At 50.6% G+C, this 69,761-nt stretch overlaps 3 protein-coding genes and 1 pseudogene across 3 annotated transcripts; 3 read left to right on the forward strand and 1 right to left on the reverse strand.

The window, feature by feature from the left end:
• Positions 1-13,327: 13,327 nt before the first annotated feature.
• LOC119846047 lies at positions 13,328-29,814 on the reverse strand (annotated as a pseudogene).
• Positions 29,815-30,550: 736 nt separating this feature from the next.
• LOC122458328 (maestro heat-like repeat-containing protein family member 2B) lies at positions 30,551-37,600 on the forward strand. The gene is made up of 5 exons (XM_043506393.1): positions 30,551-30,658; positions 34,737-34,859; positions 35,808-35,961; positions 36,416-36,514; positions 37,494-37,600. Exons 1-5 carry the CDS (start codon positions 30,551-30,553, stop codon positions 37,598-37,600), a joined length of 591 nt encoding a protein of 196 aa, XP_043362328.1.
• Positions 37,601-37,934: 334 nt separating this feature from the next.
• On the forward strand, positions 37,935-41,567 carry LOC122458363 (maestro heat-like repeat-containing protein family member 2A). The gene is made up of 4 exons (XM_043506793.1): positions 37,935-38,077; positions 40,605-40,697; positions 41,173-41,242; positions 41,360-41,567. Exons 1-4 carry the CDS (start codon positions 37,967-37,969, stop codon positions 41,479-41,481), a joined length of 396 nt encoding a protein of 131 aa, XP_043362728.1. The 5' UTR covers positions 37,935-37,966; the 3' UTR covers positions 41,482-41,567.
• Positions 41,568-49,824: 8,257 nt separating this feature from the next.
• On the forward strand, positions 49,825-55,119 carry LOC122458329 (maestro heat-like repeat-containing protein family member 2B). The gene is made up of 6 exons (XM_043506395.1): positions 49,825-49,872; positions 50,601-50,717; positions 50,970-51,092; positions 53,187-53,339; positions 54,493-54,615; positions 55,036-55,119. The coding sequence occupies exons 1-6, from the start codon at positions 49,825-49,827 to the stop codon at positions 55,117-55,119; spliced, it is 648 nt and encodes a 215-aa protein (XP_043362330.1).
• Positions 55,120-69,761: the final 14,642 nt, after the last annotated feature.

Consider the following 69,761-nt stretch of genomic DNA (forward strand, 5'->3'; position numbering starts at 1 on the left):
GGATATGGATAGAGCCCTTTTTAATGTTTTTAATAAAGTAAATACTAATGGAAACTACGTGATCATGGGAGACTTTAACTTCCCAGATATAGACTGGAGGACCAGTGCTAGTAATAATAATAGGGCTCAGATTTTCCTAGATGCGATAGCTGATGGATTCCTTCATCAAGTAGTTGCTGAACGTCGGTTGGGGAGGAGATGCCATTTTAGATTTAATTTTGGTGAGTAGCGAGGACCTCATAGAAGAAATGGTTGTAGGGGATAATCTTGGCTCAAGTGATCATGAGCTAATTCAGTTCAAACTGAACAGAAGGATTAACAAAAATAAATCTGCAACTAGAGTTTTTGATTTCAAAAGGGCTGACTTTCAAAAATTCAGGAAATTAGTTAGGGAAGTGGATTGGACTGAAGAACTTATGGATCTAAAGGTAGAGGAGGCCTGGGATTACTTTAAATCAAAGCTGCAGAAGCTATCGGAAGCCTGTATCCCAAGAAAGGGAAAAAAATTCATAGGCAGGAGTTGTAGACCAAGCTAGATGAGCAAGCATCTTAGAGAGGTGATTAAGAAGAAGCAGAAAGCATACAGGGAGTGGAAGATGGGAGGGATCAGCAAGGAAAGCTACCTTATTGAGGTCAGAACATGTAGGGATAAAGTGAGACAGGCTAAAAGTCAAGTAGAGTTGGACCTTGCAAAGGAAATTAAAACCAATAGTAAAAGGTTCTATAGCCATATAAATAAGAAGAAAACTAAGAAAGAAGAAGTGGGGCCGCTAAACACTGAGGATGGAGTGGAGGTTAAGGATAATCTAGGCATGGCCCAATATCTAAACAAATACTTTGCCTCAGTCTTTAATAAGGCTAAAGAGGATCTTAGGGATAATAGTAACATGACAAATGGGAATGAGGATATGGAGGTAGATATTACCATATCTGAGGTAGAAGCGAAACTGAAACAGCTTAATGGGACTAAATCGGGGGGCCCAGATAATCTTCATCCAAGAATATTAAAGGAATTGGCACCTGAAATTGCAAGCCCATTAGCAAGAATTTTTAATGAATCTGTAAACTCCGGAATAGTACCGAATGATTGGAGAATTGCTAATATAATTCCTATTTTTAAGAAAGGAAAAAAAAGTGATCCAGGTAACTACAGGCCTGTTAGTCTGACATCTGTAGTATGCAAGGTCCCGGAAAAAATTTTGAAGGAGAAATTAGTTAAGGACATTGAAGTCAATGGTAAATGGGACAAAATACAACATGGTTTTACAAAAGGTAGATCGTGCCAAACCAACCTAATCTCCTTTTTTGAAAAAGTAACAGATTTTTTAGATAAAGGAAATGCAGTGGATCTAATTTACCTAGATTTCAGTAAGGCATTTGATACCGTGCCACATGGGGAATTATTAGTTAAATTGGAGAAGATGGGAATCAATATGAACATCAAAAGGTGGATAAAGAATTGGTTAAAGGGGAGACTGCAAAGGGTCCTACTGAAAGGCGAACTGTCAGGCTGGAGGGAGGTTACCAGTGGAGTTCCTCAGGGATCGGTTTTGGGACCAATCTTATTTAATCTTTTTATTACTGATCTTGGCACAAAAAGTGGGAGTGTGCTAATAAAGTTTGCAGATGATACAAAGCTAGGAGGTATTGCCAATTGAGAGAAGGATCGGGATATTATACAGGAGGATCTGGATGACCTTGTAAACTGGAGTAATAGTAATAGGATGAAATTTAATAGTGAGAAGTGTAAAGTTATGCATTTAGGGATTAATAACAAGAATTTTAGTTATAAGCTGGGGACACATCAATTAGAAGTAATGGAAGAGGAGAAGGACCTTTGAGTATTGGTTGATCATAGGATGACTATGAGCTGCCAATGCGATATGGCTGTGAAAAAAGCTACTGCGGTTTTGGGATGCATCAGGAGAGGCATTTCCAGAAGGGATAAGGAGGTTTTAGTACCATTATACAAGGCACTGGTGAGACCTCACCTAGAATACTGTGTGCAGTTCTGGTCTCTCCATGACTCAGTCAGTGCCCGACCCCCAGCGAGCCTTCCCCATTCACCGAGCCCTTCGTGCCAGCCATGTCGCTCTGAGTCGCACTATGTGCCACTTGATAGGTCACCTACAGTCACACGGTTTGTTTTTGGTGCCTCAACTGGGCAGCCAGTAACGAGCGGTGGATAATGGATTCTCCAGGCCAGGACTACGGACCTGCTCCCCCACTGTGCCAGGGATGCCCTGCTGGTCCCATCTCTGCCCCTAAGAGCCTCCCCGCGCAGTCCCTGGCAGGGAAGGGATTGCCCCACTGCCAGCGCCCTGCAGGCCTATGTGTGACAGGAGTGTGGGGGTCTCATACCCATCCCTAGGAGGATGGGTCCGTGCTGTGACTGGCATTAGCTGGCAGCCAAGGACTGACCAAGAATGCCCCCTGTGACGAAGCGGGACTGTTCTTAATGTTTCCTCTGAATATTGTGGGGGTGCCTCAGTTTCCATTATGCAAAAAGAAAAGGAGTACTTGTGGCACCTTAGAGACTAACAAATTTATTAGAGCATAAGCTTTCGTGAGCTACAGCTCACTTCATCGGATGCATTTGGTGGAAAAAACAGAGGAGAGATTTATATACACACACACAGAGAACGTGAAACAATGGGTTTATCATACACACTGTAAGGAGAGTGATCACTTAAGATAAGCCATCACCAGCAGCAGGGGGCGGAAAGGAGGAAAACCTTTCATGGTGACAAGCAAGGTAGGCTAATTCCAGCAGTTAACAAGAATATCAGAGGAACAGTGGGGGGTGGGGTGGGAGGGAGAAATACCATGGGGAAATAGTTTTACTTTGTGTAATGACTCATCCATTCCCAGTCTCTGAATGCAGAGTCATTACACGAAGTAAAACTATTTCCCCATGGTATTTCTCCCTCCCACCCCACCCCCCACTGTTCCTCTGATATTCTTGTTAACTGCTGGAATTAGCCTACCTTGCTTGTCACCATGAAAGGTTTTCCTCCTTTCCGCCCCCTGCTGCTGGTGATGGCTTATCTTAAGTGATCACTCTCCTTACAGTGTGTATGATAAACCCATTGTTTCATGTTCTCTGTGTGTGTGTATATAAATCTCTCCTCTGTTTTTTCCACCAAATGCATCCGATGAAGTGAGCTGTAGCTCACGAAAGCTTATGCTCTAATAAATTTGTTAGTCTCTAAGGTGCCACCAGTACTCCTTTTCTTTTTGCGAATACAGACTAACACGGCTGCTACTCTGAAAAGTTTCCATTATGCAGTTCTTAAGTATCTAGGTGGTGGGATAAGGGTATATGATCGTTCAGAGCCCTAGAGGGCAGGTGTGTGCAGGGGTCTGGACACAGAGAATGGTCAACACCCTGTTTCGTGGCAGCTGATGGCCTGGCCCTTCCCCCCTACGAGGTGAGAGCTAAAGGGTTGGAGAACAAAGGAAGCCCGTGACCTCCTGGCCTGGGAAAGGGACAAAGCCCAGAGGAGGGGGGGCTGGAGAGAGTTTTCAGTTTGGGGCTGGCTGGGGACAAGGAGTGAAGTGCAGATGGGGTTGTCTGGCTCACTGCCCCCCAGAATGGACCCAGCTGAGGGGTCCTGTTCTCTGCACCTACAAGCTCTGTGTTAGACCATGTTCCTGTCGTCTAATAAACCTTCTGTTTTACTGGCTGGCTGAGAGTCACATCTGACTGCGAAGTAGGGGTGCAGGACCCTCTGGCTTCCCCAGGACCCCGCTTGAGTGGACTTGCTGTGGGAAGCACGTGGAGGGGCAGAGGATGCTGAATGCTCCAAGGTCAGACCCAGGAAGGTGGAAGTTGTGTGAGCTGTGTGTCCTGCAGACAGTCTGCTCACAGGAAGGAGACTTCCCCAGAGTCCTGACTGGCTTCGTAGGGAGCAGTTCCAGAGCATCACCCAGGGACTCCATGACACCCCAACCCCACCTTCTCGGGCAGGGCAAGGGTTGGGGTGCAGAGTGCTGGAATACAAGTGACTCTAGTCCTGGGAGTGGGGTCTGCTGTGGGGCCCAGGCCCTCAGTCTCTGAGGCTGGCAGCACAGCCCCGGTGATGAACCTCCCCCAGGGGCAGGGAGCAGCTGCAGGGTCTGTAGCACCCCAGCAAACACTGGTCATTCGGCACCAGCCAGGGGAAGGTCTCACACCCTAGCCATTCTGGATCAGAACCATTTGTGGGGAGACGGAAGCTGAACACAGACCCCTCCCCAAGCTCCCAGCAGCCCTCAGGGCCTCGTCCATGCGATCCCTCCAATGCTGTAGGCAGAGGGACCTTCAGCCAGCACCCCCAGAGGGCCCAACAGTGGGGAACCCAGCCTCTTACCTGGCTGGTACCTCCCATGGCCTTGATGCTGGCCCCAGTTCCAACCAGTTCCCCTACTCTGCAGGCCACTGGAGAAGCCTCCATTGGCAGCTTTGTCTCTGGCACTCTATGGCTGCTCCTGCCGAGGCCCCAGGGCCCACGCAGGGCAATGCTGCCCTCCCAAGGGGCTCTTTAGCCAGAGCCATGCAGAAGCCTGAGGCCCAAAAGCCAACCATGGCTCCCCAGCCAGGAGTGGGTTTCCTTGACACCTGGGTACCCCAGGGGGCTAGATCCTAAAGAGCAGGAGGGAAAGATGATGAAAGAGGAGAGCTGTGCATGGGGCCATGGAGCGGGGGGATGGGACAGAGAGACATTTAAATCAGAGGGGCGGAGGGCGCGCCCAATCTTCCTCAGAGCCCTGGGCTGGCCTGTGCCCTCTGGCACCAGGGTTGGGGGCTCAAAAGTGACTTGCCTTGCCCCAGAGTGCCAAGGCCACTGGCTGTACCGGAGAGGCAGTGCGGGTGCAGGAAACCCCCCCGAGCCAGGCTCTGTGGGGCCGGGATTCAGGCTTGGGGAGCTTTGGGCTGTGTGGAGGGGACTCCAGAACTGGGAAAGGGCCAGCTCAACTGCCCCAGAGCCCACGGCTTGCGTCACACCCCAACCCCCCCACCAATGGCCCTGCCCTGAAGGGACCCATCTAGGGACAGAGCGGAGCTCAGGCTCTGTAGCCCCAGAGTGCCAGGTAATGCGGGTGCTGTCCCAACAGGAACTGGACTGAGCCCCTCTCCACAGCCACCACCCACTGAGAGACACTGCTCCCCTGAGACAGATTCAAACCTGTGCCCCAAAGAGGAGAGATGCCCCCTACCCCTGCCTGCCCAGAATATTATTATTCATCTAACATTGCACTGTCCAGCAAAACACTTCCCAAAGGAGATCAGTGTCATCATCCCCACAAAAAAGAAAAAGAATACTTGTGGCACCTTAGAGACTAACAAATTTATTTGAGAAGTGAGCTGTAGCTCACGAAAGCTTATGCTTAAATAAATTTGTTAATCTCTAAGGTGCCACAAGTACTCCTTTTCTTTTTTGCGAATACAGACTAACACGGCTGCTACTCTGAAACTTGTTATCATCTCCACTGTACACATGGGGAAACTGGGGCAGAGGGCGGGGAAGGGATTTGCCCAAGGTCACCCAGTGGCAGAGCCAGACATTGACCTCCAGTGTGCTGCATCCCAGTTCAGTGCTTTACCACTAGTCCACACTGCCTCCCTTGACTCTGTGGCCATAGCTTGGGAGCGGCTTTCCCTCCACACACCGCCAGGGGGAGCCATGAGATGTTTAGTATAGTCTGTTCCAAGTGTGGGGAGGCACGAGCCACCCCAGGTCCCACACAGGTGCCTCTGTCCAGATGGCACGAAGGCCAAGCGGGCCCATCAGCTTTGGTGCCCCTCTTGCCCCCCAACATTCAGAAGTCACTAGTCAGGCCTCAAAATCATGAGATTTGCTTTAAAAATCACAAGATTTTAATATTCATTTGCATTCTGGTGTGGCTGTTCGGGAGGCGCGAGGCCTGGGGCTTCTCCATGCCGAGGTGGGCACTTTATCTAACGAAAGCGAAGATTCTTCGTTACTAACCGAATGGTTATGTCATCATTAGCCACTAGGAGGGGGTTCTTGCACCTTCCTCTGAACTTGCTGGGGTGGCTGGCCCCATTGATCTGATTTGGGGAAGGAGGCAGCAGGGAGAGGGCAGGGTACTGGGCTAGATGGGGCCTGTGACGCTAGCAGACCAGGGGCCAGCTCATGCCCAGGCCCTTGGGCCTCACTGAACACTGACAAACGCAGAGCTTGACCCAGCCTGTGTGTTAGCCGCGTTAAAACAGCTGCTGATCAGCGTGTGTGGAGTGTTTTGACTTGTGGAATTGCTTGCAGGATTGATCTCTCCCATGACCTCTGTAGCCCGTGGTATAACGTTAGAATGAATGTTTGCATCATAAACTTCTGTAACTGCTCTACACCACTGAGTTTGCAAGGCAGCTTACGTCCACTTAACACTGCGTCTACACTAAAATTTGGCTTCCACTGATGTAACTCACCTGCTTTGCCGACTTAATCATGCCACTTCCCCCAGTCAGCGTAGTTAGGTCAATGCAGTGTCAGTGTACATACTGCATTGCTTACATCGCCTGTCCCGCAATGCCCCACACTGACAGTACAATCGATACCACACACCACAGACACAAGGAGCCAGGGGTACACACACACAAGCGCTGTAACTACTGTGGCAGCTGCATGCAGGGTGTTTGATTTTGTAGTGTAGCCATGGCCTGTGTAACTCCTCCAATAGGGGAGAAGCATGAATTAGTGTAAAGTGCTGGGCCTGCCCATTGAAACCAAACGAGCCATTGCAAAACATCGAAGACCTTACTGATTGCCTCTGTTGTTAGATATTTCACTGCATGTGTGTGTTCTCCCTGTGTGCTGCCCCAGCTCTGCGTAGACAGCCAGCACAGCAGACCTTGAGTGAACCGCCCAATGACCACAAGATCCGTTAAGGGACAAAGGCACCCGGCCAGGTTTATTGATGACAAGGAATGGTAATAGCACCTGATAGACTCTACGAGGATACTAAGACATGTATGCCTGTGACAATGGACGCAGCTCAGTGAATGGCGGGACTTTCCATTTCCTCCTTGGCTGGACCAACACATTCTCTCAGAGATACCCTGATACAAACAAGCTGCTCCGCTGACTTAGATACTGCCCGCTGACCAGGCTTGTTATTGTCCACTTTTTTGTACATGTTGGTTTGATTAAAATATTTTTATTTATTACATTGCTATTTGACCTTATCTTTTAGGAGGACTCAGTGTGTTCCTGTTATCCTTGGGGAATGTTTTTGTGCCATTCTTGATATTGTGGTTTTCGTACCACGCTTCTGGAATGGGTTTGTGTGAATACTTTGTGCCTAGCACTTTCTAGGTTTCAGATTCTGGGAACGTGCAAGCAGGTAGAGCCTGACGTTTGCTCACAGCCTGACTTTTGCTTTATATTAGCAAAGTTTGCCACTACTTTAGCTTAGGCCTTGTACCAGGCCTTTAATACAAGGGCTTCTATTTTAGGCTCTCTTCCTACTACAGCCCCCATGCCCTTGAAGGGGAGCCAGGTACCGACACTCGTTCCATCAGTTTCAGCTCTGGGAAAAAGGAATAAAATGCCTGGCCAGAAGGAGCTGTAACAGTGCCGAGCTTGGCACTTGGGGAGGGCAAGATTTCTAAGCATAAGCAAGGAATCCCCAAGCAACTCAGCTGGGATTAGCCCGGAAAGAGAAACAGAGCTTGGATGTTACAGCAGCTTCTATTGCCTTTTGGAATCTAAACCTGGGCCTGTCTATCACTAAGGCCGGCTTGCTAGGCCGGGGTGCTTCAGGGGACTGTCTGTGGCTGTTGCAGGGCTGGAGGAATTCACAGCCAGTACCTGGTTGCTGTAAGCTCTTTTGAGAACACCCAGTCAGTTTTGGGGCTGCCCTGAGGTTGGCACCCACATTGTAAGATGCTCCACACCACATGACACTTAGGGTGACCCGATTTTATAGGGACAGTCCCGATATTTGGATCTTTTTCTTATATAGGCTCCTATTACCCCCGACCCTGTTCCAATTTTTCACATTTGCTGTCCAGTCACCCTAATGACACTGGTCAGAGCCAGCGTAGCAGGGAGAGGGGATACTGGGCTGGATGGGTCCTGTAGGAACCAGCCAGGCTGAGTTTCCTGCAGGGTAGAGGGAGGTGAGTGGGCCTCGTTAGATGCAGCCTGGGGGGGCTGGCTGTGGTGAGGGGGGTCTCGGGCTTTGGGGGGGTTCTCTCCAAGAGGCTGTCTCTGTAACTGATGCTGATCACACTAAGCTGCCCCCTTCTTAAAGCCCAGCCCAGTCCAGCCCAGCAGCTGGAGCCCACCCAGTAATTAGGAAATGAGATTTAATTTCAGGCAATGAAATGCCACTAAAGTGGCGGGTGAGCCAGCTTTGGGCTGCAAGGTAAGATGATAAGCAGCATCACATGGGCTGGTTGCATAATTGTGAACTTGGCTCAGGCCGGTCGTCTTCCCCGCCTCCCACCCAGCCCCGGAGGTTGGGGGCCAATTCTGGGGAGGGCTGGGGACAAGATGCTGGGTCTTGCCCGGGAGAAGGGGTGTGTGCTGGGCATTATTCTGGGATTGCTCAGCCCCCAGCATGGCCAGGTCCAGGGCAGGGGGCACTGGGCTGCAGTCCACACCCACAAGGGATGGGCAGGTTGGGGACAGGGCTGGCTCAGCCTGGGTTTGGTTAACTCCGATCTTTAGATAATAGTTGCTCTAGGGCCCATTGGATGCATCAGTGCTGCCTACAGGGGGCACTGCCACTGCATGGGGGTGTCACCCACCCCCACCTCCTGCCTCCCACTGCCCCACCCCAAATCACCCCTGACCCCCCCCACCCATGCAGTATATACAGCTTGTAGTTACTGTAAACCCCTCCCCCTCCCTGATACCCCCACTGCCTCCCCCACAGCCCTGCTGTAAGCCCCCGAAGTCACCCCGCTCTGACCCAAACAATCTCCCTCCAGCAGGGTCTGCATGCAGGTCTCTGCAGGATGAGCTCTTCTGCAAGCCTGGTGCAGCCTCACCTGGCCCTAGGTCCCAGCTCCGCCCTAGTCATGATCCCCCCAATCCAGGTCCAAAGGTCTTGGGGGCCCTGGCACAGCTGGCACTGGGAGACAGGGGCATCTTGGCACCCCATTCCCACCAGCCCCAGGGCTGGGACCAGCACAGTGATCAGCTCCCCCAGGCCCACTACATGGGCTGATGCGTGCAACCCTCTCCTGCTGCCCTCACCAGGGCCTGGGTCAGAGTGTGGCAGAGCCAGGGCAGCATCCTGCACTCTACCCTGAGAGGGACTGGAGGCTGGGCCTGTCTGTCGGACCCACCCTCCCGCCTAGCACCGACCAGGACCATGGCTGGCTGTCTCAGGCTTGCACCCCCCTCATGCTTCTGGGTACAGGCTGAGGGATACAGCGTGTGTGGCTGGGGACCCCCTTGCTCAAGGTGCAGGCCTGGGGTGCACATGGAGCCCCAGTGCCAGCCCAGCTGTAAGGGCAGCCATGGTGGGAGCTGGTAAGCCCACAGTTGGGCAGGTGTCTCTGCTGGAGCATTTTAATTCCGCGCCCCCAATCCGCCGCCCACCTGCCTGGCAGCTGCGCAGCAATTATCCAAATGGCTGTTAATTGCAGCTGATAATTCCTCATGGGGATCAGGGTCGGAAAACTCCGCAGCTGAGCAGATTGGGGCTGGTCCTGAACAGCAGATCCGAGGTGCCAGGGTCTCTCACCCCGTCCACAGCAGGCATGCAGCGCTGGCAGTGCTTGTTTGCCCAGCACGGAGACAGGAGCTGGCCCAGGGGGCAGGGGAAACAGGGCCTGCTGGGCTCTAAGGGACTGACCTGTTCCGGGGCACATTCCCCAGCAGTGTGCAATTGCGTGTGCAATTAAATTAAATAAAATTGCGTGTGCAATTATTAGCAGGAGTATGAGGGGAGAGAAGGATGGGCAGAGCAGGGGGGATTGGGAGGCAGGACTCCTGGGTTGTGCTGAGCTCTGGGAGGGGAGTAGGGTCTAGGGGTTAGATCAGGGGCTGGGAGGCAGGACTCCTGGGTTCCATGCCCAGCTCTGCCCCCAAATCCATGTGAGTCACCCCCGCTCTGGGTGCCTGTTATTGAGGTTTTGTGTCACACGGGTGCTGCTGGGCATTTTCCAAGCCCCCTGGGGGACTGGGATCATCTTTTGCCAAGCCTGGGGCACTCTGAGGCTGGCAGGTGCTGGGGAGCCATGGCAGGGTGAGATGGGTAGGGGCACAGGAGGGGTGCAATGCAGAGTCTGGGCTGCAGGGGGCGCACAGGCTGAGAGTGCCTGACCTGGCTGGTCCCCTAGTGCTGCGGAGAGGAACTGCATATTCTCCCTCTGCCTGTCTCCCACCCAGGGCAGCCCCCAGCTGGGCTGGGAAGCAGCCGCCTGCCCCCCCCTCGCCTTCCCTCCCTCCCGGGAACCAGCGAGGGGCACTGGGCTTGAAGGGGGGGCTAGCCTAACGTGGCCTAGGCCAGACCCAGATGATCACAAACAGGGTGCGCCCAGCCAGGCCGTCCCTGCGCCAAACCTGGCTCAGCCCAGGCCCCAACCCATGGCTGCATGGCCAAGTCAGTGCCCTCCAGCCCCGCGCCCTCCCCAACTGCCTGCAATAGCAGTGCTGCTCTCCCCCCCCCCCCCCCCCCACTGGCCTGGCTGGGACACTGCAGGTTGGGGGGGAGGGGTCACAGGCAACCAGAGCAGTGACTCTGCATCACGAAAATCTCCCAGGACCTGGGTAAGGTGGGTTTGGTCCTTGGCACAGCACAGCTCACAGGCCTGAAGCCTCCCTCCCACCACATGAGGTGCGTGACCATGTGTGGCTGGCTGAGTGCCCCCTGGGCACCAAGGGAGCAGGGGATGGTCTGGGAGAGGGCAGGAGGGGCCACAGCCTGCGAGCAGGTTGAGAGGAGAAGTTAGACAACCCCCAACCCTCATGAGTGATGGGTCTGATCCCCCACCACGGTCACCCCTGGTCTGGGCCCTGATCCCCCATACCCCTCCGGGACCTGGGGCAGGTCCTTGACCTGGCACTGGTCTCTGTCTCCAGCTGGTGGGGGATGGGGTTGCTGATGGTGCTAACCCCCATGCCCAGTGACTACAGAGGCAGGACGAGTCTCCGAGCTGAGCCGGGGGAGCAGGGTGCAGGAAGGTTAGGAGAATGGGGCTCTCTCACAGCCCCTCCTTGTCTCCTTTCACCCTCCAACAAAGGGGGGAGGTTGGGGACACTGCCACTGCACCCCTAGCTGTTGGCACAGGCTAGAGGGTGCCAGAGGGGAGGCCTGGCCTGGCTGGTGGGACGAGCCTACACAGCTGCTCACATAATGCAGGTGCCAGCGCAGGAACAGGGCCCCAAGGACTGAGGGCCAGCAGCAGCCGGGGTGGCGGGACCCTGGGGCAGCTCTAGGCACAGGAGGATGGAGGAGGTGGGGGTTGGGGCAAAGGCCAGGTCGTAGAGGGGGAGCAAGGAGGCCTGTGTTCTCTCCCAGATCTGAGCGGGAAGCGGGGGGCTAGTGGTTAGAGCAGAGGCTGGGATGCAGCGGGTTGGGTTCCAGCGCTGATTCTGGGAGGGGAAGGGGCTGGGTGGATATGGTTCCTGTGGGGGCCAGCCTGGGGCTGGGCCCTGGTGCTCGCTCAGTGCCTGCCCCAACCCCACACTTGATGTGGACACTATAGCTGGCTTGGGGGGACTCCTGGGGCTCCCTCCTGGTCCCTCTGGCACACGGACCGGAGGCAGAACAAGGTAGTAGGGGCAGCGGGACACGGGGAACAGTGTAGGTTCTGGGGCACGGCTGGCTGAACCAGCACTGCACCAGCAGGGGGTGCCCACAGGCCAGAGCAGGGCTGCCCCCAGGCCCTGGTCCAACAGTGAAAGGAGCAGCCACTGCCCCCCCCCACTCCCGGGTGCGGGGAGGCAGTGCTGGCCGGGTGACTCGGAGCCAGGACGCCTGGGACCTGCAGCAGGGCCGGAGGGGGAGCTGGGGAGATCCCGCTCCCCGGGCCCTCAGCCACCCTCCCCGTCCTGCCCCCTCCCTTCCCCGCCTGTGACAGCAGCAGAGACCTCGGCCAGCCTTTGGCAAAGCACTTCATTGGCCCAGACACATGCCCAGCCGGGCAGTCGCCAGGGGCAGGGCCAGCAGTGACTGTGTGACAATGGGCGGGGCGGGGGGGGCTCAGAGCTGTGAACACACAAGCTGTCTGCCCCCCGAGGTCACTCCCGGTAAAGGAGATCACTGCCTTTACCTAGGTCACTCCTGCCAGCGCTTGCCCCAGCACAGCCCTGCTGGCGGGCAAGAGGGAGGGGACCTCTAGGGCCTGTGGGATGCAGGGGGTGAGGCTTGGCTCAGGGCTTGATGAGACCCAAGGGGACAGAGCTGGCTGCCTCAGATGGAGCTGGGGCTCCAGGTGCCCAGGGCGTGGCTCTGATACCCAGGGAAAGGCACTGGGGAGGTGTCTGCCACTGGGCAGGGGCATTTGATCCAGGCCCATTGGGGTGGCGAGCCCGTCCTGCGGGGACCTAGATGCAGCCCGGCTCTGCCCTGCTGCTAGGGTGACCAGACAGCAAGTGTGAAAAATCAGGACAAGGGGGGTAATAGGAGCCTATATAAGAAAAAGCTGCAAATATCAGGACTGTCCCTATAAAATTGGGACAATTGGTCACCCTACCTGCTGCTGACCAACCCTGGATGTGCCTCCTACACAGTCCTGGCTCCACCTCCACTTTGGCACTCTGACTGCAACTTCTGCTAGGACCCCTCCCCCCTTTGGGAGCCGAGGTCCCCACTGGGGGACAGGGCCAAGAGGCCAGGGTGCCAGGCTGTGATGGGAGGGGTGCAGGGAGCCAGGGTTGGGCCAGCACCCCAAGGCGGTGAATGGGGATGATATGGGGCAGAAGGGGGGTTCTCTAACTCTTTGCAGAGTGGACAGACACAGCCTGGGGCTCAGTGGCTGGATCACCTCCCCCCCAAAGCCAGATGCTGATACCAACCTCTGCGTGCCCCGCATCACTGGCAGAGGGGTGATAGGAGAGGGAGGGGGAGGTGCTGTGCTTTGGGTCCCAGGCAGGGGAGGTAGGAATGGCTGAAGCTGGTAGATAATGGAGCCTGACTCTCCCCCTATCTCATCGAAGGCAGGGTGGCCATACAGCACAAAGGGTGACAGCCCTAGAGGCTGTGCCAGAGGGAGGGAGCCTGGCCTGCCCCCTGCCCTAACAGACAAGCAGCCCGGGATTCATTCTGTCCCCCACCCCCCCAATAACTGACACCACAGCCAGGAGTAGGGGAGAAGGTGCCTTGTTGAGAAGAGGAGGTGGAGCCAGGGACAGCGAGCTGTGGGGGCAGAGTCTCTAGGGGGAGGGGGCTGCTTCTAGGCCTCCTCAGGGGTCAGCTGGTTGAGGGTTTGGATGTCATCCAGGAAGTGCTTGGGGGTCAGGATGTGACTGGAACCTGGGGGAGAGAGAGGTGGTTGGCAGCGGTGGGCACAGTGAGGCAGGTATGAGGCTGGCATCACCATCACCCCCATCCTTGCAGCTGGACCCTGCTCTAGTGCGGGGGGGAGGGGCTGTCTCCTACCCCCCATGGCCTGGCACCACACCCTTCGTGCCACTGTACCCTGCACAGCCAGGTAAGAATCCACATGCTGACAGTGTTCCTCACCCTTGGGTCTTAGAGGGGTGTGTGCAGGGAGTGAGCAATATCCCTATGGGTGTTACTGGGGGTGTCTGACTGGGCCCCCACACATGGTCCTTGGGCAATGAGCGGCCTGGGGAGCCAGGGACCAGGAGATCAGGTGGCTAGATACAGGCCTGGGGAGCCAGGGACCAGGAGATCAGGTGGCCTTGTGGGGCAAGCACATCTCTGTTCCCAGACCCCCGGGTGCGGGAGGACAGAGGGTAGCATGGGTGCCCTGTAGGTGCTGGACAGGCAGTTCTAGGGTCTCCCCCTCCAAGGAGGTCCCAACTGTCCCTGACCTGGGCATTCCAGCTGCCCTTCCCCCCATGACTCGCCCTACTCACCGATCACCACCTCCCACTTGCCCTTGGTGGCCGGGGTCACTTCGTAGGCGCAGCGCATCTCAGACCTGGACATCCCACCCAGCATGTAGATGATGAGGCATGGGCTCCTCCGGTACTCGGTCGCTGGCTTGTTCTTGTGCCAAAGCCTGAAGCAGGCGCTGGGGGGAGAGAGGGGCAGTGTGGATACCTGGGGCTCGCTGAGGGAATTCCAGATGGAAGGGCAGGGCCTGGAGGAGGATGGGGGGCAGGCCCTGCCCAAGGGAGTGGGACAGGAGTCCCAAAGCAGGCAGAAGGGAGTAGGGGAGGGTGGCACCTGCCCTGGGCTGGGGATGCTGTCTAAAGCTCATCCAGTACCTTTCTTCTATCCTGGGCCCTGGTGTGTTGAGGGACTGCTGGGGTGCAGGGGACATGGTAAGAGGGGTCCAGGGCTCCAGGCTCTTGGGCATCCCCCCCCCTGTAGAGGGCAGGGCCCTGGCCACGCACTCCCAGGCACAGAGGCTCCTACACCCTGGGGTGTGTGTGTCAGGGCTCTGCCCCCCACAGCCCAGCCAGGCTCAGCCTTACCTGACAGCAGCCTGGGAGCTGGTGGTAGAGACCGGGTCCGACACAAAGGGCCACAGATTCTTGTCCAGTTTGTCCTCAAGGATGTCCTGGCGGGGGGAGCAGGGAGGACAGATCAGCAGGGGCCAAGCAGCAGGAACCTCGGACTGTGGGGCGGAGGGACTGGGACGGCTCCTCACTGAATGATTGACAGTCCCTGGGGGGAGCAGCCTGGGGCCCTCTTTCCAGGGTGGGGCATGGGGAGCCAGCAAAGAGCACACTGACTCCTCCAGTGATGCCCCCCATCTCCCCACATCCCCCTCAGCTGCTCAGTGCCCTGCTGTGACCACACCACCCATCCGCCGTTATGGGGAGGGCAGAGACCTCCTGCAGCCAGATCCAGGGCCCCTGCTGCGGGCAGATCCAGGCCCTGCCTCTTGCTCCATGAGGTGTGTCCCGCCCACTTCAATCCCAAATCCTGCTGCTCAGGAGCTGGTGGCGATACTGGTGCTGCTCAAGCTGCTGGACAGGAAGCAGCGCGGCGGGGTGAGTGGGTGCCGGACAGCCCCGACTCCGACATGCTGCCCAGCCACTGGCTGCGGGCCGGTGTCCCCCGGGCTGCCTGAGCTGGATGCCGAGGGCCAGGCGCTGCTGGGGAGTAGAGCCCTGCACGGTTGTATCTGCAGCCAATCCACTATCCGCAGAAATGGGGCACGGATATGCAGTGCTCTACACATGGCTGACCCCAAACCACCCCCTGGGGACCAGCCTGCCAGTTGTGACCCCCACCCCCAAAGCCAGGAAGCAGATGGACCGGTACCTCCATGATGTCCTTGAGCATGGGGGTCCAGAGGAGAGCTGGAAGGTGGACTCCAGCCGTGCCTTCCTCTCCGGTCGAAGCTGCCCGCTCTGGGGGAGGAAGGGAGAGGGGGTGAGAGGCAGCAGGGAGGAGGTGTGGGGTGGGAACGGGGGCAAACAGGGAGAGGCAGAGAAAAGAACAGAATGGATCACTGAGAGAGAGAGGAGGGGAGAGAGACTGATGGGAGAACAGAGCTGCTTCCCCCCATTCACCACATGGCCACCCCATGCAGTGGTCACCAGCTCCAGCTCCCTGGCGATCTGAGGTCCTGACCCCCAGGGTCCTCTGCAGTGGCAGAAGAGGTCACCCCAGAGAGAGAGTAACTCAGGGGTCACCCTCATATGGGGAGGGCATCGCCCCACTGTACAGGGGCAGAGGCCACCTCTGTGCTGGGAGTAGGTCACTGCCATAGGGGGGCACCTCCAGGATGGCCTGGGCTCCCCTTTGTAGCACAGATCTGCTCCCTGGCATGGGTACAGCTACTGGCCCCTGGCCCCAGTCCCTTACCCCAGGTGTGAGAGATGCCCAGGAAATGCATGTTGTCTATGATGTCGCTCTGCTGCTGGATGTTGGCATGTTGGATCAGCTTGGTGAGGTTCTTGTCCACACCTGCACGGGGAGAGACAGGTCAGCACTAGCACCCCTGGGACGCACCCACAGCCCAGGCACATCAGTCCATGGCCCCAGGAGTCCTAGTTCCCCGATCAAATCCTGAGATCCTGCTCTTCCCACCCCTCCCAGAGCTGGGGGTAAACCCAGGAGTCCTGGCTCCCAGCCCCCCTCTAACCCACTAGACCCAACTGCCCTCCCAGAGCTGGGGGTAGAACCCAGGAGTCCTGGCTCCCAGCACCATCCGCTCTAACCCACTGGACCCCACACAGTTAATGATCGAATTTAGGTTCTTGCTGCTCCTCCCTCAACAAGTTCTCTTGGGTGCTGGGGTCAGGGGTCTCTCTAGCTCCCCCTGGCAGTGAAATGGGAGCCCCCGTCCCCCTGATCTGGGCTCCCCCTTCTGCGACCAGTCAGGTGCAGTGTCAGAGCCGAGGCCTGGCTCTTAAAGGCTGTGAGGCCTTGAGCTGGAAGGAGGGCAACGTCCCCCCCCGCCCGCCTCTCCCAAACTATTTACTGCTGCTTAGTGCAGAGGGGGAGGCCTGGCAACTCCACAGCACCCCCTGGCCAGGAAACTGGGCAGCCAGGCAGCCAGATGAGGGCACCCTGGCCTGGGCAATGGGCGCAGGGGCAGTGCCTGAGCAGGGTTACAGGAAGGGCCCCGGAGCAGGGCCCTGCCCCACCGAGCCAGCATGGGGCAGGAACCGATGGGGGAAGAGGGACTGTGCCAAGTGTCGGGGTCAGGGAGGTTCCCCAGGCCCTGGTGAGTTTGGGGAAGGGGCTGAATGCAGCAAGAAGCAGGGAGCTGGTACAGGGATGACACAAGGGGTGGGCAGGGGACTGGTCGCAGGAGGCTCAGAGACAGAACATGGTATCTGAACAGCCTGCAGGAAAAAAGAAAAGGAGTACTTGTGGCACCTTAGAGACTAACAAATTTATTAGAGCATAAGCTTTCGTGAGCTACAGCTCACTTCATCGGATGCATTTGGTGGAAAAAACAGAGGAGAGATTTATATACACACACACAGAGAACATGAAGGAAGGGATCTCCCCCCTCCCTGCAGAGAATGGCCAGGGGGCTGCTCCAGGTGTGTGTCTCTCCATCCCCCCTCCCTGCAGAGAATGGGCTGGGGAGCCGCTCTGGGTGTGTGTCTCCATCCCCCCTCCCTGCAGAGAACGGGCTGGGGGGCTGCTCTGGGTGCGTCTCTCCATCCCCCCTCCCTGCAGAGAATGGGCTGGGGGGAGCGTGGAGGGCGGACACTGCTCGGAAGGCAGCAGCAGGGAGCAAAGGCCGCCAGGTCCGACCCCAGGGGGCAGTGCGGAGCGTGGGCGCGGCGCACTGGCAGGCTCGCAGGCACCGAGAGGTGGGCAGAGGGGAGACAGGGCTGTAGAGCCAGGCTGGACACAGGCCCCGGGAAGCGGCTGGCCGGGAGGCGCCCTGCATGGCAGGCGGGCTTGCCAGTCTGAGCAGTGCCATGCCCCACCAGCCCCACAGGCCTGGGCCCCGCCTCCAGGAGCGCCCCCTGCAGCAGCAGCCCCCCAGTGCTCCCCCTGCAGGCTTGTGGCGTTACCATTCTTCAGGAAGATGTAGAGCAGGATGATGCGGATCTTGTCATAGGCCTGCACGCTGGGGTCCAGCAGGACGGGCACGATGATCTTCATGGGGTCTGTGATCTTCTCCCCGTCCCCATCTGTCCCCATGGCCAGGTCCGGGGGGGGGAGAGGGCTCACACACAAGGCCAAGGTCAGGCCACTCTGCTTCCTCCCGCCACCGCAGCAGGATGGGAGATGTGAGGGCCCCATGACCCACAGCTCGCCTACCCCGTGCCAGGGCCCCCTCTTCCTTGGGGTCAGCTCCCCCTGCGGTGAGCAACGGGCCCCCAGGGAGTAACCCGAACCCCACGTCCCCCTTTTGCACTCCTGGTGCTGCATGGGGGGGCTGGTCCTGGCTCCAGCAAGCCTGCAGGTCTGAGACCCCTCTCTCTGGGCTGAGTCCATGTGCCAGACTCTGTCCCCCAGCTAGGCTCTGCCCACAGACCCACCTGCTCCACGCTGCACAGCTTCTCCAATGTCCCTCTGAAGTGCCGCATGCACTGCTCAGCCAGGTTCAGGTGCGTGGAGTACTGCGGGGAGAGACCGGGGCACGGGGGGAGTTTACCGTATCACTAGCTGGTCCAGAGCACCTGCACCCACCAACCCACAAGGAGGGCCCCTTGGCCAGAGGGGCAGCCCCAATTGGCTGTAGAAGCTGAGCGTATAGGGATTGTTTTGCCCAGTATTGATGTGCAGCCACCGCTGGGGTGGAGTGGGGCAGCTGGAGGGGAGGATCAGGAGGAGGAAGCAGCTTCCAAAACAGCCCACGGCTTCTCTGTTAGTTACCACTAGGTTGGGGGCTTGGAGATCAGCAGGTGTCGGGGTACCTGTGCCAGTGGCCAGGAGCTTTCTGTTGGCACATGGCCCAGTGGCACCAGGAGTGGCTCCAACGGGCTGGTTTGGAAGCTCACCAAGGCCCTCTCCCGAGAGCTGCAGCAGCAAGGCACGGGCTTTACCCAAGGGCTGCCCTTGGTGGGGCTAACGTGGCAGCTCTGGGCACTGACAGGCAGGCTGCTGCCCATGGTGCCACACAGCACCTGGGGGGAAAATGGCTCTGCCCAATGGGACAGGTCAGCAGCTCTCATCAGGCAGTAAAACGGAGTGCCCCAGAGTGCCCTGCCCCCCAGGAGAGTCCCTACTGTCCCTCATCAGCCCCACAGAGCACCCTGCCCCTCCCATCAGCCCTACTGAATGCCCTGCGCCCCGCCCACTAACAGGCCCAGCCCCGTTACCTTGTTCAGCTCTTTGTGGTACTGCGGCATCTTCTCCAGGATCTGGGACAGGTCGTTGATGTTGGCCTGGAGGGAGGCGGTGGTGAGATCCCGGCCGCTCCCAGCGCTTGGAGCCCCCTGCAGGGCAGAGGCCTCGCCTGGGGACAGCTGCAGCAGCCCAGCCACGCGGCTTGGGTTAGACCTGCCCTTCCCAGGCCAGCGGGAACGAGACGGGAGCCCCGCAACCTGAGCGCCCCTCAAGGTGTGAAGCGGCAGCGCGCTGAGGAGATGCCAGCGTTGGCTCCCTGCAGCTCTCCCTGCGCGGTCCCAATCCTGCTGTCTGACCCTGCCCCATGGGCCTCTGCCCTCCCCCACTGTGGGGAGCTCCAGAGCTGTGGCTGGGGGGGGGGGCAGGGGACTCCACATACCTCTTAGCCCTTTACAGGCAAACCCTGGGAGCAATGGGACAGCCCCCCCCCCGCCAACCCCTCCTGGGGCAGCAGGGAAGCCTCCCCTCCCCATCAGTGGCAGTGGGATGGGTCCCCCTGTCCCTCCGGCCTGAACTCCCCAATCGCTACTCCCAGCCCCCGCCGCACCTTGTCCGTGGTCAGCCTCTTGCTCTCATAGAAGGTGCGCAGCAGCTCTGTCACCTTCCTGCAGCAGGGAGAGGGGTCAGAACGGAGCCAGGCACTGCCTTGGTGGTAGGGGGTGCCCTGTCCTATGCTACAGGGGATGGAGCCCCCACCCCACGGGCACCAGGGTTCTCTGCCTCGAGAGCCTCAGACAGGCTGGGGGGCCCCCTCTTCCTAAGTTACCCCAAGGCAGAGTTCAGTGCACCTCTGGGGGCTCCTGGCGCCCTGCTGGGGGGGTCTGGGGGCAGCGGCAGGCCCAGCAGGAGGCAGTGAGGGAGCACTAAAGGGAGCCTGTAAGGTGCATGGGGAGACAATGGGATTCAGGGGAAGACAGTGTCCAAGGGGACCCGAGAAGAGATTGTGGGACAGTGTCTCTGGAAGGGAGCGCTCAGGGGGTCCTTTGGGGAGAGTGAGCGCGAGCGGGGTTGTGTCCAGGGGGTCTAAGCACTAGAGAGGAGTATGTCTGATGTGACAAGCCCCAGCACTGGGTTGGAGGGGGAGTCCTGGCACTGAGCAGGAGGGGGTGTGTTGCGGGGGGCAGGGGGTGTCCCTGCACTGGGGGAGAGGAGTGTATCCCAGGGGTAGTGGAGTTCCAGCACTGGGTGGGAAGGAAAGGGGAGGGGTGTGTCTGAGGAGCCCCAGGGTGGGGAGGGGTGTGTCTGAAGGGGAGGATGGGGGAAGTCCCAGCACTGGAAAGGAGGGGGAGGGGTTTGTCAACAGGGTGGGCTGTCCTGGCACTGGGTGGGAGAGGTGTGTCTGAGGGGGGAGTCCTGGCAGTGGGCGGGGAGGGCTGTGCCAAAGTGGGGGTAGGGGGTCCCAGCACCTGGCAGGGAGGGGAGAGGTGTGCCGAAGGTGGGGGGGTAGCGAGTCTCGGCCCTAGGCAGGGCAGAGGGGTGTGTCCAGGGGTGTCCTGGCATTGGGTGGGGCACGGAGTGATGTGTCCGGGGGGGATGGGTCCCGGCCCTGGGTGGGGCACGGAGGGGCATGTCCGGTGGATGGGCAGGGCATGGAGGGGTGCATCAGGGGGCAGGGCTGAGCGCGCTCACTTGGAGACCTCAGTGAAATGCACGTGGCATAGCTGCACCAGAGTTCGTTGTCTTCGTCCAGCAGCGCCTCTTTCTCCCGCGAGTCGCTGATGCCCGTCGTCTCGTACCTGCAGGGGGGAGGTGGGGTCAGGCTGCGGCACCCCTCACCCGAGTGTGGGGGCTGCGAAGCAGTGCAGGTGCCTGGGTCACATCCCCCCCGTCCGCCTGAGGAGGAGTGTGGGGCACCTCCTGCTGGCAGCCAGGCCCTACTTGTAGGTGTCTTTCTCAATGCTGAGCAGGTGGTAGGCCATGGCCTGGTAGGTGAGCTCGTGCAGCAGTGGGGACACCAGGTCGAAGCTCCGGTCCAGGATCAGCAGCTGAGAACGGGCTTTGTCGGGGCCCTGGGGCAAAGGAGAGAGAAACCCGCCACCTGCTGCTCTGGTGGAGGGTTCCTGGCCTGGCTTACATGGCACAATCCAATGGGCTGTGGTGGCCTGAAACTTCACCACCCACCCTCTCTGGCCCAGCCCCCAACCCCAGGGGGAAGCCAAGAGACACCCCCAAGCTAGCTGGGATGTGCCCTGGGGCCCGCCCTGACCGGCAGGGAGAGCTCCCCACCCAGCTGTGCTGCAACGCCCCCTGCAGGGACAGGCTACCTGCCCCTCGTGCAAATAGCAATGCCCCCCTCCCCCAAGCACGTTCTCTGCTCGTGCCTCTCCACCAACAGGAGCATGCCCCTTACAAGGCATCCCTCCGACTGCCCCCGCCCCATATGCTGCGTGGGGTGGGGGGAACTACACAAGGAGGGCCTGGCTAGTTTATCATTAACAAACACCAGAACCAGAGACTCTTTGATACAAGGTCCAAGAGGGGGATGATGGGATGTTATCCCTATGCCCCACCTTGCATCTGAGCTGGGACCCCATATGAAGCTGTAGCTCCCCAGTCCCAACCTGGGAGGCTCCCCAGCATCCAGTTGGACACAGACCACTCAAATGGTCAGCATCTCAGACCCACATCATGGGGGGGCTGGCCCAGCCCCCGCTCCCTGCCTGATCAGCATGCACTGCCCTCTTTGCACAGCAGGTGGCGATAGGAGACCAGCCCTGCGCTCTCATGGCAGACGGCTCTGAAACCGGCTCTGGCAGCCCCAGTGGAACCCAAGCCCACCTAGGAGCACCTCGGTAAGGGGCTTCATCTGCTCTTCGCTGGGTAGCACAGACAGTCGGAGGTGGGTGGGGTAGGGACGTACAGCCCCCTGATGCTTCCCCAGCTGTCCCACCTCAGTATGTGGCCCGATTTTCAGCCACGCTTGGTAGCAGAACGTCGGACCAGCCACCACCCACCCGCCTGGCAGGTCTCCACAGCCTCTGGGTAAATGGGTTGAGGCTGACGGGGAAGCGCCTCTCTTGGAAGGGTATCTGGCCCCCATCACTGTAGCACTATCATTGCTGCATCCTGCCCCTCCATGCATGTGGTGCTCGGCATGGCTGTCACCCCATTGCAGAGGGGGATGGAGGCCCAGAGAGGCTGGGTGACTCACCCAAGGTCACACAGGGAGTCTGTGGCAGAGCAGGGACATGAACCCAGAGCTGGCGCCATTATTCCTCTCCAGCCCTACCCAGCCTGGGTGGGTTGCTATGCTCAGCCCCGCCCCACCCCCCTGGGACTCTGCTCACACCTTTGCCAGTTCAGCTCTGCTGGAGGGATCCCCGCTTGCAGATGGGGGCCGGCATAACCACCGGATCACCCCACCCTGCCCAGAGCAGAGGGGTGGTTAGTGCACTGGTGGATGCCACAGCACTGCCTGTGCCAGCTACCCCTCAGGGCTGGCAGCTGGGAAACATCAAGGCAAGAGGGACTAATGCAGACAAGGCCCCAGGGTGCCGGGATGGCGGGCTGGGTGGCTTTGGAGACCTGACTGCTAGAGACCATGCTACAAGAGACCCTGGGGTTCTTTCTGCGCCAGCTGGCAAGTTGGGGGCACACTGGACTGGCCAGCCGGGATTGTGCTGCATGGAGCCAGCACTGCATTGAGAGCAGTGGCTTGAGTCAGCACTCCTGGCCCTGCAGTGGGGGTGCTGTCTGGATTCTATTGAAGGGGGCTGGGCAGGCAGGACTCCTGGCTCCTATTCCTGCCTCTGCCACCTACTCCTGGCACGCTGCTCCATGCCTCAGTTTCCCCCATGTAACATGGGGATAGTGCTTTCACCTGTGAAAGGGAGGCTTGGCAAGAGCCTCAGGAATATCCCTGGGGGGACTCACGGGAGTAACAGCAGCAGGGTGTGCACAGAGCAGGATATTTCCCTCCCCAGCGCCGCTATCAGCTTCTGAGAATAGCACAGATCAGACAGGGGCTGCACGCTGGAGCCAGCTGTGCTGCAGCAAGTAGCTCTGGTGGTTAACAAATATGCTGTCAATCCCTTCCCTGTGTAGATGGTTTGGGCAGCCAGGTGTGTGCCAGGCTCCCCTCTGGAGGCAGGCTGTGCTGCCAGCTGTGAGTTACAGAGCGTCTGTGCCATGGCAGCCAGCTATCCCAGAGGGGCCCCCCGCCCGAGACTGGTAGCATTATCCCCATTTTACAGATGTGGAAACTGAAGCACAAATAGGGGCGGTGACTTGCCCAAGGTCACCCAGCTGGGAATAGAACCAGGGTCTCCCGTCCCAGTCCAGGGCTCTATCCACTAGGCAACACTGCCTCAGTGAATGGGAAAGTAGAGAGGAATGGTGCGGTCATGGATCCACAAGGTCGGTGCCAGGGCCCCAGCTGTGGAAGTCTCTGGGAGGAAGCCCTTTGCTGTGCCAGACCCCAACAGGTCTCTCTCTTCCTCCAGGACAGGCCACATGGCCTTCCCACCTCCTGAGACAGAACCGCTGGTCTTCACCATGTGAGCCCTGCGCAACGAGTCCAGCTGAGACAGATCCTGGTAGAGACCCGTCCACTCCGCAGGGCCCGACGCCCCTCAGCCCGGGTGAGAGGGCCACTCACCCAGCGTTGTTAGAACAGTCGGGTTTCTTAGGCACCTGGACCCCAGCCCGGGCAGCCCAGCACACTGAAGGTTAAAGCAAGAAGCCGTTCTGGTCAGCCCAGAGCCTGGCCAAGCTGCAAAGAAACCTGTTTTCAGCTCCGGATCTCTCACTCAGGGCCTGTCTACATGTAAACCACTTCAGCTGCTCCGCTTCAGTGACGCCGCCTTTCCCATACCCCCGAGTGATGCAGTTGCACCGACCCAATTGCCTCGTGTAGACCAGGCCTCGGCCTGACCTTGGTCAGTTGTCAGGCGAGAGCTCCCAGCTTCTCCCACCTATCCCCCAGCTCAAACCTTCCCAACCCTTTGTTCTTGCGCTGGGGGTCCTGCTCCAATTCCCCGCTGGGAGCGTCCAGCCAGGAGCCATTGGAGCCGGCATGGTCTTTCTGACCCCCAGGCTGATCTGGGTTGGATTCTCTTCATTTCACCAAGACTGGGAGGTGACTCCCTCCCCCCCCCCCCCCGCATGACTCTTACCTTCCCCAAGAGTCCTTCCCCTCCACCCCCTGCCAGAGAAGCCATGAAATATATAGGGAAACTGATGCACACATCAGATTCATAAAAGATATTACAAACATTCCCAGTTGGTCACAGGTGCACAGTCTCCCAGCAGCTCAGCAAAGGCTGGAAGCAAGAGCAGAGGCAACAGGAGGGAGAGATCTGGGCAGGCCTTGGATTTTACATCACTTTGCTTCTCCTAGGAGGACAGGAGCTACTGGGTTTCCCGTGTGAAAATCCAGGGCAGGGTGGGTTTGCAGCTCCCCTCTGCTGGGGATGGGACGGGGATGGCAGGAGCTAGGGGAAGCCCACAGGCCAGGGCTGACTTGTGGCTAAAGCTCGGGAGAGCTGGGTTCTATTCCTGCTCTGGCAGACACCCTGCATGCCTCAGTTTCCCATCTGTAACACAGGCCACCCTGCCTCCCCTGGGAGGCTGAATTCATTAGTGAGGTTCTGAAACCATGGTGATGGGTGTAGGAGCACACACAGACAGGAGTGTCCAGGTGTGGAAGAGGCTCTGTGTGCGAAGCTTAGTTCTGTGACCAAACTGCCCTGTTTATAAACAGAGAGATCGTGCTGGGCACACACTTCCGCAGTCAGTGCCTCTGTTTCCCCATCTGTACAGAGAGGATAAGGACACTGGCCTTTGTAGAGCGCTTTGAGATCTGCCCACAGCCAATGTTAGAGAAGGGCTGGGGCCATTGGTCCAGCCACACAGGGAATGCTATTGTTCTGCCAACCCCTCAGGATCTCCAAGGGGGTCTAAACCTCCCCCCACCCCCTGCCAGGATCTCCGAGCAGGTTCTAAATCACTCCTCCTTCCTTCTACTTCTCATGTGCTCCCCCTGCCCCGTGGCTCTGTCCCATGGCGAGGGCGTGGACGACACAGCTCGCTCACCTCTCCCATGCTGGGCTCGTATGCCTTGAGCGCCTTGAGTTTGGCCAGTACAGCGTGTGCCAAGTGGAAGGTTTCAGAGTAGCAGCCGTGTTAGTCTGTATTCGCAAAAAGAAAAGGAGTACTTGTGGCACCTTAGAGACTAACAAATTTATTAGAGCATAAGCTTTCGTGAGCTACAGCTCACTTCATCGGATGCATCCGATGAAGTGAGCTGTAGCTCACGAAAGCTTATGCTCTAATAAATTTGTTAGTCTCTAAGGTGCCACAAGTACTCCTTTTCTTTTTGCCAAGTGGAAGTTATCTTCATGGTCCCTGCAACAAAGACAAACCCTGTGGGTCAGAAACAGCTCCTCACCCAGGGGCACACGCACTTCCTGTAGGAGATAACCAGGTACCCTCGCCCTTTGGGCACACTCACTTCCTGTAGAGGATTGCTGGGTACCTCTCCATGACACACTCACTTCCTATAGGGGATAGCTGGGTACCCCTTCCCCTGGGCAAACTCACTTCCTGTAGCGGATGGCTGGATACTCCTCCAGGGTTTCACACAATGTGGCAATCTGCTTGTTCTTTTCGAAAAAGCGGTAGGGGCTGAACCAGTTGTGGAAGGTCTATGGCCTGTCCAGGGAGTACACCTGGGGGACGGGGGAGAGCAGAGATCAGACCCCAGTGTCAACTGCTTGCAGCCAGGCCAGCTGTGCCCCATACCGCGCCCCTAAGATGCGCTGTTGGACCAGGCCAGCCTGGCAGAGCCATAGCGAGCCCCTAGTGAGGGAGAGATCCCTTTGCCAGTGCCACTCCTGTTGTGGTAGAGGGATAGCAGCCCAGAGATTCATGCACCAGCCTGGGATGAAGATGCTCCAGGTCCTTACTTGGCTGCAGACTCCCGGGTGCCCTCAATGTTGGGGGGTGGGCTTGGCGACACTTCTAGTCTGGCGAAAGCCCCAGCATAGCCATGGGCAAACCCAGCATCAAGGCGCGTCTGCCTCTGTCGCTTATTTCACTGGCCGAACAGAACGAGCCATTGGGACAAACATGCTTGGACACCAATAAACAGTATCAGCCCCTGAAGGGTTTGCTGGCGCAACGGGACGGGTGAGCCAGCAAAGCCTCCTGACGGACACTCAGCTTATACCAGCCAAAGCTTCTCTTGGCACAGCTGGCACCGGTACCCCAGATGAAATCAGATAGAGTGGCGAAAGGACTGCTTTGCCAGCATAATGGCATCTACCCAGGGGCTCTGCCACCACAGCTGCATCAGTTACAGGGAGGATTTTTTCTCTCATGTCCCTGTAACAAACCCATGCCAACAAAGCATTTGTGTGTAGACCAGGCTCATGTCTCTCTGTGCCGCAGTTTCCCCATCAATGCAATGGGGCTGACAACACAGCCCTGCCCCTCAGGGGCACGAGGGTGGAAATCCACTGATGACACGAGGGGACGGGGCAATTGGGTAAAGGACAGGTGTGTGGAGTATCAGGCTGTCTTGCAGGCCTGGTATAAACCATCAGTAAGAGCTGGTAAAGCCAGGGAGGCAGGGCCCTCCTCCCCCTACATCTACCATCCCCACCAGGTGCAAGCCAGCGATTCCACGTCTCACAGGGTGTGAGCAGCCGGCTAGTCCCTGCTGCCCTGTGCTGGCGTCAAACCCGGGGCCCTAGAAGGGAAAGGTTCCCCCGCCGAGCCACATGAAACACTAAGGGTGGGGTATCATACGTCACCATCCGCCCCGCGGCCCTGCTCCTCCAAAGCCCGGTCACCCCTCACCTGGCTCTCGTAGGGCAGGAAGGCCATGTTGATCTCCTTGAGGGTTTTGATGACCTTGGTGATCCGTGATTTCCTCAGCTCGTTGAACAGAGGCTCAGGACAGGCTGCAAGGCAAAGGCAGTGGGTGGGAGTGACAGGCACAAGGCTCAGGACGCCCAGCACAGCGCCAGCCCCCACGGACAGGGCCAGGATGGGCACAGCAGGGGCAGTAGTGCTGCACACCCGTGGGGAACCTGGGCAAGCCAGCAGGGCCACACAGGAGTCAACGATGAGTCCAGACCCCCGAACCAGAGTCAGGCCAAGTTCTTGCCTTCTGCAGCATCAGCAGTGAGGGGGAGCCACAATCTCTCCTACGCAGCCCCTGTCTCACACCCTGCCCTCAGCCCCCCTGCAGGGCTGAGTGACCGGAGTGCACAACTCATGATGATGCACAAGGAGGAACAGGGACTTGGGCTCCCCCTGCCGCTGTAATGGGGAGAAGCAGATGTGACCCTGACACACTGGGTATTTTGGTGGTGTCCCATTCCCCCACCCCAGTTGGGACTGATGGAGCAATGCATGCTGGGAATGGTAGCCAGAGGCCACCTTTCTGGGCACACGCTGCAGGTGTCTGTGAGCTGTACTGGCTGGAGGCAGGCTCATGGGGGAGAAGGCGGGTAAGGGATAGGTGGGGTCGTTCGTTCTGGCCTGCTGAGGCTGCATCCCCCTGCAGGAGGGCAGAGCGTAATCAGGGTGCTGCGCACTGGCCTGCCGGCAGAGAGAGACCCCCCCACACCCAGGCTCCAGTGTGCCGCTGGCCAGGCTCCCAGTTGGAGGATCCCCCGGCCCCCGATACTCACGGTTGGTGAAGAAGACGTGAGCTGCCTTGTAGTTTAAGGTGGGGGTGGCCTGGAAGTCATTGATCAGAGCCTGCACCGACTGCAAAGCGGGGAGACGGGGGTTGTCAGCACGAGCCGAGGCCCCTCCCTGCTGCTCGAATGGCCCAGCCCGTGCCCAGCCCCTGGGGACTCAGGGTCTAGCGTGATGCCATCGGGAGGTGGGCTGGTTTTCACCCCCCTGGCTCTGGGTTCCCTCCCCGCCTGGAGCAGGGCTTGTGCCCAGGACATCCTCAGGGCCCAGCCACGTCTCTTGCTAGTACAGAAGTGTCCATGCCTGGCCACAGATGGGGCCTGACATTGGCCTTGCTGCTGAACTAAGTGGGCTCTGAGCAGTGCCCAGGGAACAGCCGGCTGAGCAGCAATCCCAGGCAGCTGCCATCAGTGCCCGCTCTCTCCCCGGGCGCCATGCTGGGCACCTGCAGCTTCGCCACCCCAGTTAGCCTGACAGGCTGTTCGGAAGCTGTGCGGACTCCTCGACCGGCCATTGTGACAGGTGAAAACCTGGCTGCCCTGTCCCGAGGCCCAGGCCCAGCTCGCAGTCCTCTCCTACAGCTCTCCCTCCGTGGGCAGCCCCTGCGGGTTCTGGGCTTCATCCTGCTCTGCCAGCGCCCCCTGCCCCTGGTCTCCCTCCACTCGCCTCGCTGCTGCAGACGCAGGAGCCTCCTCCCCCACAGCCCCTGCTCCCTGAGCCTCTGCCTCAGCGATTCTCCTTCGCTTTGAGTCTCAGCTGAGGTCGCCTCTCTCCGCCTGCGGCACCTGCCCATCCAACCCCCACAGGACTGCACTGCGGAGAGGTCTGGGGGACAGTCTGTGCCTCACGTGGCAAAGAACACGAAGCCCAGCTCTGGGGAAGCAGCCTCTTGGGGAGCCCCGATTGGACCCATTCCCATCCTGACGTTGTGCTGCGCATCCCCCCGGACAGCGCCACCTCCAGGCAGCACTAGGAGCTGCCCCGGGGTCTCACCTGCTCCCCATCCAGCTGCCCTAGGCCCGAGCTCTTACCTCCTCCACTGGGCTGAGCGGGTAGATGGCCTCCAGGCTGGGGATTGGCTCCCGGCTCTTGTTAATGTCTTCCACAACTAAGAGAGAGCAGACACTGGGCGCGGGTCAGTGTGTCCTAGCCACCCGCCCCAGCCGCTCTCCACCGGGATGGGGGGAGGGGAAGCCAAGGGGCACAGCCATGTTTGCTGGCAGCAGGCCGGGGCGTTCCACAGGCTACAACGCAGTATCCGCTTTGATGTGGGGCCATGGGCTGCGATGCTGCCACAGTATGGAGCAGGGAGGGAACGTCCCTCTGTACTGCGCTGGGGGCACCCTGCTAGAGTGCTGGCTCAGCTCTGTGCCCCTCAACCCCAGGGCTCCTTCACCCTAGAGCAGGGAGCTAGCATTCCCCCTCCCCAGCCAGGACCTTGCCCACAGCATGGGTGGGGAGCAGCGAGGAGTTAATGGGAGTCTGAGAAAAGCGGTGAAGAGGCTCCAGGAGCTGAAAGCACCAGGCTAAGGGAACTAGACCTGGCTGGGAAGGTACTGCACTGGCCTAACCCGCTGCTCCACATCCCCCAGCCCAGTCCATGTCGGGGGCTCAATAACCTGCCTGCCCAATGGTGTATACTGCCCCCATGCTTGGTGCTCTCCTGCTCTTCCTCCCACCCAGGCTGGCTCACTGGGCCAGTGGTCTGATCCGGTGTGTGTGTCGGGGGGGAGATATGGGGCTAGCTGGACAAGCTGGGTCTGATCCAGCGCAGCAGGAAGCCAGACATACCCAAGCCATACACACCCGGGGATTAGTGGTGGGGCTCGGACGGGACGGCTGTGCCCTGAGCCAGGACCCACTGGCTGGTGGAAGGACCCCTCGGGGAAGTGACTTAGAGGCTGCTTTTCAGGATGTCTCCTAGCAGAGCCGCCAGTCAGCGATCGTGGTGGGGTGACAGGCTAGATGGGCCATGGGTCTGATCCCTCTTCCTTTCTGCCAGACTGGATACGAGCGCAGCTGAACTAAGGATCTGGCCCCATGCAGCAAGAGAACAGATCCTGTCCAGGACCTCTTTACTGGAAGGGATCCAGGGACCCTCTACTGTGTGTGGGGGACAACAACGACTTCAAATCCTGAGTCCTGCACATAGAACCCCTCCAAGGCCTGCCCCGCTCAGGGAACTGCCGGCCTGTCTCCTGGGCTCCTTCCATGGCCAAACTAAGCAATTAGATAGTCAGCTCTTCGGGCCAAGCACCATCTTTTTGTTGTGCCCAGCACAACGGTACCCTGATCCATGACTGGCACTCCTGGGTGCTACCATAATACACCTAATAAATAATGTACAGTACCCAGCACAATGGGGTCCTGGCCCATGACTGGTGCTCCTGGGCAATACCGTAATACACCTAATGGATAATGTATTACGCCTTGTAAAATGGGGTCTTGGTCCATGACTGGGGCTCCTGGGTGCAAAAGTTCCCAACAAAGCCAATAGGTACATTTGGGTGCTCAGGATTTTTGAAAATGAGGCCCTGACTAAGCAAAACTCTTAAGCATGCGCTTAACTTTAGCTCTATTTCTTGGCTTAGAGTTAAGCATGTGATTAGAATGTTGAATCAGGGCGTAGGTGCCTTCATATGGATTTAGGAGCTTAAGTTTAGGCACCCAGTTTTGAAAATGTTGGCCATAAATTATTATTCTGTACGCTATCAAAACTGATCAATTGAATAGTAAAGAGGGAAAGGAAGATTATTTTACATGGGGATCTACTTGAAAGGAGCAAATTTTCTTCATTATGATTTCCCCCCAAGCACATTGGGTAGTTCAGCAAACAAACCTGGTCATCAGGAGGGAGGAAGAGGATTTCCATGATTCTCAGGTCTACTTCTCACAGTGTTTGGGCTCCTGCAGAATCTTTACTGGATAGTGAATTAAAGAGGCCAGCACCAATTTCTATTATCAGTGGTAACCAGCCGAATCCTTTTATTTAATTTCAGGTGTTTACAATGAGGTTGTTTCCCTCCTGGCACATATGGATGACCAAGATAAGGGCAAAATTGCCCTCAGGATTGCCTTTATAGCTGAGACCAAGCTGGCTAGCGTTGTGACAACTCTGCTAGAGAAACTGCAAAAGGATGAGGTAGGGCAGTTTCATGAAATTATATCCGCTTTCCATGCGTCCATACCAAAGTCTGCCTGACTTCATGGAGGTATCAGGGAATGCATGGGGGTAATTCAGTATAGAACTTGGCCTGGCGCACCATCATTAGAATCTGTATTCACCCTTCTGTCCTCAGGCATAAACTCATCATGCAAAATGCTGTTGTTACAGATCAGGATGATATAATGCTCTATAAAGAGAGTATTGTCCTTTTACACACAGTGGAGTACATGGGCTGTAGATAGTAAAAGTACATGATAGGACTAGCAATAATCTCTTCTAATAATACTTTGCCCTTCTTTAGCATCTTCATCCACAAATCTCAAAGCACTTCCCTAATACTAATGAATTAAGACTCAGAGCACCCTTGTGAGAATGGTAAGCATTATCCCCATTTATGGATGATTTGTGTCACAGGGAATTAAGTAACTTGCTCAACACCACTTAGCAAGTTAGTAAAAGAATGTGAATAAAACCCAAGTGAACTGACTCCCTGCTCTAAATCCTAGCCAACATTCCTTTATTATGATGACATATTATTGAGATTATAGCATTGAAGGGACCTTATCTATATATTTTCTACTGGGGGAATTCTGCAACAAAAAAATAAAAATGATACACACAATATTTAAAAAGTTCTGCAAAATTCTGCATATTTTATTTGTCAAAATAATACAATATAATTACACCCATTCAAATTATTTTGGTTATTTATTTCAAAATACCTGTCAGCAAGTATGTCTGTATCAATACAGACAACAAAAAGGATTCAGGAAATGTTTTTTGACAAATAGATTCCTTACTATGCATATTAATACAGAACTCTGAGTAATAATTAATTTAAACTCAATACAGAACTGTATTTTTTGCATCGCTTAGCTGCAGTGCAAAGGCTTGGTAGAGTCAGGGGTAATGGAGGAGCTTGGGGAGAGGGAAGTAAATTGCTGGGAAGGAGCCTGCGTGTGAACTTGGAGGGTTGCTGGGTAAGGGTGGGAAAAGTATGGAATAGTTTTTTTGGGAGGGGCGGGGAGGAATTTTTAGGCAGCTCTCCTCATGCAGACCCTGTCTGATCCCTAACCTCTCCCATTCAGTAAGGCACATCTGCCCCTGTCTCCATGTGTTCCTGCACCCCCATGGGTCCTTGCACCCCCTTTCCACGTGTCCCTCCATCCCCACTCAGACACCCACTCCCACCATCCCCATGTGTCCCTGTACCCCCTTCCCCCGTCCCCATGTGTCTCTGTGCCCCCACCCAACCACCCCCGGTCCTTATGTAGCTCTGTAACTCCTCCCTCATCACTATGTGGCCCTGAACTTCCCTCCCCCTCTAACCCTGTGCCTCCACTCCCATTCAGCCCCTGCCCCAGTCTGTGCTCCCCCACTAGCCCTTATGAGCCCCTGACTGACCCCACCCCAGCATCCCACACTGTCTGTCTCCCCATAGCCCCTGTCTCCTGACCTGGCCCGCTGGGAAGAAGACAGGCTCTCTCTCTTCCTTCGCTGATTGGGAGTTGCTGCTTTGTTCTATTGCCACAGCACCCTTTGGTGGGCAAAAGGTGGAACGACAGCAGCATTTCAGCAGAAGCTTTTTACTGTGCAAAAAAATAAAAATATGTGGGGCTCATTAATTATGCATGTGCACAGTAGTGCAGAATTCCCCCACGAGGAATATTCAGACCCCTTTTTTCCATTGATTAATACTTGCCTCCAACAAAGCCCATTTCTCTATTAAGGGCCAACACAGAAGGCATTTTAGTTTCCATTAAAGTACTAGGAGGCCAAGACACACAGTTCAGTTCAGAACCGAACTGCTTGTCTTGGCCTTCTACTCCTTTAATTATTTGAATTATTCGATTAATTATGTTAATTCATTTGATTAATTACTTGAATTACGTAGTGCTTATGTACTGATAAATTATCAGTGACAATTTTCAATTAAAAAAATCCTCCTTACATTTAAAAATTAATGGAAGGAGCTTCTCCCCAGTGGAGCTGTCTGTTATGATTGCAGTTTGCAGAAGCAGGCCTTTTAAAGCAGAACTACTGGACTGTTTAGCCAGTCAAGAGATTTGATTGGCTTTGAACATTCCAAAGTGGTTTATGACCTTGGCATGCAGGTCACATAGATGTACAGACTCACAGGAGACACAGATGGAAAAGACCTATTGGATCATCCAGTCCATTTCCCTGCTAATGCAGGAGCATTCCCAGCAGCCATTTTCCACTGTTTTGGCCAAACTAATTTGAAAAGCCCCAAAGGACTGAACTTCCGTTACTTTCCTAGGAAGACCATGTCATAACCTAATAGCCCCATCTCACAGTTGGGGCATTTTTCCTGTTATCAAAGTCTAAATTGTATGTCCTTTTTTAGTTTAACCCATTACTCCTACTTTTACCAAAATGTATCATCCTAAAAAATTCCTCTCCCTCCTTGGTGTTCACACCCTCCAGATAGTTGTATGGTATTATCCTCTCTCTCTCAGACTCATCCCCTGGCCGCATCTGACACAGACAGCTCTTTCCGTCTGTCTTCAAAAGTAGGGGTCTGCTCGGGCCCAATTTTTAAGCCCAACCTGAACTGGCCCCAGGCCCAGTCACCTCACCCTGAGAGGGTTGAATCATTTTCCATCCTGGTCCCAACCCTTCCCCTCCAAACGGGATACTGCCCCTGCATCCTGCTCATGGAGCTGCTGCAGTGGCCACTATGTGCAGCAATGGCTCCATCCTCTGACACTGCCCCTGCTGCGCTGGGTCTGCGCTGCAGAGAGAGAGAGAGATGCTGTGAGTCCTCAGCATCCTCGCTCCACAGTGCGTGCAGCGCAGGAAGGAGGTGGTGGCTGGCAGGAACACGCAGTCACGGTTGTGCCGATCCCAGGGCGAAAGGAGGAGAGCCGACCAGAGCCGAGCCCAAGAGGGTCCAGTTGTTTTCTCATCCAACCTGACCTTGAGGCCTGTGGTCAGGTCCCCTAGGATTTGGATCAGGTTGCAGGGCTCTATCCAGAAGTCACTTCTGCCAGCCCCCTGCATTCTTTTTTGCTCTCGCAGGAATAACTTCCCATTTGTTGATCTCTCTGTGAATATGGTGCTAGAAAACGCACTAATCCAGATGCAGTCACAGCTCAGCTGAACAGAGAGGAACTGTTGTCTTCCTGCTTTGTGCCACGATCCCTGTGCATAAAAAGACCCAACTCACATGGCTCTTTGTGGTAGCCATCACACCTTGCATATACCTGTTGACTTTGTTTTTCACTGTCACCCCCAGGGCACTTGTTGCTTCCCACTTTTCTCCCTCCCATTATGTCATTTACTTCTACCTCCTTTCCAGATGTGCTAGTTTGCAGTTTTCTGAAATGAATCTTGTCCTCTGCTCAGCTTTTTAATTTCTCTATGTCCCTCTTTATTTTTTCTCTGTCCCAACTGATCCTACAACTCCTCCATAGTTAGTATCATCTGTGAATTTCTACACTGATGGGCCTCATAAAAGACACCTTCGAGTGTGCTACGGTCAGTATAGATCTAACTGCTGAGCTAATTGCCTCTAGGAGCTGTTGAGGACTTACTGCAGGAGTTGGGTATTTTATAATTCCACATTCACAAATTCTGTTTGAAGTGGATAGAGCAAGGGCAAGGTGCTCATTTTTATTGCTTCTTTTAAATAAATGAAACTAAGTAAGGGGGCAGCGAAGGGCGCTTATTCTGGCTCTTTTCTCTCCAGGAAGATTAAACTATGTCAATTGCTCGGCTGCTTCTGAAGTGCTGCTAAATGCGGTGCTTGTGGAGGGCACGGCATGTTTTACGCCAATTAAGCCAATGGATTACTTGTGTGAGCATGCAGGCTGAGGAGTCAGTGTGGCCTAGGGGATAGGACTCTGGCTAATGACTCAGGAGACATGGATTCTCTTCCTGGCCACGGACCTGCTCTGTTATGATAAGACTTGGGCTAGTCATTTCATGTTTGGATTGTAAGTTCTTTAGGGCAGGGGCTTATTAGCCAAATTACCGTATGGTCATCAAGAAAAACTTTTCCCAATTCTTCTCTTTTATGTTTTGTCCCCAGCAAAACAGAGTAGACATTTACTGTGTCCTGGAGAAAGTCTTACAGCAGGACACCCAGGGCCTAGAGAGAAGGCTACTGAAGAAAATAATGACACTAGCCTCAAACCACATGAGAGACACTCAGGTAAGTTAGCAAAAAGAAAAGGAATACTTGTGGCACCTTAGAGACTAACAAATTTATTAGAGCATAAGCTTTCGTGAGCTACAGCTCACTTCATCGGATGCATTTCCGATGTAAGTTAGTTCTCCCGAGATATTAATCAAAGGATCCAAAGCTTTAACTAATTAAAACTCTCTTTTTTGGGGGTAAACTATATACTGAAACGAAAATGTATTCTTCTGTTAGAGGCCCACATGTTCCTCCAGACCAAAGCCCAGGTCCTAGACTGCACTTGTATACATGCATAAGATGGAACAACTCACATGCTGAAAGTTACACATGTGCTTAAGTGCTTTGCAGGATCAGGACCTGAGACACGATCTCAGACACAGAGACAGGCCTATGGTGTCTTAACGAACAAGTCTTTTCTGAAGTCTGCTAGGAATTTCATTGTTGATACTGATTTTATGTGGAAGGCGCACTGATACTATAGCAATAAGTGGCAGTATAAAGCCCTAAGACAGACAGAATCTGAGCTATCTCCAAAAGAAGCAGCATTGGATTTAGAATATAGTTTGCCGGCAGGAAAACCCATAGAAAAATCCATCTCTTGTTCCAAAGGAAGTCAGCCTCCTTTTTGGGGACAGTTTATTTTAGGAAAGCTCTCTGAATATCTTGAAGCTGTCCAGTCTGTGTCTCACTTACCGCCTCAGGGAAGGGCAGGGAAAGGTATCATGTGACTACGGTCACCAGTCATCCACTACAAGTAGCTAATAGTGAATAGTCTAACTAAGCAGCTTGCAAACAACTCAAAGGCTGAAAACTGTTTAGCCAAATGACTATCCACAGAAAGTTGGGTTGGTTCATTCACAACTTGTGCACAGAAATAAGGACTTGACTCATGTAAACAACTCTGGCTAGTGCAACCGGCTTCAGTCACCTCAGTCTCTCTCTTTTTCTTTTTGTTTTTAGGAAGCAACAAATGAACTAAAAGTGGCAGCTAGCAACACCTTAGTGACTCTGGCACGCTGCTATTTCAATGATGTCATGTACGAGCTGGTGTATCATCTGGCGCTGCTTGAAGAGTTTATTTTCATTACGTTGGGCAACCTGTCATCAGCCTATGGTATGGTACTTCCCTCTTTTCTTTCAAAGTTATTGTTTTTCATTTAAGGACAGGGGATTACGCTCACTACCTAAAAATGTTACCGCTAAACAGAGCTCTGTTTGATTGTGTGTGGGTGGAGAGACACAAGATTAACTGCTGTTGTTAGTTTTGGCTTCCAGATCATGAGCCATCCAGCCGGAGGTGCAAGCTCTAATTTATGCCCCTGAGTGAAGTTCCTTAAGGATGGGAATGAGTGGAAGATCAGGTCTAGTGGAGTTCTTCTCCACCCCGCTTCCCATCCCACCCCAGTGCTCTCTCCCCTTACTCTGGGAGTGAGTTGGGCATTGGGCACAGCTGTACACTGGTGGAGAAGTCCCATAGCGTCCTGCCCCACAGTGTTTCTAAGTGTGTTGTAAGAAGGTGGAGAGCAGGTGATTGTCTGTCTTCCTTCTCTTCTGGCCTTTCTCTGCAGCACTTAAGTGTATCCCTTTTGTGGGAATGATCCTGAACGTCATGATCTCCATGTTGGAGTTAGTCAAGGACAGCAGGATGAGACAAGCATTTTGTAGTGGTAAGTGCCAGCATTTTCTGTAGGTGCCCCAAATGGATATTTAGAGGGTCTTGGTACAGATTTAAGTGACTGACCAAGTTTGCAAACAGGCCCTGAACTGTGCTCCCTTCCCTGGATTGCCCCAGGTGCTGTGTTCCTTGGCTCCGTGGCACTCAATGAAGTTGAGAGTGCTCCTTACTTTGCAGGAGGTGCTGAGCATTTGTAAGTTCAGGCCCTTTATGACTCACGCATATCATTTAAAATAAACAGACACAAAGGCTGAAGCTGCCCATCTGCCAGGAGGCTCTTGGGGGAGGAGGTGAAGGGAGCAGTTTTCATTACTATACATTTTAAAATCCCCTGTTTCCCACTCCTCCAACCATTCTCTCTCCTTAGTTTCTTGCTCATCATCTCCTTTCACCCTCTTTCTCTGTCTTCTCTTCCTCTCCACTTCTCCCTCCCTTTGCTTTTCTGGTGATGCTCAGTAAGGGGTTAATCCTGTGCCATTGAGGGAAATGGGAATTTTGCCATCCACTTCATAGAGAACAGGATTGGGCCCTAATTCTTCTTAGCAAGGACACTAGATACACCTACCTTTAGGGCAAAGTGCTCCCCACTACCTTCAAATCCCAGTAAAGCCAATGGCAGTTAGGGGCACTGAACATCTTTCAGACAAACTGTAACTCAAGACGAAATCATACAGTGTTGGAGTTAAATAACTCCAATAACTGCAGAGGATGCAAGGCTTCAGATGATGGTAATTGAAAAAAGATGGAGAGATGTACAAAGAAAAAACCCTTTTAAGAAACAAGAAATGGAATGGGGGAAAGAGAAATAGCTCCAAATTGATATGGGATTTCAGCATCTAGTCCTGAACTGAGCAGTAGCTGCCATGGAATTGGAGTAAATGATAGGCCTTGGAGTCTTCTCTGATAAAGCAACTTCTCCTCATTACTAATATATCCTTTATACATTGCCTGTCTTCTCTCCTTCTATGCAGTTCTGGAAAAATGCTCAAGGGCAGTAAATGTATATTTTACGAACTGGGAAAAGTGCCCATTCCCCAGAATGGATGAATCACAATTCTGCGATAAAAATGGATTCTAGTTTTATTCACCTAATGTGCAGATGAACACGGGATAGTGGGCTAAATTAATTCCTGGTCCATTCAGTCCCAGTGGAGTTACAGCAGGGATGAGTTGGCCTAGAATACATACTAATCTGGGGAAATATTTTACCTGGTCTAGTTGTGAGGTGCATTCAAATATAATCCTGAAACCAACCCTACGAGTCCTGGTTCTTTACCAGGAAATATTGAGATAGGATCGTTCCTATACTGGAACAAGGGAAGTTGCACTCATTAGAAGTAGAAAAGGTGTGCCCACTGGAAGATACTGAATGAATTCGTAGGAACATAAATTCTGTGTCTCATCTATGCAGCTCAAGCAGGCCATCATCAAAGCCCTTGGTCCCATGATTAGCATCCTGCTACACAAAAAGGAGCAGCAAAATCAGATATTTAAAGAGATCTCATGGCTCCTTGAGCAATATAAGGAGGAAATTGATGTTTTTCACGTCACCACGGTAAGGTATCACTCATTAAGGTAACAGTCTCTGTGTGTGCATGTATGAACTGCAGGAGGAATTTGCTGCCAGTGAGGTTTCCTGGTCTAGATAGTGACTTGTTAGATAATAAATATACACACAAGTTCTGGGTTTATACACATGGTGAGCCAGGCAAGAAGATTTGTAGATAAATGCCTCTTATGAAAAGCATCCTCTGTTTTCTGGGGAGGAGAAGGAGGAGATAAAAAACAAAACACCTACACACCCTCCAACAAGATACTCCCTCCTTGTGATTTGCCAGTACATCCTGTCAACTCTGTCTCTCTTTTAGATCATAAGCTCCTCAGAGCAGGGACTGCCATATGTTGTCGATGGTCGGTACCAAGACAACTGTCAATGGTTGAAATTTAATAATAAGGAGGCTTGAGGGTCATTGCTTTGGATTATAGAACTAGATTGATATAAAATCATTGCTTGTCTATTTCATCTACCATTCTATGCAGTGCTGCTGTAGCCATATTGGTCCCAAGATATTAGAGCGACAAAGTGGGTGAGATAATCTAATTGAAGATATTGTCTCACTCACCTTGTCTCTCTATTTCATCTACCCTCAGTACCACATGAGCAAGAAATAAGAAGCCATATTCTGTCTTCAGTGGGGCTACACAGTTGTAAACGAAGTCACGAGACAGCTATAACTTCTTGGTAGTGATATTTACTCACCATCTGTCTTGGTTGAAGCTTTCTAGTACAGAGTATGTGGTCACTTTGGGGGTTGAAATACCCATGATTTGGAGGGAACCAATGCATCATGGACTTGTTTGATAGCATCAGGGCACTACACAACTGCGTAAACATAATAAAATATGTAAATGGCATCAGAGACATTCTGGAAGCTTCAAGCAGCAAAGGAGAAAAGTGTTTAGATGTAGGAAGGAATTAGATTTTCACCTTTTTTTTTTTATCAGTAACCTGGCAGAGAACATAAAATCATCACTGATAAAGTTGGCAGATGAGATAAAAATGGGGGAGTGGTAAATAATGGAGAGGACAGCTCACTGTTTCAGAGTGATCTAGATCACTTAGCAAACTGGGCACAAACAAACAATATGCCTTTAAATACGGCTGAATGTAAATGGATGCATCTAGGCACAAGGGATTTAGGCCACACATACATGTCCAGTTCTAGTGCCCACAATTCAAAAAGGGTGTTGATAAATTGGAGAGGATATTGACAGAAGAGCCACAGTGATGAAAGGATTAGAAAACATGCCTTACCGCGGTAGAATCAAGGAACTAAGTCTCTTTAGTTTAAGAAACAAAAAGTAAAAGGGTGTGTGATGGGTTTACCTACCCCACATTGGTTCAGCGGAGGTTAATCATACTTTGTGGCCTGAGGAGGCCATGCCCCCTCATCTCTGCTGGGCATGCTTCAGCTGAACCCAGGGTACAAAAGAGAGCCGCTCAGCTCAGGCTGGGATGGCTGCCGAAAGGAGCAAAGGCGCATTGCAGGCTCCTGCAGAGAGGCCAGCCGGACTATTACTGCAACTGACCCCCAGCCACCCAATGCCAGAGATGGAGGAGAGACCCCAGAATCCCTGAGACTCCCAGCTGCGGAAGACCAGGTGGGAAGTAGCCTAGCTGGACTAAGCTTTGATCCAGTTGAGGTAGCGGGCTTTGACTCAGCATGCTTTGGAAGGATCCCCGCTGAGTTGGTGGCAGATACCCCTGCGGCAAGACAGGGCCCTGGGCTGGGACCCTGTGGAATAGGTAGGACCCAGTGGAGAAGGGCTGGCCACTAGGCAACACTTCCCTTTCGCAAAAGGTGGTTCTATCGACCCTGGCCACTAGGCCGCATTGCCCTGCTGCCAAAGGTGGGTCTATTGACTTTGGTCACTAGGCCGCACTGCCATCCCTAGAAGGGCAGCCCAAGTGACTCAGGCTGTTGGGTCACGGACCCTCACCCAAGGGCTGCTGCACTGATCCCGACCATTAGGCAAAGCTGCCCTAGGAGCCAGGACTGCTGTGGTGACTAGGGAGACTAGGCCAGTTGGGCTGCTCCAGATGTATTTCAATTCCTCCACAACCTGATACCACCCTAACGGGGTGGACCTATCCTGTGACAGGGTAACTTAATTACAGTCTATAATATCTTACATGAGGGACTCATATTATATAATGGGCTCTTCAGTCTAGCAGAGAAAGGTGTCACTTGATCCAATGGCTAGAAACGGAAGCTAGACACATTCAGACTGGAAATATGGCGTACATTTTTAATGGTGAGATAATTAACCATTAGAGCCATTTACCAAGGGCCAAGGCGAAATCTGACCATTTTAAAATCAGGATTGGTATGTTTTTCTAAAAGCTCTGCTCTGGGAATTATTCTGGGCAAGGTCTATGGCCTATGTTATACCAGAGGCCAGACTAGATGATGGCAAGAATCCTGTCCGGCCTTGGAATCTAGGAATCCCCTGAATCTGCTTCAGTCACTACATATGGCTCCTTTGTGTGCCCACCATCTGACTTTCGCCCTCTGTTGCAGAGTCTGAGCCAGGTCTTGGAGGTCTCTGGTGAATATAAGATCCCTCTACCTAAAGGGAAGTTTCAAGCCATCTGCAGTGCTCTGCACAACCAGGTGAGGGGTGGTTTTGCTTGGATCCCTTGAGCTTAGGCACAGCAGATCTGAAGCCTATTAACAATACAAAAATCGATGGAATGATAGTGCAGAGCCTGGGGACCTCCTCATGACTTACTGATTTCTGCAGGCTCAAGAGTAAGCAGGGAGCAGTCTCATTTTCTTAGCTAATATCCAGTTCAGTTTGTAAAGCAATTTCACCATAAGCCAATTATCAGGGGGAGTCAGAGTTGCAGAGTAAAAACTGTGGCTGTGTCTTGATTAGGTCAGCTCTGCTGCTCAGAACACTTTAGCTTCTCTTCTCTAATGTATTGGTCATTGTGTTTGATTTTTGCTGTGCACGCAGTACCATCTCCCTGGGGTTCAGACCTCTATTTGGACAAGTAGGAAGTGGAAGCTTAGAAATTAATTGAACATTTTTCTTTTCAATTGCGTCTGATTAGTTTTTCTTTGACCATTTCCCTTCTTCCCACAGATCTGTTCTCCAGCTAAGCAGCTCAGCATAGAAAACCACAAAGAGCTGTTCCATTGTGTACTTCTGCTAGGTAAGGGGAAGAGACTCTGAGTTACACAGTGGTTTCCTTGTAACTTCCTTACCTTTGTGAGGTATGGTAAGAATAAGAGTTCTGCAGACAGCGAGGACGTGATTTTTTCCCTTGCAGCCCGTTCTTCTCCGGATGAACTGCTAGCATTTCTACACGAGCAGCTGGAGATTGAGCATGAGGCTGTTTGTGTGGCGTCTTTAGATCTCCTGAGAGCTATTGTTGGTGCTGACTGTAAGTAACACAGGAGCAACTGTGCCAGCTGCCCTCTTGGCCGACATGCTGAGGGTTGAGTTGCAGACATCCAGAGCTAAAAGCTTGAGCTACTATAGATTGAGCTAAAGAACCAAGGCTTTGTAGGCACGGCAGGGCTGTAACAGACTCATCACCTCTGCAACTGGGGCACAGAGGCTCTAGAACACAGTCACCAGTGGTTTGGAGATCCACTAAGGGACCAAATGCTGCCCTAAGTTACCCCCATATGGCCACACAGAAATCAACAGGTTCAACTAAGTGCTGAATGTAGCCCAAGATATTTGTCAAGGTCTTTTTCAACGTCAAATACAGAAGTTAACTTGGGGTTCATGCATGTTAACAATAATCAGATAAAAATAAAATAGTACTCCTGACTCGAGAATTGTAAGTATTATACACTATAGACTAGATTCTGAGTTCTGTTATACTGGTGTAAACACAGATTAACTTCAGTCACTTCAGTCTATCAAACTCTTTTATAATATTTCCATCATGGTAGTAGGATGGCACTATTTAGAGAAATGGAATTACTTTAGATTTACACTGGTGCAACTGAGACCAGAATCTGGTCCTATGTTTTTCCCACTGATTCTGTAGAGGAGAGAAGCTTGGTACTATTCTTAACTAGGGCCCTTTGAAATCCGGGATTAATTCCAATGTGGAAAGCGAGTGTGTGTGGAACAAAGAAGTACTGTACACCTCTCCTTATCTTTCAGTGCCTGAGACAAGAGTTAAAAAGCTTCTGATTGTGAGGCAGTGAAATCCACTCTCAGTGATCAGAATGCTACGATAAAATTGTGTGTGGAACAGTGAAATATTTACATTTTTTTCAATGTTATGGGATGAATGGATATCTGGGTGGAGCTTTCATTCAGATCCCAGATGAGAGACTGCAGAATAGAGAAGGCATGTCATTCTCCTGCCTGTGTTAAATGTATCCATGTTTCTAATCTAAGGAGACAAAATCAAAAGTGTAAGGACTCTCATATCCTATCTCCTATTTCAGGCAGAAGGGATAACAAGAACTCTTGTGTGTAATCTCTACCCTTGCAGGTGAGGAAGGCAGCTCTTCATTTCATCAAGACGCTGCTCAGTTCAGGAAGTGTGGAGAATTGTGCAGCATGGGATATGGTAGCATATGTTTTCAGTGAGTTCAGTGTGTCCACCAGCAAACTGGTAAGGAGAGTCCTTAACACTTAGGACTCGGTCCGACCATTCTTGCATGCTGATTGCTCCCCTTGACTTCAGTGGGAGTTTTGACTCCAGGACAGCTGGACTGAATGAATAGAGCCAGAATCTGATCCATTATATTGGTGTAAAGTCAAGGTAACTCCACGGACTTTAGTGGTGTTACTCTGGATTTATACTAGTGTAACAGAGACCAGAATCTCACACTGGGTATTTCCATTTAACAGAGTTATTTATGCTGCTCAAACCTCTGATGAGTCATTGAAAATTCTGAAAACACCATTTTTCAGTGAAATGTTCTTGTACAAGGAAGCACATCTTTTTGTTTTAAATAGACTCTCCAGAAAACAGAATGAGGCCTTGTTCTGTGGCTGTCGAAGCATACCTAAGCTATCAGCAAAACACGGAGGTTATGCAGGCTGCATCACAGACTGTCAGGAGTCTGGAAAAGCTTGCTGCATATTTCACTCACTACATGCTCTACTCTACATGCACTAGTTTAAAAATATCTTCAATCTGTATTTCTATCCACGGACACAGCTACGGGCTCCAGACACTTTGTGCTCCATGACTGAATCATGATATGTATTAACAAACAGTTCAATTTGACAGTAAGTTGTTGAAGATCTTAGCTCTGCCTGGCCCCTTTTCTACAAAGTTGGAGCTTGTGGCAATACTCCTTAAGGACCTTTTTTTCGGACATACACACTCATCTTAAAGAAGGCTGCTTTTTCTCATCAGGCCAGTTTTGGTCTCCTTTAAACTGAAATCAGTAGAGAATTAGGCCCTTTGATAGAATCACACTCACTACACACAGAATGACCAAGCTGATGGGGGCATCAGAACAAAGAGATTGGATCCCCCTGGTTCTGCATATTTATTTCCCCTGGGCAGAGTCTGAATGTTTTTCCTCAGAGAGAAAAAGATGAAACAGTTTTTCAAATTTTAAAAAATTTAACACTGTTGGGGGAACTCTTTTTTGTTCAGTGAATCATTCCCTTCACTTTAGGGTTTTCCTAAGCCTGGGATCTGACCCACCAGTTCAGTGTTTCTATTATTCTCTTCCCTTCAGACGTTTGTGCACTTCCAGTGCAGTACAAAAGCAGGCATAGGTCAATGTTCAAGATGGTTTTGTAAGAGAAGGACACTGATTCTATTGCCAGAGTCTTACTACTAGCGAATAAGTTCTATATAGCTATCTCACCGCAGGGTACAACACTTCTCACCCAGGATGTTCAGGAAGAAAGCACGATCCAAACCCTGTGCATTGACATCCTGCAATGTCTGGACACCTCAGTCCATGGAATGACCCAAATAAGTGACCTGTTGCTACTGCTTCTTGAAATAGGGACTTCTTCCTTACGTTCCTTGTACCCCTCCACAAGGAAGCTTTCTGCACAGTCAGAATAATGGAGGATCAGCATGTCAAATTCATGTCAGGGATGATGTGACCCCTTCATCATGGAGTAAGCGGTTCACATTAGAGAAAAGATATAAAACAACTTAACTGGAAGGAATCATGTTGCAGAGATAGTCTCTTAATTCTTTCCACTGTCTGAGTGCAACTTCCCCTGAGATCCCCCATGAATACTTCTGAAATGTAGAGTTGGTGATCCTGGATTTGAACAGATATTGGGGTTGCAACTTTGTCTTGTATAGGTCTGTCAAGTTGTGGGTGAGCTTATGGTAAATAATATGCTAAATATCTCCACAATGCTCTAATGCAGGGAAAGAGGATTCATCTCTGGGTGAGAGCCCAATTGCTCACCAAACAAGGTAGTGTCTTTAAAAGACAGAGTGAGGGGGCACCGGACAGGTAGAGTGAGATAATGGGGAGAGAGAGAGATGAGGTGATAGGTTAGGGAAGGGTCAGTGATGAATAAAAGGAGAAGCTACATAACAGGGAGGGATTCAGACAGCAGGATACTGGAGGTGGGGGAATGGAAATAGCTCTGTACTGAACAGTCTCACTCTTCTCTGCCAAGGCTTCTGGAGTATGTGGTGCCAGCTCAGTACACTGGTACTTTGAAGCCTCTCTGCAGATGCCTTAGGGAACTGGCTGAGAAAAAGCAGCAGGAAGAAGAAGCAGCTGCTTGCCTCGACTACAGTGGATGAGGTTTATAACAGAAAGTCTTTCATTTCTTCTCTCCAGGCACTATGAAATGAACAGGTTCAGTCTGCTCCAGTTTTCTCATCTGCAATCAGGAGGCTAAAACGAATGAGGGATGGTCTTCTGATTACAACACGGCCATGGGAGGGAGCTAGGAAATGTGGGTTCTGTTCCCAGCTTGCCACCAAAATTCTGATGTGACCTTGGGGAAATCACTTGATCTTTCTCTCTCAGCTTCCCCACTTGTGAAATGAAGGAGTAATTAATGCCAACCTCACAGAGGTGCTGTGAGGCAGAATTCATTCATGTTTGTGAAGCATTTTGAAATGCTCAGATTGAAAGCACTATGGAAATGCAAATTATTATCAGCTGTATTCAACATTGGTGGGCATGTTGGAAATGGATAGGTGAAGAACATCAGCAGGACTCTCTGCAAAGCCTGGCATAATTGACGCTATTCTGTTTCTTTCCCTAGTGCAACTCCCTACACCCCAGGGGCTGCTGGTGCGACTCCTGGTGAGTAGACCATGAGAATAGGTTTTCTGTGGAATGGGACAGTTAACTATACAAATTGGTTTTATAACTAGATGCTTGACTTAGGCTTAGGAATGTGTATGATTGGGTCTGTCTCTCTCCGCCCTCTCCTGAGACACACTGTACTGCATCCTCCTACTAGCTAGAATGCTTTCTTCTTCAGGAAAGCACTGCAGTAGAAGCAATAACTCTATTGGATGGTCTCCACAATGAGAGTCTCTGAAATATTCCCTCCTTCAGGAACAAACTGGTATTGTGCTGACAAAACTTAGCCTGTTCTTTCTCTCTCATTGACAGGTAGTAGCCTCATCCCTTTATGAAAGAGAAGGATTAAACTCGATAAGTTTATGGAGGAGATGGTATGATGGGATAACATGATTTTGGTAATTAATTGATCTTTAAATATTCATGGTAAATAGGCCTAATGGCCTGTGATGGGATCTTAGATGGGGTGGGATCTGAGTTACCCAGGAAAGAATTTTCTGTAGTATCTGGCTGGTGAATCTTGCCCATATGCTCAGGGTTTAGCTGATCGCCATATTTGGGGTCAGGAAGGAATTTTCCTCCAGGGCAGATTGGAAGAGGCCCTGGAGCTTTTTCACCTTCCTCTATAGCATGGAGCATGGCTCACTTGAGGGAGGATTCTCTGCTCCTTGAAGTCTTTAAACCATGATTTGAGAACTTCAATAGCTCAGACATGGGTGAGGTTTTTCGTAGGAGTGGGTGGGTGAGATTCTGTGGCCTGCATTGTGCAGGAGGTCGGACTAGATGATCAGAATGGTCCCTTCTGACCTTAGCATCTATGAATCTATGAGGACACGGGTGTGCTGCCTTGCAGTTACTAAAGGCTCTGCACCAAAATATCCATGCAGCAGTGGGTGAGATGTGGGTAGTAAAGATACCATCTCTGCTGCAGTTCATTGAAGGTAAAGTGCTAGTTACAAGGAGTGTGGTCCATGGAGCCTAGAAAGGAAGCCAAAAAATGCAGCTTCGTATTGACGTATGTTGTGCCATTCCTGTTGCAGTACATGGGAACAGTGGGGAATTGAAATTGGGCTTCTAGGCCCACACTTTTCCTTTATCTGGATAACTTTGAACCACTGGGGTAAATCCAGAGTTGAACCACTGAGGCCAATTCAATCAGGGCAGAATCAGGTCAGGAAAGTTTCAGCTGAATGAAAATTTTACAGCAGTTTCCCCCACACCTTTGCTAAGTTATTATTTGGGAAGGTCAATACGCATGAAGCTGGAGGTTAGTGAAAGATTTGGGGATTACATATAGAATATGATTTTGCAAACTGACTTTTTCTAAAAATTAAACCCCATGTTTACTTTCAAGGGGGATTCAATTTAACCCAGAGTTTTTCTTTCTGTAAGGAAACCTGAGCCATAAAAGTGGGTGCCCTAGGGAGAATCTAGGTATTGTGGGGCTAATAATGTCTTTCACCAATTTTACAGTGGTATGACTCTATTGACCTCCATGGAAAAAACCCTTCAGACAGTGTAGGCTGCATCTACATGATGGGGTTATGCCAGCAGAGCTCCAATGATGTAGCTGTGCCAGTCTAGTCTCTGTGGAGTAGGACAGACCCTAAGTGCAGCACAAACCCGTTATGTTTCTCATGAATGTTGAACCCCACAATGTTCAAGTGGGTTTGATATTCAAAAAAGATTTTAAAAAATGAGCTGCATCTTCCCTCCTTGCTGTGGCTGTACAGAGTCCCCAGTACTACACTGTGCTGACATTAAAGAAGGCTAGGTTAGTGCTGGACACTCAGAAACAGGGCCAGATTCTCAGCTGATGTAAATCAGTATAATTCCATTGACTTCAATGAAGCTACATCGATTTACATCCAGTTCAGATCAAGTCCAGAATCTCTTATTCTGCAGGAAAAGTTTGCATTCATATTAAACCCAGTCTTCTGATGTGCTGAACAGTTTTGTGAGGTGCTCAGCACCCTCAGCTCCCATTAAAGTCAAGAGGAATTGGGAGTGCTCAGCATCTCACTCCTGCTGGGTTGACTGACCCTGAATGAAAATGAAGCAGGGTATGTAACATCTGATGAAGGGAGCTGTAGCTCAGGAAAGCTTATGCTCAAATAAATTCATTAGTCTCTAAGGTACCACAAGTCCTCCTTTTCTTTTTGGAGATACAGACTGACACGGCTGCTACTCTGAAACAGGATACTTTCTGTTGGTCCAACAGAGAACGTTGGCGCAGGTCCCTGTGACGGTGCAATGATTCACCCCTGCAGCGCCTCCTGCTGGCCATCTGAGAATTAGCTCTTTCCAGCACAGAGCACCCTCTGCAGGCCCGTGTCCCTCCCAGACCCCAGTACCAGAGAGGGGAACGCCCAACCCTCTAATCCCCACCTTGCCTCAGTCTGTGCTACTGCCCATCATCATGAAGCCCCTGCACCCTGGGGTAGACTGCAGTGTAAGAGCCAGTCATCACAGGTGAGGGGGTTTGGGTCTACTGCCTTTTCCTGCAACCCAGTACCCCTATGGGCCTTGGACCAGGCCTGACAACCTGGGGAGTTGCCAGCCTAGGGCTTCCCTGCTCCTCTTGCCTTTCTCCAGCCTTACCTCATTCCCAGTGCTCTTTCTACAGACAACCAGGCCCTGCTCCCTTCAAGACTAGAGAAAAAGACCTTATCCTACTGGCCCACTACCCTCTTATAAGGGCCAGCTGGGCCCTGATTACCCAGGCTACAGCTGTGGCTGCTTTCCCCATCAGCCCAGCTGTTGTTTATCCCTTTCATAGATTCATAGATATCAAGGTCAGAAGGGGCCATTATGCTCATCTAGTCTGACCTGCACCATGCAGGCTACAGACTCTCACCCACCCACTCCTGTGAAAAACCTTTTGCCTCTTTTAGAAGGACTGATTGCAAAAGAGATGCCTGGGATGACTCTTCTTGCTAATCTAGGTGACATTATTGTTTTGCCTCCTGGTTTATAAGAAACACAGAGAATTCCCTGGACCATGCACAGTGGGAGCACATGCTGCTTCAGGTACAGGATGGCTTTCAGATGTATTGTCACAGTCCTCCCATTCCCCCTCCAAGTGTATCAGCTGGGGAAAAATTAACAAATTATTCATTATAAGCAAAGCTGGTCAAACTATTTCATTTGCAACTTTTGTTCAATGAAAAATGGCCTTTTTATTTTCATGGGACATTTTACAATTTTTCAGGGGTGTTTTTTTTTTAAACACAAAAACAAAACAAAACAACCACAACCCAAATAGAAAACGTTTAGTTTTTTTGAAACTAAAGTTGATTTTTTTTTTTTTCAGTTACTTTGCTGTTTGTCTTCTCTTCCCCCACCCTCTCACTTTTTCAATCACAAAGTGGAAGAAGGGAAAAAAAGCATGGGGATGAGGGATAAAGGGAAGGAAAGGGGGAAAAGAAAGAATTGAATAATGGTCATTTTTGATTTTGAAAAGCAAAATATTTTTTGTTGAAAAATCAAGAAAACAAAAAAATCCCACTTGTTTTGTGAAATGGACTTACTATTGTTCAACCAGCTCTAGTTATAAATGCCTCTGTACTACCACTGGGAACAACACAAAACTTAATCAGAAAACCAGCATGCTAATGGTGCTAATGCATCACTGGGGGACATCTAAAGGATTTTTTTTTTCCATTTGCTACTCAAAAGAAAATTTGCTCTGAGAAACTCAAAAAGGAAAAGAGACAAGACAAGGTTTGGTGACTGTATCTCATGGAGAAGCCTTTCTGGTCAGAAAGAGCTCTTTACAGCCTCATGTAAATCCAGACAAGGAACATTTTTATGGCGAGTGCTGAAAATGAAAGGAAAGGACCTAGTGACAAAGAAGCCCCAGAAGGTTTGGAGTTCTATTTGGGGTTGGATTACACTCTAGAATTTCCCATTCCAGATCCAGCCTCATTTGAAATTCTTTGGGCTAAAAAATCAAATAAGATTAGGCTCTCTTGTGAGGTTTCTGATATTTCCTGGCTGCTGTTCAAAATCCAGGCCTGAAACAGCAAAGTACTGAGAGTTACTAACCTCTGGCTGACTTCATTGCGAGTTGAGGGTGTGACCCCGGGTCCTTTGGGTGCCCACTGGCAGAGGCCACAGGAGTGCATAAGGTTCCCAGGATTCCCTGGATCTGATCTCTATATCATCAAAGGGTGTCATGTAAAACCTTTACTGGATGCCTGTGCCACACTGCTCCTCATAATCATTGCACAGGGACTGGATGGATAATATAGAAGGCTTTATGGTTGTCTACTGAAATTGATACTTTGAAGGTCTGTGAGTTGGGGCTGGTCACCAGAAGGTGATAAAGAAGTTTCTTTCAGGCAGGAGATGCTTAGCTGCCTGAATGGCTGTATGTAGACTGAGTAATTATTCACAGTGGATGCTAATCAATAGAGCAAAATTCTAATCAAGTGATTGCAAAGTCTCCAGAGGAGATTTGATACAAGAAAAACAAACAAACAATAGGGGGTACCCTGTTTACAAGTGGACAATGGATGCTTGGAACTATATCTGGAGGTCCAGAGGTATCCTGCACCAGGTATCCTTCACCTATTGGACGAATTGCCAGCTGGCTTGTCTTATGAATGGAGGATCACATTTGGTCTGTGTGTTTCATGCTGGGAGAGAGATTTGGGGGAGCTATCCCTTGTGAGACAGGGGACTGTTTGGTTATTTAAGTTGAAGCTCTAGAAGTCTGTTAGGATTTTATTTTTATGTAACCATTTGTTTACATTAATTTTTCTTGCTGCTTCTCAAGTCTCTCATCTTTGTGACTTAAACTCTACTTGTTTTCACTATCAACATATCTAAGTGTGTGAAATGGAGTGGTGATGCTGAGGTGAAACTGGTAAGGTGGTGTGTAGCAAACCTCTGAATTCTGTGAGTGTCCAGTGGAACGGGCTGGACATTCTGGGGATGCACAGGGGTCTGGGCGGTTGGAGTGTACCGATTGCTTATCTGTAGAAGGATAGTGGAGCCTGGATGGGGTGAGAAGGGCGTGCTTGCGCTTCCTGTGACTGACAGAGTCAGGAGCTGACACTTGGCAGGCACAGAGAAGGCTTCCTCATGCTAAGGGCAGGTGGTGGTGAGGTCCCTCACAACCCTGGGTACCCTCGGGAGGTGTCATAAAGGGTCCATAGCACTTCAGAGAAGGTGCCTGGTCCTTGGACTTGGTTATCTTATTCCTTCCTGAGTATTGCTGAGCTGGGTCTGTACTGACAGGCACATTGTGTTACTGATATCTCAGGGCTGGTCTCTTTCTTTCAGAGCTTCCTGTATAAGGCGCTAGGAATGTCCTTAGCAGCTTGTGAGGACCTGGTCCATGTGAAATCACAGATTCATACACTTCTGACCACAGATTATATGGAAGCCCCTGAGAGACAGGTTAGGACTCTGTCCTTCTCCCCATTTTACCCAGTAATCCCTGAATGCTCCCTGTGGGGCTCAGCTCTGAGTTGGCCTGGGATAGATGCCATTTTGCTTCCTATGCTCTTCATTGCTGTTTCACTCAGCCACCGCTCCCCATGTGTCTCAGGCCTGATTGGCACTTTACACCACTTCAGGTGAAAGGAATGGACTTGTGGGATCTATCAGACACCTGGTTCGATCCTAACCCATATTTTTCTTGCGTGACAGGGAGTCATTTCCATCCTCACAGTCTGTGCTGAGAGCCACTTGGACCTCGCCTTGAATGCACTTCAGGAGTTTGGGGCTGCAATGAGCAAGGTTAAGATTTCTGGGTTCATCAGCCACCTGAAGGTAAAGGAGCCAGGGGGTTCTCTCAAACGTCCTCTCCCTCTAAAGCAGGGGCAGAAGCCCTGCTGGAGTGTCTGCTTTGGTCAGCTAGCATTGTCCCCCAATGTATGCGTTCTACGTGATGCCTGCAGTTAAGCAGAGAGGAGCACAATGTGGAGCTGGGGTTCTCTCAAATGATTTTTATCATCTGATGTCTCATGGCTTGAGCGCCCCTCCCATGCACAATGTGTTAGAACTACATCAGTTGCTTGCACGGAAAAGCATTGAAGGTATTTTTAGCTGTTTTTTATTCCAGGTTAGTAGCTGGAAATAAGGAGGTGTTGCAAACAACATGTGGCTAACCAACCCGCTATAGGTAAACCACCAGTGGTCTATGGATGACAATTAGGGAACCTCTGATTTAGAGCAGTGGTTCTCACACTTTCCAGATTAGTGTCCCCCTTTCAGCAGTCTGATTTGTCTTGTGTACCCCAAATTTCACCTCACTTAAAAACTACTTGCTTACAAAATCAGGCATAAAATTATAAAAATGTCATAGCACATTATTCCTGAAAAAAGACTGTTTATTTTCTCATTTTTACCCTATAATTAGAAAATAAATCAACTGGAATATAAATCTTCTACTTGCATTTCAGTGTGCAGTATAGAGTAGTCTAAAGAAGCCATTGTATGAAATTTGAGTTAGCAACTTTGCAAGTGCTTTCTTGTAGCCTGCTGTAAAAGTAGGCAAATATCTAGATAAGTTGATCTACCCCCTGGAAGACCTCTGCAGATCCTCAGGGGCACACAAGTACCCCTGGTTGAACACCACTGATCTAGAGGATAGAGCAGGAGACTAGGCCTCTGGGCTTCCATTGCTGGCTCTGCCATTTACTCACTGTGCAGCCTTAGGCAAAACATTTAGCGCCTGATCTTGTACCCACCAGTGTCAATGACTAAGCTCCTGTGTACTTCACTGCTGTCGGTTCAGCCTTTTCGGCTCTCTGTGTCAGAGTTACCCAGTGGGAACAATGGAGACAGGGCGGCAAGTTCTAGGGGCTCATGGTGCCCAGGCTCCACCAATATTCAGGGCTCGGGGAGCCCAGCTCCACCAATGTTTGGGGCTGGGTCTCTCCCCCGGTCCCGCCTGCTGCCGCCATGCGCCTCCCCCAGCCCCGCCTGCCTCGCCCGAGTGTCCCCCGGCCCCCACTTGCTGCCCCTGCTCACTGTCCAGAGCCTGCTGCTCACAATGACTCTGCTCTGCCGGCTTCGGGTATCAACTGCTGCCACAGGGTCCTAGTGCCCCCCCAAGTCCCTCCACTGGCGCCAGGGCAGGCTGCCCCAGCCCTGAGCCCCTCCCACATCCCAAACCCCTCATCCCCAGCCCCAGAAAAAGCCCTCATCCCCCCCTAACCCTAACCCTCTGCCCCAGCCCTGAGCCCCTCCCACACCCCAAACCCCTCATCCCCAGCCCCAACAAAGCCCTCATCCCCCCCAACCCTCTGCCCCAGCCCTGAGCCCCTCCCACACCCCAAACCCCTCATCCCCAGCCCCACAGCTCTCACCCCTGCACCCCCTCCAATTCCCAAACTCCCTCCCAGAGCCTGCACCATGCACCCCTCCTGCACACCCACCCCCTGCCCTCCCTCCCAGAGCCTGCACCCAAGCTCCCTCCTGTACCCCTGCCCCAGCCTGGAGCCTGCACCCCAGACCCCCTGCCCCACCCAAACTCCCTCCCAGAGCCTGCACCATGCACCCCTCCTGCACCCTAATCCCCAGTCCAGGGCCTGCACCCCAGACCTCCTCCCCACACCCAAACTCCCTCCCAGAGCCTTAGGCAGGTGGGGGGTGGAGTTGGGGAGCGGGTTCGGGGCACTACCAAAATTTCTACAAACTTGCCACTCCTGGCATGGAGATACTAATATCTGCCTACCTCACATCGTTATTATATTGCTTTAATACTTTTTGCAAGTGGTTTGAGATCTTTGGCTGAAAAGAGCTTTGCAAGTGCAAGCTGCTCTTGCTGCTGTGAGCAATTCCTCGGTGAGCAGCAGATAAGAATTGCAAGGCCAAATGAATCAGAAGAACCTGTCTCTAGTGATGTTTCCAGTTGTCTAGGACTACCGCCATGGGACAAGAGGCAAGACTCGCAGCACCCTGATGCTGACATACAGCAACGTGACTGTCCATGCTCCAAAAGAGCAGCTTCTCTCCCGAGTAGAGGCAGACATCACAGGGAACGTCCTTCACCATTACAGAACCAGTTGTCAGGTAAGAGCTTTTGCGTGACAACTGTGAGGGGCATTACCCTGAAGTTATAGCATTGCCTCTGAGTTTATAGAGAGAGGGCTTGTATTTTCTAAAACTCTCCTTTGAGCAATAATTTGTCACATAACTCAAATTTAAAACTGTAATGGATGGAGCGTGAGCTGTCCCATGTTGTATCATTTTTGTTGCTCTTCTTTGTGTTTTCTCTAGTTTTTCTATATTCTTCTGAAATTCTGTCGAGCACAGCTACACAGTAATTCAGATGCAGTCACACTCAGGCCTCTAACTCCCTAACATATATGTGTATCTAGCTCTATCTTTTGCTACCCAAGAGAGCATGGTGCTAACTTGTATTTAGTTTATTTGCTGTCACTCTGTTTCTTGGACTCACTACTTCCCTTACCTCTTCTCTGTCGTCTTGTTTGTCTGTGTGCTCATTATTTCTGTTCCCTAGGTGTCTGACTGCTGGTACTGACTCTCCTCTCAGTGCAACCTCGCCACATCACTTTGCCATTCAATTCTGCCCTGTCTAACTGAGACTCTCATTTAGCCATTGTCAAAAAAGTTGATCACAGTTGAACCAAACGGATACCTTCCAGGAGTTCACAAATGCAAATATTCCGAGGATGGCCCCTGATCTTGACCTCTGCAAAACACCCCCTCTGGATACATTTCCTGCCTTTTGGAAGATTTAACAATAGTGAGTTCTCTCTGCTCCATATTCACCAGCCAGGCCATTTAGAGGATGTGTGTTATGTGGGACTATAGACATTGCTAATAGCTGTTTTGCATTTTGTTTTTTAGGTGCTGGGCATCACTGTTACGAACAAGGAAAATTCTAAATAATCTTCCTTCAGCTCTTGCCTTTTCTATACACAAGTTGCTTGTTTAAATTGCACAGAGCTCAATTTCCTTGCTACATCAAGCAGGAGTCCTGGCTGCTCTGGTGGAAGTGGACCTGGATTTCTTTCATGAACCTGGGTTTTCTCTTCTTCTGAGGTGGGTGCAGAGCCAGGGTCCTCTGCCTTCTGGGGTCTGTGGACACCTCTCTCCTCTCCTGAGGCTAGATTTAATTCCTGATCTTTATCTTCTGGACTCTGGTTCTTCTCTCCATTTCTCATCCACATCCTCTTGTTTCTCCTTCTGGATTATGTAGGACATGTACCTAAAATTAACCCTCATCCAGAATGTCACGGAGATTAGCTGTGCCATTTTGGAGACCAGAGACTCCCAGAAGTTCGAATTCTCTTACAAACTGGAGCTCCTTGGCTCCATGCTGGTGAGTGATTAGGAGCTTTGAGGGCTGAAGTACAAAGGAGTTTGTTGTAATGTAATAAGACTGGCTTTCCAGGTAGATGTTGTTTTATCCATTGGCTGTGACTGTACCACTGCAGTCTCATGAGCTACCTGCACGGCACCCAGAATGCTGCTGGGTCCACTCTGAGCTTGGCAGGGATGCTGACCTATCACAATAGGGGCTGTAAGTGGAAGGAATGGCTTGTGTCTGGGGAGTTATCTTTCTGTCCTCTGTATAGCCTGCAGATGGCCCTATGGTCCATTTCTGAGGCAGAGAGCCTGCTGAGCACGGTGTCTGTTTATTACAGGTCTGGCATATGGCCCTGTTTCAGGGTGTGAGAGGAAGGCCTCGCTGCCTTTCAAATCCATTTCCCATTTTTATGTCCCTATTCATGCATTTCAGAACTTCATTAAAAAGGAACCACGGGATACCTTGGCATCTCCAGTTCGCTACAAGGCAATTCTTGCCATTGGACATCTGAGGTAGGCTATTTTCTGCCATATTTCCTGGTACTGTGACGACATCTTCTTTGTTAATTCATGAGTGTCAGGTTGGGAGCAGTCTGATGCCTGCAGGGTTTGGCTCACATGCTGCTCACCAGCAGAACTTTAGTTCTTGAGGGTTTGAATGTGTCCATTTGGAGGTTTGTGCTTGAAAGACACAAGCTTCGAGGTTGAGGTGCATGCAGTACAATGGAGGAGAGTTCAGATGGGAAGGGAGGTGTCTGGCTAGCTGGCATGGGGAAGGAAGCTTGTGGGTTTCTCTAAAAAGGCGACTTGAAGCTTTACCTTTACTTCTAGATGAGCCAGTATTTAATAGAGTTGCAAAGAGGTGCTCAGCTGCAAAGTGAAGAGTTGTTTGCATTTGGGGTTTTAGATTGGGACAATCTCCAGTCATTGGACCCATTTCTTTTACTGAATCAAATGCATGACTTTTCTCTCTTTCTTCTGCCAGCAAACTCAAACCATCTTTGACCTTGGAGGAAAACCGTGAGCTCCTTGATTAGTGTTTCAAAAGTTTGTTTCCCCTCCCTTTCCTTGGAGAAGATGATGAAAGAAGAAGGCGAGACAGCAAAGAATGCTCTGCCTATACAGGTACGTGACAACAATTCTCCTCAGGCACCATCCAGTGTATTTCTGCCCAGCAGGCACTGGGTGATGGCAGTCACACATGGCCTCCCTTGCAAGGTTATGGTTAGCTTTCCCCAGCTCCCCCTTCCCCCCCCAAATTATCTGTGCTGAGCCTCACTCCTTCTATTCTGGTTTCAGTCACTGTACATAGAGTCCCTGGAAGCCCTTGGCAAGCTAATGAAGACTTTGCTGGAGGAAGAACCAACTGCAAACTGGTTCTGAAAAATGTTTCAAGTGAGTAGACCGTTGAACCATGGTGGAGATTTTGTTTGTTGTGTTACAGCAGGGAAGAGTCAGATTTAGGGGGTCAAGCTTCAGTTGTGGAGGAATTTTCCACAATGGAGTGAATTGTAGGGGAAAAAGCTCCAAATTCTTCCTGGGATAAGCAGGCATGTGCCCTTTGAAATCCACAGAAGCTATGCCATTTTACGCCAGGGCTGGATTGGGACCAAGTTCGTACAATGTAGTTGACACTAGTTGGACCGGCAAGAAAATCACCACTGCAGTAGCCAAATCCAAGAGAACCAGTTGAAACTGATCACTTCTTCAAAGAGGAATTCATTCATACTGAGTTACACCCTGTGTATGGAAACTCATTCAGAGGAGACTTCCTGTTCCTCAGACATGAACAAAATATCTTGAAGAGCTGAGGGGTGGGGAGTTTGAGGCACCTTCAGTATAAAAATGAAGTTCTAAAAGGAGCTGGGCTGGGGGGGACTTCTCTGCTCTTCTTCAAATTAAGAAAAAGAAATGCTTCTCTCTGTCATTTTGCCACTCAACGTGGGAGAAGTTGCCCAGGAAACAGAACACAGCAGCAGACATCAAACAGCATGCAATGTGGTAGACCGCTCCCATCAGACAGTCTACAGCAGACATCACATACATGGGCCCAGATTCATCTCTAATGTAACTCTTTTGGCTTCAATCACCCAGAGGTGAATCTGGTCCCTGGGACTTCCATTAGACATGTAATTCCTTTGCTCCATGGAGGTCAGATGCTTTGGAGAGGGATTTTAGTGACAATTAAACCTGTTTAAGAGGAACTTTTGGGAGGGATTTTCTGGTACTAACTCTGTCCATTCCCCTGCTCTACCAACAGCTACTAGAGACATGGCTCCATTCAGGGAAGGAGTGGGAGAGAGAAAGGGCCTTGCAGGCCAGCATCCAGCTGCTGACTGCCTATCAAGAGACAGTTCATAGCACAGTGAGTATAGCCTTTCTGTTCCTTCAGCTGACTTTCCTGCTTATATCCGATCTGACACTCAAGGCAAATGCATGAAAAATGCTTCCAGGGCAGCAGCTGGGATCTCAAAGTGACTAAGATCCCTCTGCTTCCATAAGAGAGAGGTTTACACAACAATGCTGTGACCACACTCCATGCAGACAGCAAGAAGTAGAGGGCAGACAATCCCCCAAACTGATGGCTTATTCTAGAATTAGATTCACCAAGTCAACAGCAAAAGAGCTTCCACCCTAGTTAACAAAATGCCAAACATGGTCCCCTTTTGACATTCCAGACCTTGGCTCCCATCTAAACAGCCCAGTAATATAGTGAGGGGTTACTGAAAACCTGATTCACCATATGTGAGGTTCACCCATCATAAAGGACCAGATGCTTATCCCCAGATCAGTGTGAATCTCGGGTCTTTCCCAAATAGCATGCTGTCAGCCAATCCTTAATAACTAAATTGAAGATTTCTTCTTAAAAGAAAGAACAATATCCATACAAGTGACTTTCAGTGTTCATAGTTCAGGATCACAACAGTGATGGAATAAACTGCTGGCCTGTAAAAGTCTCTCTGGAATCATCCCAACAGATCAGAATCCAAAGGCAGCTTAGATGTAAAGTCTGTTAGTTTTTCCATGCATTTTCCAGGTTTTTCCAAATGATGATTTGGAAGCTCTGTCCTATGGCTTACACTTTCCCTGTTCAAAGTTTCAGCAGACTAGAGATGACAGGATGAGGGCCGAGCCTTCTCTTTTCTAGCTATCCTAGCAGGCTGACAAGCCTACCTCACAGAAATGGTTACAGCAGGACCTTCCCCCGAGAAAGACTAGGCAATGCAGATCGTCTCTTGTACTCTGCTTTGAAGCTAATCTTCTATTTCCTGTGCATACACGGTAAACTGAATGCATCCGATGAAGTGAGCTGTAGCTCACAAAACCTTATGCTCAGATAAATTTGTTAGTCTCTAAGGTGCCACAAGTCCTCCTTTTCTTTTTGCGAATACAGACTAACATGGCTGCTACTCTGAAACAGTAAACTAGTTACTGATTCTCAGAAGGTGATTAGCCGTTCTTCCATTATAACACAGATAGTTAAGCTGAAGACAATGTAGAAATTACTAGTTTCCTGCAATATCTTAAGTCTTTGATTCTAAGGTTAACTGAACACTTTGCATATATAATGAAGACCTGAAAGGGAATTAGCATCTACAAGTTAATTTGGTTACATTGTGAAACTTCTAACCACGTATAGATCAACACCGACAAATACACTTAGCATCTATTGTTCATTTTTGAATGAGTTAATGATTGCTAGTCTAATACATTACTTTGAAATTCACATGCAAGTGAACTGTCTTGGTACAGTAGAAGTGCCTCTTAAGTTATTATGGGTCATACACAGGTTGCCTGGTCTGCCAGTGTCACAAATGCATTCTTGGTTCTTATGCTCCCAGGTTGCTAAAGGAAAATTTCTATTTAATCAGCTAAGAACATAAGAATGGCTAACCTGCTCCCGCAAAAGAATGGTTCATCTGGCCCAGTCTCCTGTCTTCTGACTGCATTGTGTGAAGAAATGTTTCCTTTGGTTTGTTTTAAACCTGCTGCCTATTAATTGCATTGGGGGACCCCTTGTTCTTGTGTTAGGTGAAGGGCTAAATAACACTTCCTTATTGACTTTCTCTACACCAGTCATGATTTTATAGACCTCTAGCATATACCCTCTTAGTCGTCTCTTTTCCAAGCTGAAAAGTCGCTCTTTTTTCATCTCCCCTTGGATGAGAAGTTGTCCCATAGGCCTAATTTTTGTTGCTCTTCTCAGTAGTTCTTCCAATTCTAACACATCTTTTTTGAGATGAGATGACCAAAACTGCGTGCAGTATTCAAGGTGTGGGGGTCCTGTAGATTCATATCGTGGCATAATGATATTTACTGTCTTCTTATCTATCCCTTTTCTAAGGGTTCCTAACATGTTAGCTTTTTTGACTGCATGTTGAGCAGATGCTTTCGGAGAACTGTACACAATGACTCTGAGGTCTCTTTCTTGAGTGATAACAGCTAATTTAGACCCCATCCATTTGTATGTACAATTGGGATTCTGTTTTCCAATGTGCATTACCAGTATAGTACAGGAATCGGAGGCACAATGTCACCAGATGTGCCTGTTATTTTGGGGTAGGCTCATTGATTAGGGTTACTCTTCTTGGGGGTTGGGGGGGTGTTCTGTAATTCTATTAATGTGCTGCTTATGTCACTTGTGTGTTCATATGGAGCTCTACTCCTTCCTTCTGCCAGTCCCCTCCCAATGGAGCTACCCTGCAGGACCTAGGTTCCCCAGGGCTGGGATCCTCTAGCCCTAGAACTAGATGAGCGAGCGCGCGCGCAAACACACACTAGCAGAGTACGTCTGAGCGGACCAGGTCAATCAGCACTCTCCAGCTGATCCCCTCATGTCCCTGTACTCAATGGGCTGGGTTAAGCAGCACTTTCAGCTGCTCCCCTCTTATTTGCCCCAAGTTTAACACATCCCTGTCACACTTTCACATTTCAATTGTACTGGTAGTAACCCACTTGATGAGCAAACCCCACAGTATTTTTGGGCACTACAGGGATCTTTAGCTTAGGTAAAAGCAGCCTTGCTGCAGAGTACATGGGGGAAGTTAAAAACACAAAAGAGTAAAATTCAGAGAGAGAGAGAGAGAGAGAGAGAGAGAGGAGGGCTAAACAAACATAACAGTTACATTTTAAAGGTTAATACCTGAGGTAGAAAAGAAAACAGAGATTGGGGAGAGGGGGGGGATCTCACCCACTCCATGAGGCTTGAACTGGTCGGGGTTCCCAGGTGATGGTGGTAGCTCAGGGTCCTGAGTGCTGGAGACAGGCAGAGCCCCCAGCACGATCAGTCAGGAGATGGAATCCCAGGGGAATTGATGCAGAGTTTGGGTCTATACATCAGAACCCTTACTTGGGCATAGGTAGGGGGTTTTGTAGAGAAAATACAATGGTTCCAGGGAGAACACTAGATTTATTTATGGGTAAACTGATGACTCAAGGGTTTTCTTTAGGCTAGACAATAGGAGCTGATCACTCTTGGCTATGGGTGGTGGTTTCTTCCAGGGAGCTCACAAGGCAACTAGGCTGCTTCAGTATTTGGGGATATTAATTAAAGATTTATTACTAGAATTGGTCTGATGATTGCTGAGCTGAGTGTGTGCAGGGGTAGGTTCATTATCATCTGGAGCAGGGATTCCCATGATGCAGTGTGTCGCTGCTTTTCTGGTCCCAGAGTTCAGTGCGGTTCTCTGTTCCTCATTTTTTATGCTAATCCTATCCCATCTTTCATGCAGATGAGGCTAGGGGAGTTGTCTCTGTTCTTCATTCTGTATGCAAATGGAGATGTCTTAATCTTGTCACCCTTGTCAGGAGGGGTCTAGGTGTGTCTGCCAACACCCTTCATTGTTCTCTGCAAGCCTTTTCTCTGATGGGTTTTGGTTCCAACAGGGACTGGTGGGCGCGGGGGGTGTCCTTCATGAGTCAGACAGGCTAGATACTGCACCCTGGTTCCCCAAAAACACAGAGCTGACTGATGTCAACAATAAGGATGGCAAGTGAAGTCTAATCCAACTGGAGAACATTCATTCTTCATTCTTTTTTCTTTAGGCTCAGGAAACTTTTGATCGGTTTGGATCTCTGATTGGACTAATAGCACCATATAGCTGTGATTCGCTGGCCACGTCCCGTCAGTGGGTGGTTGACTGTATCAGCTGCCTTCTCTGTATACAAGGTGAGGAGACCATTAGCAGCTATAAGGAATTCTTCACCTTATTTCCCAGTTGTAATGTCCATTTTTCTGCCTATCTAGTTCTTTCTGTCCTGTCTGTTGGCACTTAGATAACAGATTGGTGGGCATCTTGTAAATACCTCATTAGAAGAGAAGATTCTGCTGTGCAAAGAGCCTAGCACACTCCTTAGGGCTTGTCTCCATAGGGACACTAAGGAAAGTTAATCCAAATTAACTAAAGGTGTACATTTAAAGGGTATGAGTTAAATGGCATTAAACACGTGTGTTGGTGCTCGGATTCTGAATTAAAATGGGCCTTATTAATTGTAGTGAATTCCATGAATTAAACTAACCTGAATGAAGGATAAGTAAATACTAATGGAAACTATGTGATCATGGGAGACTTTAACTTCCCAGATATAGACTGGAGGACCAGTGCTAGTAGTAATAATAATAGGGCTCAGATTTTCCTAGATGCGATAGCTGATGGATTCCTTCATCAAGTAGTTGCTCAACCGACTAGAGGGGATGTCATTTTAGATTTAGTTTTGGTGAGTAGCGAGGACCTCATAGAAGATATGGTTGTAGGAGATAATCTTGGTTCAAGTGATCATGAGCTAATTCAGTTCAAACTGAACGGAAGGATTAACAAAAATAAATCTGCAACTAGGGTTTTTGATTTCAAAAGGGCTGACTTTCTAAAATTAAGGAAATTAGTTAGGGAAGTGGATTGGACTGAAGAACTTATGGATCTAAAGGTAGAAGAGGCCTGGGATTACTTTAAATCAAAGCTGCAGAAGCTATCGGAAGTCTGTATCCCAAGAAAGGGGAAAAAATTCATAGGCAGGAGTTGTAGACCAAGCTGGATGAGCAAGCATCTTAGAGAGGTGATTAAGAAGAAGCAGAAAGCATACAGGGAGCGGAAGATGGGGGGGATCAGCAAGGAAAGCTACCTTATTGAGGTCAGAACATGTAGGGATAAAGTGAGACAGGCTAAAAGTCAAGTAGAGTTGGACCTTGCAAAGGGAATTAAAACCAATAGTAAAAGATTATATAGCCATATAAATAAGAAGAAAACTAAGAAAGAAGTGGGGCCGCTAAACACTGAGGATGGAGTGGAGGTTAAGGATAATCTAGGCGTGGCCCAATATCTAAACAAATACTTTGCCTCAGCCTTTAATAAGGCTAAAGAGGATCTTGGGGATAATGGTAGCATGACAAATGGGAATGAGGATATGGAGGCAGATATTACCATATCTGAGGTAGAAGCGAAACTGAAACAGCTTAATGGGACTAAATCGGGGGGCCCAGATAATCTTCATCCAAGAATATTAAAGGAATTGGCACCTGAAATTGCAAGCCCATTAGCAAGAATTTTTTAATGAATCTGTAAACTCAGGAGTTGTACCGTATGATTGGAGAATTGCTAATATAGTTCCTATTTTTAAGAAAGGGAGGAAAAAAATGTGATCCGGGTAACTACAGGCCTGTTAGTTTGACATCTGTAGTATGCAAGGTCCCGGAAAAAATTTTGAAGGAGAAATTAGTTAAGGACATTGAAGTCAATGGTAAATGGGACAAAATACAACATGGTTTTACAAAAGGTAGATCATGCCAAACCGATCTGATCTCCTTTTTTGAGAAATTTCAGAGTAGCAGCCGTGTTAGTCTCTAAGGTGCCACAAGTACTCCTTTTCTTTTTTTGAGAAAGAAACAGATTTTTTAGACAAAGGAAACACAGTAGATCTAATTTACCTAGATTTCAGTAAGGCGTTTGATACGTTGCCACAAGGGGAATTATTAGTTAAATTGGAAAAGATGGGGATCAATATGAACTTCGAAAGGTGGATAAGGAATTGGTTAAAGGGGAGACTGCAATGGGTCCTACTGAAAGGCGAACTGTCAGGCTGGAGGGAGGTTACTAGTGGAGTTCCTTAAGGATCAGTTTTGGGACCAATCTTATTTAATCTTTTTATTACTGATCTTGGCACAAAAAGTGGGCGTGTGCTAATAAAGCTTGCAGATGATACAAAGCTGGGAGGTATTGCCAATTCAGAGAAGGATCGGGATATTATACAGGAGGATCTGGATGACCTTGTAAACTGGAGTAATAGTAATAGGATGAAATTTAATAGTGAGGAGTGTAAGGTTATGCATTTAGGGATTAATAACAAGAATTTTAGTTATAAGCTGGGGACGCATCAATTAGAAGTAACGGAAGAGGAGAAGGACCTTGGAGTATTGGTTGACCATGGGATGACTGAGCTGCCAATGTGATATGGCTGTGAAAAAAGCTAATGCGGTTTTGGGATGCATCAGGAGAGGTATTTCCAGTAGGGATAAGGAGGTTTTAGTACCATTATACAAGGCACTGGTGAGACCTCACCTGGAATACTGTGTGCAGTTCTGGTCCCCCATGTTTAAAAAGGATGAATTCAAACTGGAACAGGTACAGAGAAGGGCTACTAGGATGATCCGAGGAATGGAAAACGTGTCTTATGAAAGGAGACTCAAGGAGCTTGGCTTGTTTAGCCTAACTAAAAGAAGGTTGAGGGGAGATATGATTGTTCTCTAGAAATATATCGGAGGGATAAATACCAGAGAGGGAGAGGAATTATTTAAGCTCAGCACCAATGTGGACACAAGAACAAATGGGTATAAACTGGCCATCAGGAAGTTTAGACTTGAAATTAGACAAAGGTTTCTAACCATCAGAAGAGTGAAGTTTTGGAATAGCCTTTCAAGGGAAGCAGTGGGGGAAAAGATCTATCTGGTTTTAAGATTCTACTCAATAAGTTTATGGAGGAGATGGTATGATGGGATAATGGGATTTTGGTAAGTAATTGATCTTTAAATATTCAGGGTAAATAGGCCAAATCCCCTGAGATGGGATATTAGATGGATGGGATCTGAGTTACTACAGAAAATTCTTTCCTGGGTATCTGGCTGGTGAATCTTGCCCATATGCTCAGGGTTTAGATGATCGCCATATTTGGGGTCGGGAAGGAATTTTCCTCCAGGGCAGAATTGGAAGAGGCCCTGGAGCTTTTTCACCTTCCTCTATAGCATGGGGCATGGCTCACTTGAGGGAGGATTCTCTGCTCCTTGAAGTCTTTAAACCATGATTTGAGGACTTCAATAGCGCAGACATGGGTGAGGTTTTTCGTAGGAGTGGGTGGGTGAGATTCTGTGGCCTGCATTGTGCAGGAGGTCAGACTAGATGATCAGAATGGTCCCTTCTGACCTTAGCATCTATGAATCTATGAAAGGCCACTTTAATTCTAAAATAAGTGTGTCCCCATAGGTGTTTAATGAAGTTTAACTAATGCATTTTGAAACTGAATGTGGATTAGCTTTCTTGAATATCTCCATGGAGACAAGCCCTTGGTACTAAACATTTTCATTCTCTTTACCCTGCCACCGGCTGTATTGAAGGGGTTTCCCGGAATAATTCTGTAAACAAAAAGTTCTTCCAGCAGCCCTCGGTCATGAGCATTCAAAGCTATTGGAGTAAGTAGAGGCCATTTTTCCCCTTTGTGAAAGAGTAGGATATTCTTTTCACCTAATGGTTAGATGTTAAGGGATCGAGCTTGGTGATCATTTAAGGCCACTTCCAATTAGGGTGACCAGACAGCAAATGTGAAACCTCGGGACAGGGGGTGGGGGGTAATAGGAGTCTATATAAGAAAAAGACCCCAAAATGGGGACTGTCCCTATAAAATGGTCACCCTATTTCCAATTATTCTTAATCAGTCCTAAAAACCAGTGTTGATGAGTCAGAAACAGAATAAGGGACTCCAATCTTTGAATGTGCAACATAGTAATCCCAGCATTGTTTAGAAGTGACTGCTGAGCCTGGGTTTCCTGCCGAAAGTTTTTGTCCATCCCCGTCTCTTTTACAATGAGAGTTTGGTGGAGGGATTGACCTCTAAATTGGAACCTCTGATCTACCTGCATGAGTTATACTTGAATCGGAGATTAGATTTAAATGGTGAGAGCAGAGAGGCTAGTGAAACCAGACACACACAGAAAACTGCTCCAAGCCGAATACAGTGCTTGTTCAATCCTGGGATCATTCACAATAACATACCGCTCCTGTTAAGTTTCAGACATTTTAGGGTGTAATCCCGACTCCATTCTAGTGAACAGGAGTTTTGCCATTGACTTCAATGGGGCCAAGATTTTACACTATGCTGATGACAACATAGCACATGGATCTTCCTGTATGAAGATCCATGCAGTAGGGGTTCAGTTTCCGTAATCGTTACAGTACTTTTTCTCCTTTTCTCCACTCCAGGCCAGTCCATAAACCTGGGCTCAGCGGAGGAGGAGCTGAGATGTCTCCGTGAAGCACTAACAGCTCCAGATCCCGAGGCTCTGTTTCAGGCATCTTCCAAAATGGCCAAGGTAAGTGACTCAAAAAGCTTGTACAGATGTGCTAGTGACCGGGCACCATTCATTTGACATTTAATCTTTCATGATGCCTTTCCGTACTCGGAGCGAGCTGTGAGAGCGGGGCATTCGTTGCTAGTAACCAGCAAGATGCTTTTCATAGATGTGTGCTCTGAATGCCATGTAAAAACCAGATTCCATAGAATGTTGCACGCCCATGAAAATGTGCACACATGTACCTATCCAGCAGGGCCGGCTCTTGCTTTTTCACTGATTTGGAGCGGCGAAGCAAAAGAGATCATGAAATAAAAGAGCCGCCATGCCGCCCTAAGATTGGCCCGAACACCGCCCCTTGCAATCTGCTGCCCCAAGCATGAGCTTCCTCGTCTGGTGCCTGGAGCCGGCCCTGCCATCCAGTCATCCAGGAGAAAAAAACTGTGTTAGTGGAACATCAAGCTGAGAAACCACCCAGGATCCATTCTGTCACCTTGTGGGTTTGCCTTAGCCTATATCTGTGTGCACGCCTCTCTTTACTTACTTTTATATGTTGTATAAATATGCAGTGTATATAAGAGAATACAGACTGGAAACTTACCTCCTGCATATCCAGTACAATGTTGTCCTAACGGTGCAACAGAGTCTTTGCCTCTAACCTGATATCATTAGTGTCGAATATAAAAATGTAGTCTATAGACTAGAGAGAGAATTTGAATCACAAATGGGTGGCTAGACAGGAGGCTAATTCACAATTTGCTGATGCATGTATCTTTGTTTCCATTTTTAAAAGTGCTGGAGCTAAACATCATTGCGGTCTCTCCTGTTTTTGATTTGTTCCCAGGTTGTTAGTGAGTACTTCCCCTCGGAACAGGCCAGAGACTTTATTGAGGCCACATTGGATGGTCTGCTGTCTGCTAGCCCCACCTGTGCCACGGCAGCTGGACTGTGGATGAAGATCATCCTGAAGGAGTGTGGAGATGCCATGCTGGATAAGGTAAAACTGGGAACTGGAGAGCTTTTCTGCCTAAACTCTAGGCTTTTTGATCTTTGCCCCTCATGTGTAAGGAACAAAAATCTTGCTGTTTCTCCCCCTCGGACATAGAGTCGATTCCATCTCTGTTCCTACCCTAAGATAGGCAATGGCAAAATCAATAGCAGTAGTCTGAGATAATCCAAGGGAAAGGGAAGATGGTTGGTTATTTATTGGTCTAGCTTGTTGCCACAGTATTCAGCCAAGAAAGGCTTGAGAAAACAGACTCTGGGGAAAATACAAGAAGACAGAATGACTGGCACTTGGAGGCCTCCAGTTATTAGGAGGCCTACGGCTAAGGGCTACATGGATTAAAAAGAGCACTGGGCTATTGCCACCCTCTTGCCAGGTTTCTGAGCCTGGGCTGCAGCCCGAGCAGGAACAGCTCCACTTTTAGCCCCATCGTGCAAGCCCCAAGGGCCCAGGTTGACCTGAGCTCTGAAACTCACTGCTGTGGGATTTTTTTGCTGTGTAGACATACCCTTTAAGAAGAGAAGGAGGGAGGGAGAAAACTCTAGTGTCTTTGGGATCCACTCTTGCTATGCCTTATTCTGGAGCCCAGTGCATTCGGGCTAGATGAAAGGAGCACTCCACAAATCTTCTAATAAGGCTGGTGAAAGGCCTCCGGGCAGGGAACCCTCGCAGTAGAACTGCCATGTTTGCACAGTGTTTTGAAGCTGTGAAGGGCTAGGGATGAATATGAGAGGTAGTCACCTGTTCATAGTCCCAGGCATTTGCACACTGTCTTTAAAGCTCTTGCATATTTTGTGCTTGTGGTTGTTTCTGAGCTCTGCATTCTTCGAGGCAAATGGTCAGATTTGGCTGCTTAAATCACACCTGCCAAATCTGGGCCAGTAAAGCCGCCTTTTGTGCATGTGAACTGGTTTACGTAATGCATAGCTGGCCACCACCACATTAAATTACCTGGTATGTCTATGTGTGTGGCAGTGTTAATTTTTACAGCCGTGTGAGGGCAATTTGTGTCGGTTCAAGTTACGCAGTCGTATTTGAACATTTGTTTCTTGAAGTGAGGCATTTCTAAAAAAGCAGCAAATGGTTAAATAAAGGTTTTGATTCTGTAGACTGAATGGAGAGAAAGGAAAAAAGGGATATTTCTTTCTGGTTTTGTTCCTTCCAGGTGCCAGATATCCTGGCTATACTATATCGCCACATGCTTATTATCCAGGAGGCAGCTTGAGGCAGTTCCCGGTAGAGGCAGTGTCCATTCTAGCTCACCATCACTGAGAGGCAGTGATCTCCAGCCTCCTCAGCAAGCGTCTGCCGATGGACAGGTATATACCGCTACCTATTGCATTCATCTTGGTAAAACACGGATCCCACAGCTTTACTAGGAGATGTAGGGCTTCTTTAAGCAGCAGACCGTTTGGGATAATTCCTAACGGTTAATAGCCTGGGTCTTTCTGCAGGAAGGTCCAAGAACATGTTAAGGTGGGGTGCGGAGAGAAATTAAGTGTCATTCTGTTTCCATTCATTAATAGCTGCTTTGATATATCCTAAAGACCTATCTTTATGGGTATAACTGGAGTGTAGTGTTGGAAACATCTACCTCTCTAGACACCTGAATTGACCTCACTCTGGAAATGAGCAGTGGCTGTTGGTTTCCTGGTAGCATGACAGCTTCAAATGCAAATCCCTGGCTGATTACAAAGACTAGGGCCAATATTATCATCAGACCGCTGCTTGGTATCAGTGAGAGTGTGGCTGCTAGAGTAGAGTTGCCATCCTTGATACTTAAAAGTGGACTAGAAGCAGATCCATCATTTCATTTTAAGGATCCCTAACTGAGTTATCAGTGCTGGAATCTAAGACCATAAGAACGGCCATGCTGGGTCAGACAAAAGGCCATCTAGCCCAGTAGTCTGTCTTGCAACCGTGACCAGTGCCACATGCCCCAGAGGAAATGAACACAACAGGTCATTGTCAAGTGATCCATCTCCTGTTGCCCAGTCCCAGCTTCTGGCAAACAGAGGGTAGGGACACCATTTGTGAAGGGGACATAGGAGGGCCATGAATATTGGTTCTCATAGTTGTATGTCCAGTTAGTAGGAATCTGGCTTTTCTTTCATCCACTTGCCTTCCAAACCCTAGGTCTTTGGGAGCTACATGCTCATGATTCCATATTGACTGGGAAGTGGGGGAAAAAACAGGAACTGAGGTTGGCGCTCTGTGTCCTGTCCTTCTGACGTCTAGTATTAATGGTTAGGCTGCAGAAAGACTAGGTCTCTTAACTTAGTTCTGTAACTGGAAACTCAATATTTAAACACAAGGAACGTTAAAGGAGGACAGGACTCCTAACTCTATCATCATAGGCAAGGAGAACATTTGGTCTTTACTAAAATATGACACATTCAGTCTGAGGCTCAAAAGTGTCCAGGGCTCACCTGTAACTTCTGTTAAACTGCAGTGACACCACTGAGCTGTGGAGATCTCTGGGGGGAGACCCCTTGCTTGCCACTCAAGTCCTACAAGTCCTAATCGATAAGATAAAGACTCCAACAAGAAAAGAAGGCAGCATCAGCTCAGACTGAAATTGGCAGGCATTTGGCAGCTGCTGAACCTCTCTCAGTAAGTTAGATGAAAGATGCAGCTTTCAGGCTTTCCTGTGCCCTGTGGAAAGCTGGAAGTGTGGTATAATATTGCTGTGTGGGCACTTCTCCTCTGATGTACTGTTTCCCTGAGTCCGGCTCTGCTGTCTGTGGAATAAATACGGCAGTTTTAGAGTACGTGACTGATTTTACTTAATACTATCTGGCCATTAGAAAGTCTTTGGACCAGGTTTCTCACGGTGCTTTGCAAATCTTCCTTAGGACTCACAACATGCCTTGGTAGGTCATATACATTTTTACAGATGTGGGAAACTGAGCCACGAGTTCAGCGAGTTGCTTGCTGTCATTCCTGTTACTGTCAGAAGGGAGAATTTAGTACAGCAGATATCAGAAGGGGAGAGATGGTATGAAGGTGTTGGGAAGAGAACTCCTTTTTTACCACGCTCTCCTTTCAGGCAACATGTGCCATCTTTGAGGTGGTGTCAGCACTGCAGTCGAGCAAAGCTGTGCAGGAGCTGCTCCCAGAGTTGTTTCCTGTTCTCCTGCAGCAGGTCAGCCAAACCCTAGGACAAAAGCCGCCTTTGCCAATGATAAGCAGCCCCAGGCGATTCCGAAAAGGACTACAACTTACTGAGGGCAACCCTTGCCGATAATTAGAAGGAAGGGAGAGAAACAAAGAGAATTCCAATAGAGTTGTGTGACGCTCCCCAGGAGTTCCCAGGGTTACGAGGCACCTTACCATCACATGCCCTTCGAGTGAGGAAGTCTTGTCTGTGCCTGCTGTGGGTCAGTTCCCTGAAACTACCAGGCTCTGGCAAAACAAACACTGCTATCCAGGCCTCCTCAGACCTCAGTCTCTTTGTACAGGTTAATGATAGGCACACACCAACCCCCGAGTCTTCTGACCATTCCGTATAGTGTCCAGACCTTTATCCATTGAACTCCCACAGAATTATCAGGCCTGCTGTTCCCAATGGAACAGAACACACCAGTTTATTACTTCTACT

Source organism: Dermochelys coriacea, chromosome 20 (assembly GCF_009764565.3).
Source record: "Dermochelys coriacea isolate rDerCor1 chromosome 20, rDerCor1.pri.v4, whole genome shotgun sequence".
In the NCBI taxonomy this organism is placed as follows: Eukaryota; Metazoa; Chordata; order Testudines; family Dermochelyidae; genus Dermochelys; species Dermochelys coriacea.

What these genes read in the sequence shown, in the direction of transcription:
- LOC122458363 (XM_043506793.1), top strand. Translation starts at nt 37,967, where the DNA reads ATGATTAGCATCCTGCTACACAAAAAGGAGCAGCAAAATCAGATATTT. An exon ending in ATGTTTTTCACGTCACCACG is followed by an intron (nt 38,078 to 40,604) that starts GTAAGGTATCAC and finishes CCTCTGTTGCAG; the next exon opens with AGTCTGAGCCAGGTCTTGGA. An exon ending in CCATTGTGTACTTCTGCTAG is followed by an intron (nt 41,243 to 41,359) that starts GTAAGGGGAAGA and finishes TTTCCCTTGCAG; the next exon opens with CCCGTTCTTCTCCGGATGAA.
- LOC122458328 (XM_043506393.1), top strand. Translation starts at nt 30,551, where the DNA reads ATGGATGACCAAGATAAGGGCAAAATTGCCCTCAGGATTGCCTTTATA. An exon ending in AGAAACTGCAAAAGGATGAG is followed by an intron (nt 30,659 to 34,736) that starts GTAGGGCAGTTT and finishes TTTTGTCCCCAG; the next exon opens with CAAAACAGAGTAGACATTTA. An exon ending in CAACCTGTCATCAGCCTATG is followed by an intron (nt 35,962 to 36,415) that starts GTATGGTACTTC and finishes CTTTCTCTGCAG; the next exon opens with CACTTAAGTGTATCCCTTTT.
- LOC122458329 (XM_043506395.1), top strand. Translation starts at nt 49,825, where the DNA reads ATGGATGCTTGGAACTATATCTGGAGGTCCAGAGGTATCCTGCACCAG. An exon ending in TGGAAGCCCCTGAGAGACAG is followed by an intron (nt 50,718 to 50,969) that starts GTTAGGACTCTG and finishes CTTGCGTGACAG; the next exon opens with GGAGTCATTTCCATCCTCAC. An exon ending in GGTTCATCAGCCACCTGAAG is followed by an intron (nt 51,093 to 53,186) that starts GTAAAGGAGCCA and finishes CCAGTTGTCTAG; the next exon opens with GACTACCGCCATGGGACAAG.